This window comes from Lontra canadensis, unplaced genomic scaffold (assembly GCF_010015895.1).
Source record: "Lontra canadensis isolate GAN:19392208 unplaced genomic scaffold, GSC_riverotter_1.0 scaffold60, whole genome shotgun sequence".
In the NCBI taxonomy this organism is placed as follows: Eukaryota; Metazoa; Chordata; class Mammalia; order Carnivora; family Mustelidae; genus Lontra; species Lontra canadensis.
The window spans coordinates 11,650,983-11,720,813 of NW_022631054.1; the positions used below are offsets into that span (position 1 = coordinate 11,650,983).

The 69,831-nt window shown below is 45.6% G+C and overlaps 4 protein-coding genes and 1 long non-coding RNA gene across 8 annotated transcripts in view; 2 read left to right on the forward strand and 3 right to left on the reverse strand.

The window, feature by feature from the left end:
* The window catches only part of TESK2 (testis associated actin remodelling kinase 2), a 138,305-nt gene extending 133,974 nt beyond the window's left edge, over positions 1-4,331 (reverse strand). The window contains exon 1 of one of the 2 annotated variants that reach the window (XM_032877620.1): positions 4,021-4,331. The gene's annotated coding sequence lies outside the window, so the exon portion shown is untranslated. The remainder of the gene's footprint in view (positions 1-4,020) is intronic. The other variant, XM_032877623.1, reaches the window with a different exon arrangement.
* Positions 4,332-8,371: 4,040 nt separating this feature from the next.
* On the reverse strand, positions 8,372-11,626 carry CCDC163 (coiled-coil domain containing 163). The gene is made up of 10 exons (XM_032877625.1): positions 11,545-11,626; positions 11,423-11,456; positions 11,058-11,245; positions 10,865-10,946; positions 10,517-10,703; positions 10,348-10,415; positions 9,985-10,052; positions 9,583-9,683; positions 8,904-9,037; positions 8,372-8,657 (listed from the first exon to the last, which is right to left on the reverse strand). Exons 1-10 carry the CDS (start codon positions 11,620-11,622, stop codon positions 8,605-8,607), a joined length of 993 nt encoding a protein of 330 aa, XP_032733516.1. The 5' UTR covers positions 11,623-11,626; the 3' UTR covers positions 8,372-8,604.
* A 594-nt stretch (positions 11,627-12,220) lies between these two features.
* On the forward strand, positions 12,221-16,429 carry MMACHC (metabolism of cobalamin associated C). 3 transcript variants are annotated; one of them, XM_032877627.1, is made up of 4 exons: positions 12,221-12,363; positions 14,123-14,317; positions 15,199-15,240; positions 15,862-16,429. In XM_032877627.1, the coding sequence occupies exons 1-4, from the start codon at positions 12,283-12,285 to the stop codon at positions 16,288-16,290; spliced, it is 747 nt and encodes a 248-aa protein (XP_032733518.1). In that variant the 5' UTR covers positions 12,221-12,282; the 3' UTR covers positions 16,291-16,429. The 3 variants fall into 3 exon arrangements, with proteins under 3 accessions (XP_032733518.1, XP_032733521.1, XP_032733517.1); XM_032877626.1 differs by having other exon boundaries at positions 12,226-12,363; positions 15,199-15,351; XM_032877630.1 differs by lacking the exon at positions 15,199-15,240.
* A 1,426-nt stretch (positions 16,430-17,855) lies between these two features.
* PRDX1 (peroxiredoxin 1) lies at positions 17,856-30,896 on the reverse strand. Its single transcript, XM_032877631.1, has 6 exons — positions 30,841-30,896; positions 28,282-28,398; positions 25,305-25,458; positions 24,822-24,944; positions 23,908-24,038; positions 17,856-18,211 (listed from the first exon to the last, which is right to left on the reverse strand). The coding sequence occupies exons 2-6, from the start codon at positions 28,385-28,387 to the stop codon at positions 18,126-18,128; spliced, it is 600 nt and encodes a 199-aa protein (XP_032733522.1). The 5' UTR covers positions 28,388-28,398; positions 30,841-30,896; the 3' UTR covers positions 17,856-18,125.
* Positions 21,804-43,450, forward strand: LOC116879388. Its single transcript, XR_004385011.1, has 3 exons — positions 21,804-21,903; positions 30,644-30,650; positions 43,428-43,450. It is a non-coding gene; the product is annotated as an uncharacterized LOC116879388 (long non-coding RNA).
* Positions 43,451-69,831: the final 26,381 nt, after the last annotated feature.

A 69,831-nucleotide genomic window follows, 5' to 3' on the forward strand; every position in this document is an offset into this window, starting at 1 on the left:
TCCTAAACTGCTGGGGATAATGCAAATTCCATGCTACTGGGCCCATTACAAATATATTATATCTAACTTTTACTGGGCCCACAATGTGGTCAGCAATCTTTTTTTTTTATTCTTAATCTATTTTCATTTTCCATTGAAGATTTCCATGGCCCTAATACTCACTGTAGCTCCTCAGTCTCCAGAAATAAGTGACCTCTCTAAAGGTAACTAATCACATCAAGAAAGTAAGACCATCTGTCAAATTCCCCCACCTTCTTTTCCTTCTACCACACCATTATCCATCTTAACTTCTAACCTTTTAGTATCAAAAAATGAAATGCCCTGAAGCCCTACTCAAGCTCTCTCTCACTATCACTCTCTCTCAAATAAATAAATAAATAAATAAAATCTTTTTAAAAAATAAAGGAATGGAAGATGGCGGCCTCCCAGTCTCCGGCCCGGAGGAGCCAAGAGCCCGGGGCCCCACTCCTCGGTGCACCCTCAGAGAACAGCGCCCAATTACTCCCGTCTGCCTGGCCTCCGGCCGCGCTCCGAGCCAACCGAGCCTGCTACCCGTTCAAGATGGAGAAGATGGGCTCCATGAAGAACCAAAACATGTCCCAGAAGTTGCTTCTATTAAGATGAAGATGCGGCAATCTTTCCCTTAAATACCACAGAGTAGAAGGACACCTGACCCTTCAGGGAAACTGCCTTTGCCAGGGCATTACTTCCAATATCAGTCCTGTCTTAAACCATTGGTTCTTCAATCAACCAATCAATCTTCGTGGAATTTAGAATGAAATACAAATGTCATATTTCTTTAAAAATAGCAACCAAAATGTCTACAGATAATGAAAGTGTGTGTCCATTCCCCTCCTGACAAAATAAAAAATGGTTTTTCCTCATTTATAATTGAAATGTGCTATATTGTTAAAGAAGAGGTCAATAAATGCAAGTGCAGTTCCTGAAAAAAAAAAAAATAAATAAATAAAGGAATGAAATGCCCAAGATATTTCCTAGGTTAATTTTCCCCTCAACCTACAAAACTGTTTCACCAATACTTAAAAAAAAAAAAAAAAAGTGCCATAGTGGAAAGTTCATGTTCTTGCCTGCAGTCTTCCCAATTGTAAAAGAGGAATACTGATACCTACACCACAAGGCTGTTGGGATCTATAAAGCATCTTTACAGTACCTGACATAGAATATATTCTCAATAAAAATGTTACCATCAGCTCTCTTTCACAACCACACTTGCTGAAAGAGTAATTTTACTCACTGCCTCCTATTTGTTCCTCAATCCATCATGATCTATTGCTTGCATTTCCACCATTGCACTGGCCAAAGTGTCTTTTAGAGGAAACAAGTAATCTCCTAATTGCTAAATTCAGTGGTTTCCTTCTAATCGTCATTCTACTTGAGCTTTGTAGCACCTGACAGTGACCGTCATCCCCTCCCATCTTGAAACCCTTCTTCCTTTGGTCTCTATTTTTTTTTTTAAGATTTTATTTATTTATTTATTTGACAGAGAGAGAGAGAGAGAGAGCGCACAAGTAGACAGAGAGGCAGGCAGAGAGAGGGGGAAGCAGGCTCACTGCCGAGCAGAGAACCCGATTCGGGGCTCGATCCCAGGACCCTGAGATCATGACCTGAGCTGAAGGCAGAGGCTTAACCCACTGAGCCACCCAGGTGCCCCTCCTTTGGTCTCTATTATAATACTATTCTGCTCTTATTCTTTTTTTTTTTAAAGATTTTATTTATTTCTTTGACAGAGACAGATCACAAGTAGGCAGAGAGGAAAGCAGAGAGAGGAGGAAGCAGGCTCCCTGCCGAGCAGAGAGCCCGATGTGGGACTCGATCCCAGGACCCTGAGATCATGACCTGAGCCGAAGGCAGAGGCTTTAACCCACTGACCCACCCAGGCGCCCTGGTCTTATTCTTGTCCCATTCCTTCAACCTCTCTTTCTCCGTGTCTATTACCCTTCAAACAATGATGTTCCTTCTGGTCCATAACCATCTTCTTCTCTTCTTTCAGTATTACCACCCCATACTAAGTCTTCAAATATCCCTGTTATATTCTCTCTTGACCCTCAAATTTACATATTCAATTTTTTTAAAGATTTTATTTATTTATTTGACACAGAGAGAGAGAGATCACAAGTAGGCAGAGAGGCAGGCAGAGAGAGAGAGAGGAGGAAGCAGGCTCCCCGCTGAGCAGAGAGCCCGATGTGAGGCTCGATTCCAGGACCCCCGGATCATGACCTGAGCCGAAGGCAGAGGCTTAACCCACTGAGCCACCCAGGCGCCCTATATTCAATTTTTTAAGATTGTATTTATTTACTTGAGAGAGAGTGTGACAGAGCAAAAGACCAGAGAGGGTGAGAGCGAGAAGCAGGTTCCCCAACGAGCAAGGAGCCTGATGCAGGACTTGATTCTGGGACTGCAGGATCAAGATCTGAGCTGAAAGCAGTCGCTCAAATACCTGAGCCACCCAGGCACCCTCAAATTTATGTATTCAGTTCCAACCTCTCTCCCAATTTTCAGACCCAATTTCCAGCAAACCACAGTAATATCTGAAAAGCACCTCAAATTAAACATGTCCAAAACAAAATTCATGGCCTTCCCTCCAAACTGCTTCTTCAGGGGCACCTGGCTGTCTCAGTGGGTTAAGCCTCTGCCTTCGGCTCAGGTCATGATCCCAGTGTCCTGGAGTCCCTGCTCAGCGGGGAGCCTGCCTCTCCCTCTCTCTCTTTCTCTCTGCCTCTCTGCCTACTTGTGATCTCTGTCTCTGTCAAATAAACAAATAAAATCTTGGGCGCCTGGGTGGCTCAGTGGGTTAAGCCTCTGACTTCCGCTGGGGTCATGATCTCAGGGTTCTGGGATGGAGTTCCGCACTGAGCTCTCTGCTCAGCAGGGACCCTGCTTCCCCTCTCTCTCTGCCTACTTGTAATCTCTGTCAAATAAATAAATAAAATATTTTAAATAAATAAATAAAATCTTAAAAAAAAAATGCTTCTTCATGTTCCCTATTACAATTAACACTACCAGTGCATCCCAGCCCCGAAGTCCGAAACGTCCCACTACCGCTCCCAACTCTGGAAACCTCGTGGAATTTAAACGTCCTAGAAATTCACGTCTTTCTCTTCATTTTCTTCCCACTATTCCAGTTCATCCCCTCTGGCCTGGATTAGCACAGTGGTTTCCTGCCTACCTAGGCTTTCTGCCTCCACACGGTCTTCACTTTCAATTCTTCCTTCACATGCTCACCAGAGATCATCAGTCATACCAAACCCTTGCTTACAAAACCCTCAGTGGCTCCCCATACCTGCAGAATAAAGTCCAAATTCTTCAGCAAGGTTTTCTCAGAGTTGTAAACGGAAAGGTCTTTAAGTCAAACAAACATGAGTTTCGTTTCTAGCTAAATCTAAATACTGGGTTAGTCCAGAATCTTCCAAGTGAAGGGTAAAAAGCAGAAGAGCGAAAAGGAAGGATGGGGGAGAATAAGGATGACAGAGAAGAGAAAAGGGGGGGAGGCAGTAGTGTCTCGGCGCGGGGGGGGGGGGGGGGCGGGCAGAGTACTTTCTAACGTAGAAAGGGAAAGTTCCCAGGAAAGAGTATGTTTGAGGGAAGTAAAGTGAGGGAGTCCAGATCTCTGAGGGACGAGGAAGGTTCTCAGTGCGGAGTTGGAGCTCTCTGAAGCAAGAGTTCTTCCTGAGTCTCTGAAGTGAGAAAAGTCCGTGAGAGGACTCAAGGACCGGGTCCCTGCTACCAAGGAACTTCTAAAGGGTTCCCGGCCTCTGAGGCGAGGAAGCGGAGGTAGGGATGGGGGCTGTCCCGGGACCCTGAAGAAAGTGAAAAGGGAAGGAAAACGGATCGAGGAGTATCCCCAGCCGCTCAGAGGACCCTGGGAAGCAAAGAGGTCCTGTCGGTGCTGAGACACCCTAGTGCCAATGCTCCGGAGCCGCGGCGGTGGAGGAGCCGTGCGCCCGGGCGCACGGGCCGGGGCGCCCCGGGTTTGTGCCCTATGCGCTCTCTCGGCGTTACCTGAGGCGGGACTGAGCAGCCAGAGGGGTGCCTGCGCGGGCGGGAGGCGGAGGCAGCAGCAAAGTGGGAGCATAGTAGTCCTCACAGCTCCGAGGCGGCAGAGGCTCTTAGCCCGCGGAGGTGGTGGGGGTCCCTCGCGCAGAAGCAGGCGACTCGTCGGAACTAGCGGCAGCGAAGGACGAGGAGGCTACTGCCATGGCCCCGCAATCGGGACCGTTTCCCCCGTCTGTTTGGCGGGGCCAAGAGAATGATCCCAACGGCGAGCCTGAAAAGGCAGCTGAATCTCCGAGGAGCTCCGCAGCCGCCCGCGACTGAAACGCCTGCCCCGCCAGCAGGGGGACTGGGGCGGGGCTAAAGGCGAGCACGCCCTTACTCCTCAAGCCTCCGAGCAGCCAATCAATCGTCAATCTTTGATAAACGAGCTAGCGGAATTACCCAATTAGCATTAGGAATGCCACGTGGTATGAGGGTGGCCTCAATAGGCGTCCGGGAAAGCCAATCAACAGCCCTCGGCGCCAACTCTGGGAGACGAAGAGAACCAATAGGAAGGAAAAGGAGGTTAAAAACAGAAGAAGCAGTGTGTTAGGAAGGCGGAACCAAGGAGGAGGGAATACACCTGGGGGAAACTCAAGTCCCCAAGCCTCCGGCGCTGGGAGGAGAGCAGTAAACACAAGAGGGAACAATCATTGGTAATTAATAAAACCAACAGAAAATGGATTCTACTGACGCGGATTTTCGGTTGGTGAAGGGTATAGCTAAGTAAGGACTACCTGAATAAAGAAAAGATAAATGAACGCAGAGTCCTGCAGAACCTCAGTATAGTGGAAAAACTGATGATCAACTATTATTAGCTACCTGAGATGGTAAGAGCAATGGGTAGGGTTAAAATGCTGAGGCAACTATTAATCAAGACTGAGATCCGATTCAGTGAAGCCTTCTTGGAGGAGGTAACAGTTGAGCTGGCTTGAAAACTGAAGATTTTGAAAGAGCTGCGTAGGGAATAAATTCTGCTCAACTGTTCAACATGCACATATTTCCTTCCTCATGCTTCCCATATACCTGGACTTCAAGGGCCTCATAATCTCACGCCTGAGCAGATTGGAACAGGGCTAGAGCTCCCAGTGCTAAAGCAGGCAAAGAAACACTGGAGCATGGGCCTTCCTGCACCAGTACTCCCTTGGATTAGAGACATCCTTTCAGATATCTTTAGACTTGCCTTCTACCAGATGGGTCTTGACTGATGAGTGAGATTTGAATAGGAGCATAAGTAGTGTGCATTCCTGTGGCAATAAAGTTTAAGAAACCTGTGTATGAATTCATTCATATGTGGAATCTAAAAAACAACGAATGAATAAACAAAAAGCATAACTGGACCCGTAAATATAGAGAACAAACTGGGGCGTCTGGGCAGCTCAGTCATTAAGCGCCTGCCTTTGGCTCAGTCATAATTCCAGGGTCCCAGGATCCAGCCCTGCCTGGGGCTCCCTGCTCAGTGGGAAGACTGCTTCTCCCTCTCCCCCTCCCCCTGCTTGCATTCACTCCCTTGCTGTCTCTCTGTCAAATAAATAAAATCTTTACAAAAAAATTACAGAAAACAAACTGATGGTTGCTGGATAGGACAGGGACAAAATGGGTGAAGGGGAGTGGGAGAGACAAGCTTTCAGTTATGGAAGAAAAAGTCATGCGGCTCCTGGGTGGCTCAGTGGGTTAAAGCCTCTGCCTTCAGCTCAGGTCATGATCCCAGGGTTCTGGGATCGAGCCCCACATCGGGCTCTCTGCTCTGAGAGGAGCCTGCTTCCTCCTCTCTCTCTGCCTGCCTCTCTGCCTACTTGGGATCTCTCTCTCTGTCAAATAAATAAATTCTTTAAAAAAAAAAAGAGAAAAAAAAAGTCATGAGAATAAAAGGCACAGCATAAGGAATAAAGTCAATGATATTATATTAGTGTTGTGTGGTGACAGATGGTAGCTACACTTGTGGTGAGCATACCATAATGTATAAACTTATCCAATCACTAATGCTGTACATCTGAAACTAATGTAACATTGTGTGTCAACTACACTTAAAGAAAAAAATTTTAAAAGAAAGATATGTGATAGGAGATAAGAATGGAGGTTAAATGTGAATTGAGCTTAAATGCTTAATTTGTCCTTTCTTTTTTATGCTCTGAGAACTGTCAAAGGTTCTTGAGCACAGTACCCTTAACGGGATAGCGTTTTAGTTAGATTAATTGGTAGCTCACATATCTCCAGGCGCCCCCTCACAGTATCTCCAAAAGGAGAAAAGAAATTACCCCAGCCCAGGGCCGTTGGCCCAGAGCCTTTTCCCTATCTGCAATTCATGATGTGCTGCCACCTGGTGACAGTTCAAATACCATTGTTCCACATTGCTATTGAATTTTTCTGTTGTTGAAGCCCAGGCACCCTTGCAAACCTGTCTCCCATAAAGCCAGATGCGAAGAAGTTGATAAATAAGTACAGCTTTCTACCAAGCAGAATTGAATAATGCCATCATACCAGACATTATCATATGCCCAGTGAAAGATGTACAAGACTGGGATTACTTGTACCTTGAGAAGGAAGATGAATCTTAATGGTAAGTATTTAGTTTTTTTAACAAGTTCTGTTTAACCCAAGTTTGATCTCTACCATTCCACTCTCAGCAATCTCTTTCTTCTTTTAAGATTTATGTGTTTATTTGAGAGAGAGAGTTGGGCAGGGGGAGGGAGAAAATCTCAAGCAGATTCCCCCTTAATCCCAAGACCTTGAGATCATGACCTGAGCGGAAATCGAGAGTTAGAAGCCTGACCCCCTGAACCACCCAGGTGCCCCTCAGCAATCTCCATAATACTGAGGAGAAAGAACCAAGGAATGCCTTAGAGCTATTCAGGTATCAAAGGTCCACTCTTCGTGACCTGTCTGCTAGTTAGGCCAAGGCCTTAAATATACCCCATAGGAGGAAGTAGCTCCTACCTACTCATTTCAGCCTTTTATTATGCTTTTATTTCAGATAATTGTCTCCTCTTCCCAGCTAGATGGAGCTAAGAGCTGGGACCCTTATGAGCCCACTGCATATCTTAGCTGAGGGCAAATACACACCAGGGCTAGTATGTATTATGCTCAATAAATATCCACTTGGTGGATAAATGGCATTATCCTTTGTCTATATTTAGCAGTGGAAGAGACCTCATGAGATCTTAGTGGGATACTGCTGCTTCTAAGGAAATATTAAGACTGCATTGTCCAGAATACAAACTCCGGGTAAGGTGAAAGTAAAGCTGTCCTTAGTCTACATAGAAAGATAAACTTTCCAGGAAGCAACCCAGTGATGAAAGGATTAGAGCCAATAACCACAAGGCCTAGTTTTTTAATATAATAGGAAATATCAGAGTACATCACTCCTAGTGATTCAATGAGTATTATATCATGAAATTTGGTCACACATGGGTGGTTCAATCAGTTAAGCATCTGCTTTCTGCTTGGGTCATGATCTTGGAGTCCTGGGGTTGAGTCCCAAGTCGGGCTCCCTGCTCATTGCTCCCTCTGTGCTCACCCACACACACTCTCAAATAAATAAATAAAATCTTTTTAAAAAATAAATCATGAAATTTCTTTCATTTGGTAAATATACATGTATATACTTATTAAATGATATACATGTATATATTTACTACAATATAAACTGTATTTCTTAGTGGAGGTCACAGCCAAATAATTTTTTTTTTAAGATTTTATTTATTTATTCAACAGAGAGAGAGAGATCACAAGTAGGCAGAAAGGCAGGCAGAGAGAGAGGAGGAAGCAGACGCCCCGCTGTGCAGAGAGTCCAACGCGGGGCTCAATCCCAGTACCCTGAGATCACGAGCTGAGCCGAAGGCAGAGGCTTAACCCACTGAGCCACCCAGGTGCCCCACAGCCAAATAATTCTAAAAGCCACTGGATTAGAGGTAGAAACTAGAAGAAAAGAGACAGGAAACTGCTACAGAAATATAAGCTGGGTTGGGCTGCTGAAGTTGAGGAGGTGTGGTGGGACTGAAGTAAGCCTTAAGAGGCAGAAGCTGGAGATGAGAAGAGGAAGCCTCCTACTACTCAGGTCCAGGGCCTACCTGAATGCCTCGCTCTCCTCTGCATCCCCACAGCAATACTGCCCCAGAGCACTGTCCTATCTCATTCTACCCACCAGAACAGGAGCTCCCATTTCCTTCCAAGTTCCACTGAGAGCAGGGCTTGAACTCAGAAGGTATAGTTATAAATATCTATGAACTTGGATTTCAGAGAGAGATGGCAGGAAGCAGTCAAGTAACAGGAGGAAGAAAAGATACAGTATCCCATGTAGGTGCTGATTCACAGAAGATATCAGGGAGGGTTAAAACATTTTATTGCAGCTGGTGGCCAAGGATGGGCAGGCAGTGACAAGCCCCAGTAAGGAGGGCAGATACCAGCTAGATCAAGAGAGAAGTAGAGGGGGCCAGAAACAGGGCCTTGGAGGGGAAAAGTGAGCAAAACTACTCATACAAGTCCTTACAGGTCACTCGGGAACATTGTGAGGCCCTTAAAGAAGAGGTTCTCCTGCTCAAGGCTCTGGGCCTAGAGCTGTAAGCTGCTGGGCTCCAGTTTAGAAAATGTGCTCCTCTGGAGATCTAAGAGAGAAAAGGAAGAGAAAACAAACCATCAACGAGCACTATAATACACACCGAACTAAGCCCTGTGCCCGCCTGATGAGGAGGAACATACAGGCTTAACTTGGGATAAGTAATAACAGAGGATGATGGATTCACAAAAAAAGAGGCAGAGACTCCATTCTACCCAGTGCCAAAAAATTAGGCAGCAGACACCCATGAACCTTCAGATTCAGGCTCACCCACACCTAAGATCCCTGCCCTTACCTCCACCTAGCTTCCTTAAATGTTCCCAGCTACTGTAACTGTCCGGAAGACTGACTTCAGAGCGAGATGAAGAAAGAGACATGGCGAAGGTGGCAGCCACAGGCAGGTTAGATTGGAAGATATGAACGGAAGTCCTGGAAAGGGAAACAAAATCATAGGCAGAGATGGTGACTGTAGGACAAGGGGACCCTCCCAGCACAGAACTGTCCTCCATCCTGAGGCCAGAACTCCGGTCTCCTCCCTCTTCATCCTCTAAACATATGAAGATACCTCAGTGACCCTGTATCAAGTAAAGAATGCCCAGTATTATCTTTATGGGCTGTAACCCAGACAATCATACACCCCCACCAACCAATGTCAAATCTAGGATAGTTGAGGAGTGCCTGAATGGCTCAATCCGTTGAGCGTCTGACTCTTGATTTCAGCTTGGGTCATGATCTTGGGGTTGTGGAATTGAGCTCCACACTGGGCTCTGCACTCAGCACAGAGTCTGCTTGAGATTCTCTCTCTCCCTTTGCCTGTCCCCTGCTCATGCTCTCTCTCTCTCTCATTCTCTCCCAAATAAATAAATAAATAAATACCATCTTTTTAAAAATCTACAATAGCTGAGTGTTGGTCCCCAATGCCTGGCCTCTGAGACAAATCCCTTCCACTTCCACAAGCACCCATATCCCCTGACCTGTGGAGGTTGTGCTCACGCCGGACATCCTGTGCCTCTGTCCTGGCAGCCTCCAGGGTATGACCCTTGCCCTCCTGGCCACTTTGCAGCTGCTCCAGCATCTGCCAGACCACAGACCCAGGTAGGCCCAAACCTCTCCCTCTCCAGGAGGAATAACCCTCCCCACCACTGGCATATACAGCACACATGGAACTCTCATGTGGGCAATGACAGTTTCTCAACCTGGAGAAGAGGGCTTGGAAAGAAGAGTTTTGGAGAGACATAGGGTCAACACAGGGAAAAGAGAAACAGACAAGGGTGGAAAAGAGTATCCTGGCCTGCCTGCAGATCAGAATAGACAGAGAAGAAAGGAAGGGGCCTCCACAGGGAAATATGAAGAGATAGGTCCAATCCTAGCCCTACCTTTGAGCTGTGGGCCTGAGCTTGTTGCCCCTCAGCCATCTGTTTCAGCAGCAGCTCCTGGTGCTGGCCTTCAGATGAGAGAAAAATGTAAGGGAGCTATTCTCCAACTTCTTTCCCTTCCCCTCCATGCCTTGTGCCCAGCCTGGTGCTGAAAACTGAGATGGAGCATTCTGGTGTAACTACTGGGAAACTTCCAAGCTGACTGGGGAGACTAGACTCACACCACGGAGGCAAGACAAAACACTTGGCCAGACTTCTGAGCAGCTCAAGCAATCAAAGCTACGGCCACTTACTGGGATAGCAAAAAGACCCTCCAGAAAAGAGAACAGGTGAATTTGTACCTACCCCCAATCTTTTACTCACTCAGCTGGTCCCGCAGAAGCTTCAGCTCCTCCCGAAGAATCTCTGACTCCTCCCACAGGAGTTGCCGCCTGCACAGATGACAGCAGAGTCATCCTAAAGCCAATCAACAAGCCCAGAGGACACTACCAGGAGTTAGAGCCCTGAAGGAGAGAACTTGCCCATCACATACTCATTCTGGAGTTCTTGGCGAAAGCCACTAGAAGCACTGCACTTTCGTGGTCCTGTTTGTATTTGGGCTTGGGCCTGTTCCTGCACCTGGCTTCGAAGAACCTGTAACTCCCTTCTCAGCCCCTCCAGTCGTTGCTCCAGGAGGAGGGCCCTCCGCTCTGGGCCCCCCTGCAGCAACTTTAGTGAAGCTGTAGTGGGACGAGTTGAGTGTCAGCCCTTCTGAGAGCTTTGTACAAGAGCCCAGACACCCCACTTGCAAATCAAGACACAAGTAAGTGCACAGGTGTGTAACAAAACCGTATGCATACATAATGAGCTATCCATATGAAAAAAAGAACTGGCCAGATACCTTCCAGGGCACAGATCTGGGACTTCTGCTGCTCCTGCTCTTCCAGCAGCCCCCGCACAGCCTGCCTTAGTGCCTCAGTCACCTACCCAGGCAAGAAAAACCACATGAGCTACTATGTAAAGGGCTTCCCCAATCCCTGATATCCTCATCTCATACAAACACCACACATAAAACCTAGAAGTACATGCTTTACCTGAGCCTGGGATTGAAGCTGGGATCGCAGAATACTAATTTCATCCCGGAGAGAAGTTGCTCTATGGGCCTCAGCCCAACTCAGCCTTTCTGGAACAAAGAGAGTCTCTAGACCCCAAGGCTGTGGAGTTTGGACTCCAGACTGTGGAGGCAAGTGATGAGGGGAAATCCAGGTCCCAGCCAGGTCTCCTGTTGAGGGAGTAAGTAAAGGACAATTTTGAGGCCTATCTTTGGGGGAAAAACAGATGTCTGTTCAGGAAAGAAAACCGTTGGAATCTGAAAGGAATAGTGGATGGTACAGGCACAACAGAAACGCAGATCCTGGAAAGAGAAAAGGCTGGAGGGTAGCAAAGGGACAACACTTACCTGCCGTGTAGACTCCAAGAGGATACAGCCGCTGCTACAAAAGAAATAGGTGCACAGGCCAGTAAGCTCTGAGTGTCCCTAAACCCAAAACTCCAAATGGGGGCCCTTAGGCGCCCCCTCACCTTAATCCTGGCCACATTTCCATCAGTAGCATTGAGAAGTGCGTCAAGGTGCTCAGACCAGCTCAGGCTCCTACTCATAATCCTGGCGTCTTGTGCCCTTGCTCTCCCAGCTCAGAATACCCGAAGCACAGCCCGGTAAAGCCACACGTCAGAGAGTGGGTATCGGGGATGTAATACTAAAGGTATCAGGCCAAAAGTGGGACTAGTCAGGGGAACGGCGCTTGGGGAAAGTAGGGGGAAAGCGAGATACTCTGATACGCAGATATCAGGTGAGAGATGAGAGTGCCGAATCTTGGTCGAGACCACTCCAGATCCAAGATACAGGCGTCATCACGCCGAACCTGCAACAACTACAGGAGCCACCCAGTTTAAACACTCCTTATAGACCGGGGAAGAGCTACTTCAGACTTGTAGCCGCACTGCCACTTGGGAAACTGAGTTCGTCTCTCACGGAGACAACGGGAGATGGAGGCTACCGAACTACGTTTTGGAAGCGACACGAACACTCAAACCCTCACCGTGAAGCTTGCCGGGAAACCAAGGCTTTTGGATTCTGTAACTGTTGGCTTCAAGGACCATGTGAACTACATATCCCAAGATGCATTGCACCAAGTCAACCCTATCCCGCTGCTAGTCCCAGTAGTTCCTGGGAAATGGAGTCCAAGGTACCTTGAACTTAACGGACCAGGTTATCCTTAAGACTCCATTCCCCAGCAAGCTCTGCGCGTAGCGTGAGCTATGGAGCCGCAGGTCGCAGAACTGAAGCAGAAGATCGAGGACACGTTGTGCCCTTTTGGCTTCGAGGTTTACCCCTTTCAGGTTGGTTCATCCCTTCTGCGCTGCTGGGCGAGGTGTATGATTGGCCTGGGTGCTACCGGCGTGAACCCGAGTCTTTTGGTCCTTCCCGAGCTCCCCTGGCCCCACGTCCCTCTGACCTACCGGGACAGGGTGTTAGCCGTGGCTCCATGTAAAAAAAAAAAAAAGAGAGAAACGGTCGCACCTTTGTCCTTTTACGCCCATATAATGCCATACTGATAAATGGGAGAAACATAATCTAATGATTTTGTGGCTTTGTCACCTCCATATTCAGAGGAAAAAGTGACCTCTGGAGCCAGTCACTTTAGAAGCTTCCTGAAGGAATTAGGATAGGGCAAGGCCTGGAAGTTTTGCGTAGCTAACATTTAGGCCATCTGAGGAGGAAAGGGCATTCTTGTCGAACAAGCAAACAATCGGCTGGTTGGTTCCATCTACGAACAGAAGAATAATTCATGATGTTACCAATCACCAGCGCTGGGCTGGATACATAAACTGTGCACTTGCCTGACACAGAAGTCTGGCACCACCACCTACCTACCCTTGTTTACATAGATCCATTTCCCCCTTATCCAGTGCCCCCTGTATTAATCTGTGTGCTTGTACAAAGCTAAATCAACTCAGCTTGAGCCCTTTGCCTGATGCTTAAGAGCAGGCCACTCCCACCCCTTCCACTGAGTGGCCCACAGCAGTGCTGGAAAAGAACATAGAGGAAGAGGTAGGTTGGGTCTAGCTTAAGAAGGACTAACCAGAAAAAATGGAGTTGAGCTACATGTGAAAAGAAGGAAGGAGGATTATGTATATCCCAAATATCAGGAACAGCTTGAGTAAAGGTGTGGAGGTAGTGGTGGATGGCAGGTATGGAGAGAGTGAGAATGACTGGTGGGTTAGGCAGACGTGGGTGGGTAATGGGAATTACTATACTGAACAGAGCCAGTCATCTGGGCTCCTACTTCTTACCTTTCCCTCCCCCACATCCAGTCTCACACCAAGACTTTTGGAATCTGTCACCTGAATCTCCCAAATCCATTCCCTTCCTTCCAACCCCTCTGTGCTCTGGTGGTCCAGGCCAGTATTCCTCACTTGGATTACTGCAGTAACCTGCTTGCTGTCATTCTGCATGCAGTCCATCCTCCACACTGCAGCCAGATCTTTCTAAAACTAATCATGTCCGTTTACTCCTTAAATCTTTGATGGCTGGCCCCTCGTCACCAAGTTAGACCCATATTCCTTAAATTGGTTCTCTAGGCCAGTCATCATCTCATGCCTACTGATCCATCCACCCCTTTCTTGCTCCCCTTCACTTCTATCAAACTGGACAAACTGCTGTTTTCCAAATATGCCCTTTTTGCATGTCTTTGCTAATCCTGTGACCTCTGTTTATAATATATAATGGATTCTCCCTCCCCACATCATTCTGTCACATTCCTTCCTACCCTTCAAAACAGCTTCCAAGAAGCCTTTTCTAATTTAATAGGACCTTCATCTGGTCCTGTCATTGCACTAATTGCAGTATAATTTCTTTTGGTTCTTAGTTGTTCATGAATGTTCTGCCTCTCTATTCCAAATTCCCTGTCATATTCCCCCATGGGGAAGTCCCCCTATAAATACACATCATGCAGGATCAGTACAAATCCATTGACTAAATGAAAGAAATGGAGCCTGAGGCAAGATGTATGAGGCCTGGAATGCTAGGATGATGTAGGGGCCTAGCAGAGGGCTAAATTGGCCCTCCTGTGTGGCCTGAGTTTTCTCTCTATTCCAGGTGGCATGGTATAATGCACTCCTGCCTCCAACCTTCCACCTAACCCTGCCAGGACCTACCCTGGCCTTCCTAGTACTCAGCACACCTGCCATGTTTGACCGGGCCCTCAAACCGTTCCTGCAGAGCTGCCACCTCCAACGACTGACTGACCCTGTGGACCAATGTGTGGCCTACCACTTGGGCCGAGTTAGAGAGGTGAGCAAGGCTCTTATATTCCCCCAGCTTCCAAACCTGTAGCTGCTTCCAGCTCCTCTAAGCTCCCTGCAGGACTAGACCTACATAGACCCAAGAGCCACTTCCCAGATAGGATATCCTAAAACCATCCCTGACATTACGATCTCTCCCCATTCCGCTTTCTTACCCGTTTCAGCCACCTACTTCTAGCAATCCCCAGGTCTGGAATCAATCTCATTCACCCTACTCAGATGGGCAATTGATTATATGAACCTCAAACCAGACTTTTCTCTTGGCCTCCCAATGAAATAGGAATAAGCCCAGCATCCGCCAAGCATCTCTCACCCCTTTGCCCTAAGCCAGAAGTATTTCCCCACCACACAGGTGCACATAAAATACATACACATACATTGTATCTCCCTGAAGCTGGGCCAAGTCTTCATCCACACTGGGACTCTGGAAGGCAGAGACCAGTCACCCCTCATTAATGAATTTTTGTTTAAGGATTTAGAGAGAGTGCAGGGGGAAGGGGCAGAGGAAGAGAGCATCTCAAGCGGACTCTGAGGGTGTTGTGCTGAGGGTGGACCCTGACACAGAGGGCTGTCTCCTGACCCTCAGAGATCTGAGTTGAAACTGAGAATTTGACACTCAACCAGCTGCACCACCTAGGCGCCCCAGCCCCTCATCACAGAAGCTTCTGAGTAAGACCTTGTTATTTCCTTTCAAATGTGGACCCGCCTGGACAGATCATTTTCTTCACAGTGGACCCCTGCACCCATCTAAGTTTAAGGTCATGCTTTCACTTCAAATGATTTCTGAGGACAGGACCTTAACACAAGTAAGAGCTTTCTGGGGCAAAGTCATTCTTTTCACGCTGAAATGAGCTTCCATCTCTATCCCAGAACCTCCCAGAGTTGCAAATCGAAGTCATCGCTGACTATGAAGTACACCCCAATCGGCGCCCCAAGATTCTGGCCCAGACTGCAGCCCATGTGGCAGGGGCTGCTTACTACTACCAACGAAAGGATGTGGAGGCTGACCCCTGGGGGGACCAGGTCAGAGGGCAAGTATGAATGAGTAGGGACTGGGAGAAAATAGTGAAGGCCCCTCAAGATACCAACTCTTAACATTCCTCCCTCTCTCCTGGGTAAGGGATCTGGTAGACACAGTACCAGAGAGGTCAGGTATCGGGTGACCGGATATCAGGTCGGTGAGGAGGCTGGACACCATGTGCTTTCTGGAGCCTACCTGGGAACACATCAGCTCAGAGAACCTAGGCTTAAAATCTGGTTACAGGATGGGTTAGAGCAGTGATTAGCAGACCAGTGGTGAGACTGGGATGCTAAGGGAGGTGGCTCAGTTTAAGGAACGCACCTTCCTCATGGCCAGAGTAAGGTCATGAAAAGGGTTGTCTGGGAGAGAAAATGGGGGAGCCCAGCTGTAAGAGAAGTTCAATGTGGAATCAGTGTCCTTTGAGAATTGAACAAGCCTAGTCTGCAATGATGGTAGTTGGACTTAAGTGACCTCCATGACCTTGCCTTTTTTTTTTTTAAACCCTCTTCCAGCACATATCGGGTGTGTGCATACACCCCCGATATGGGGGCTGGTTTGCCATCAGAGGAGTGGTGCTCCTGCCAGGAATAGAGGTGCCAGATCTGCAACCCACGAAGCCCCTGGACTGTGTACCTAAAAGAGCTGACCGAATCACCCTGCTTGAAGGGTTTAATTTCCACTGGCGAGACTGGACATACCGGGATGCTGTGACACCACAGGAGCGCTACTCAGAAGAGCAGAAGGCTTATTTTTCCACTCCACCTGCCCAACGTTTAGCCTTCTTGGGCTTCGCCCAGCCCTCAAAGGATCCTAGCTCTAGGCCTGCTGAACTACCTTTTACAGTACACAGACCCAAAAACCCACAGAATCCCAGCAGAGTCCGCGGCTGGCTCAGCCCCCGTGTCTCACCACCAGCATCCCCTGGCCCTTCCCTCCCCTGATATCCCTATTGATAAGTGGGACTTGCTGGGACTTGTTTTGCTTTTTGGCAAGGCAAGGTTTTATTTTAGGTATATTCTTGATAGAAGAATTCTAGAGATCTTCAATGAAGATAAGGCTCAGAATTTAGTCAAAACAAATCCAAGATCCAGAATTCCCACCTGGCTTGGAATATGGGATTATTCCTGTTTGCATTTCTCTGCAATGCTCCAAAATGCTACTTGTTATGAAGTCTTGGGGCACCTGGGTGGCTCAGTATGTTAAATGTCTGCCCTCAGCTTAGGTCACAATCCTGGGGTCCTGGGATCAAGCCCCACATTTGGTTCCCTGCTCCTCAGGGAGATAGCTTCTCCCTCTCTGCCCTTCCCTCTGCTTGTCCTGTCAAATAGAATCTTATTAAAAATGGCTTTCTAAAGGGTTATCATCCACTAATGGCATCTGCCTCATAAGCTTATTGTGGGTAATGAATAAATACACATAAAGCACTTCTGAAACAACGCCTGGCTTATTAAAGTGGTGTCAAGGGGCGCCTGGGTGGCTCAGTCTAAGCGTCTGCCTTCGGCTCAGGTCAGGATCCAGGGTCCTGGGATCAAGTCCCACATGAGCAGGAAGCCTGCTTCTCCCGCTCTAGCTCTGTCAAGTAAATCTTTTCAAAAAAAAAAAATTTTTTTTCTTTAAAAAAGTCTTAGCAGTCTTTGAATGCCCAGGCAATCCTGTACTGCTGCTTATAGAGGTCTTGCTTGGAGGAGTGAGAATAGGCTGAAGTAGCGGACAGGTTTCTAACAGAGTTCAGAATACACAGCAGACTCCGTTCTTTTCCTTATCCCCAAGGGCTCAGAAGGCACCCACCTTCTCCCCAAACATCCCTCCCTCCCTCAGGACAGTAAGGGCCAAAAAAGGACTACCTTCAAATCAAAACTGGGATCCAAAGCAACCTAAGTGCTCAGCACTGTGGGGTTTTTTTTAAGATTTTGAGAGCAAGCAAGCATGCAGCATGAGCAGAGAGCCCAACAGGGGACTTGATCCCAAGACCCTGGCACCATGACTAGAGCCTCAGAGACACACCTGAGCGACCCAGGTATCCCAGCACTGTGCTTTTGATACAGAAAACTTTACCCTATAAACACTAGGAATCTTTGTTTCCCCTCCCCCTTTTAGTTTCAAAGCCTCTACTTCTGATCTTTCATAAACCCAGTACCAGGCATTTATCATTAAGAGGCCAAGCTTCAGTTCTCATACAGCACTCCCAGTTGTATGAAAGTAAATGTCCCAAATCATCTCATTGGGGCCTATCCAAAGCCTGTAATATATTCTTTAACCCATTAACACGTATTTCAATGCTTTAGCCAACATGACTGCAGGTCTCGCTTTCTTCCCCCAGATACAGTGAAAATATTACCACCTGGATTCAGTTCCATTTCCTGTATCTACCTGCATTTTCCCCTACCCACCCCCATAATTTTTATTCTGAAGCTCTCACCCTCATTTTCTCCTAAAAAAGGGAAAGCAGAGCGTAAATTCCTCCCCAAATCAAAAGTAGCACCCCCCCATGAAGAATCAAACACAGTCTCAGTTCAAGTTTAATAGAAACAACAGAAGATCGAAAGTGTTGCCCTACTACTGTACATCACAGTTGGCCTGCCCTGTAACACAGTTCAGGCCATTCTCTCCAGAGGAAGAAAGGCTGGACTCCCCACCCCTGCAGGAAAAGCCTGTCCCATCCCATACCACATCTGCACAAAGTCTAAAGTCTTGTGTTTTAAGCATAACAATAGTACAAAAGAGATTTTGTTTTCATGGCCACCCACTACAGCCCAGCCCTAAAATGGCCCGACGCTCACTTCTGCTTAGAGAAATATTCTTTGCTCTTCTGGACATCAGGCTTGATGGTATCACTGCCAGGTTTCCAGCCAGCTGGGCACACTGCAAGAGATAAGTATTGTTAATAACCCTGCTCAATCATGAGCTCCACCTTCCTCCCATGAACAAATGGAGACAAAGGGCTCAATACCAAATCTGATCCCTTACGAGGCTAGGCTGAACATACCAGAACCAGAAGCCTATGCGACAGTCTGAAATCATTCCAGCCTTTCAGTGCAAGGCTAACTATAAACATGTAATTTAATCCTCAAAACAGCCCTAATACTATTACACCTAAATTTATTCATGTAGAGCACCTGAAATTTAAAAGCAAGTAACAGCTTCGATTTTATGCCTTGTTCTAGAAATAATCTGTCTGAAGTATCATGACAAAACAATATAAGATTCATCAGTGTGGTGCCTAAGTCGTTAAGCGTCTGTCTTTGGCTCAGGTCATGATCCCAGGATCCTTGGATTGAGCCTGCTGCTCCCTCTCCTCCTGCTTGTGTTCCTCCTCTTTTGCTGTGTCTCCGTCAAAAAAAAATAAACTCTTTAAAATAAAAACAGTAGATAGTGGGTGAATAGGCATTTAGTTTCATGTATGCTTCACACATGTTTTTAAAAAAACCTTCAATGCGAATGCAAGCTGATGCAACCACTCTGGAAAACAGCATGGAGGTTCCTCAAAAAGTTGAAGACAGAGCTACCCTGCAACCCAGCGATCGCACTACTATTTACCTAAAGATACAAATGTGGTAATCCAAAGGGGCACATGCACCTGAATGTTTAGAGCAGCAATGTCCACAAAAGCCAAACTATGTTAAGAACCTATCCATCAACAGATGAATGGATAAAGATGATGTGGTGTGTGTGTGTACACACACACACACACACACACACACACAGAGGAATACTATGCAGCCATCAAAAGAAAGAAAATCTTGCCTTTTCCAACGACGTGGATGGAACTAAGGGTTATTATGCTGAGCGAAATAAATCAATCAGAGGAAGACAATTATCTTATGATCCCCTGGTATCAAGAATTTGAGAGGCCAAGTGGGGGGCTCGAGGGGGTGAAGAAAAAATGAAACAAGATGGACCAGGAGGGAGACAAACCATGAGACTTTTTTTTCTTAAGATTTCTTTTTTAAATTTATTTGACAAACAGAGATCAAAGTAGGCAGAGAAGCAGGCTCTCCGCTGAGCAGAGAGAGCCCGATGCGGGGCTTGACCCCAAGACCCTGAGATCGTGACCCGAGCCAAAGGCAGAGGCCTTAACCCACTTAGCCATCCCCACGCGCCCCAAGAGACCCTTAATCTTACAAAACGAATGGGAGGGTTGCTGGGGGGAGAAAGTAAGGGAAGGGTGGTTGGGTTATGGACACTGGGGAGGGTATGTGCTATGGTTGAATGCTATTGAAGTGTATAAACCTGGCGATTCACAGACCTGTATCCCTGGGGCTAATAATATTGTATGTTAATAAAAAATTTAAAATTTTATTGGGGGGAAAAAAAACTCTTGAATGCTCTTCAACAAATGTTGCTAGGACCAGCTGGATTTCCACAAGCGAAAGAATGAAGGCAGACCCCTACTTCACACCACCTACAAAAAATTAAGTCAAGGGCGCCTGCATGGCTCAATCAGTTGAGCAGCCAACTCTTGGTTGGTTTCAGCTCAGGTCATGATCTCATGTGTCTTGGGATGCCCGCCACCGACCCCCAGCAGTGGTCTCCTTCAGATTCTAGCTCCCTCTGTCCTACCTCCACCCCCACCCTCCCCACCCCCCTTTATTTATTTATAAATAAACAAACCTTTAAAAAAAGAAATTCATGGGGCACCTGGGTGGCTCAGTTGGTTAAGTGGCTGCCTCCGGCTCAGGTCGTGATCCCGGAGTCCAGGAATTGAGCCTAGCTTTTAAGTGCTCCCTACTCAGTGGGGAGTCTGCTTATCCCTCTCCCTTTGCCCCTTCCCCTCCACCAGGGATCTTTAACAAAATTTTTAAAAAGTTATCAATTAAAAAAAAATAAAATTAGTTTATGTGCCAGTTTTATCAGTGACAAGACAGAGAAGACCCACACTTGGATGTTTCACTCCTATCCAGCAGCAGTGGTTTTTTCAGAATATGGAGGCCAGAAAAAATAGTTGAGTCCCACATAAATCACCTTTAAAATACAATTGAAATACCATGACTCTCCAAGGAGAAAATGGCATCACTCGACAGTAACCTCAGTATGAGAACTTCCAACACAGAGAGCCCTAAACAATTTTTTTCAACATTACCTAAAAAAAAAGATGGTTATGAATCTGGATCCCAATTTCAACATTTACTATGAGTTTGTGCTATGTTTAAGTATAGGTTTATGCGTCCTCGAAATCAATGTAGGCTCTTCATTACATGGAACAAACTGAGGGTTACAGTGGGGGGGGAGGCATGGGTTAAATGGTTGATGGGTGTTAAGGAGATCACTTGTGAGGACCACTAGTATCTTCTAAGTGATGAAATCACTAAATTCTACACCTGAAACTAATTATTACTCTATCTGGTATCTAAATAAAAACTTGGAAAGCAAATAGGAAATATAGGAAATAGAAATACACAAATGAAACTGAATCATTATGGGGGCACATGGGTGGCTCAGTTGGTTAAGCGACAGCCTTCAGCTCAGGTCATGATCCTGGAGTCCCAAAATCAAGTACGTACCCAGCTCCCAAGCTCAGTGGGAGGCTGCTTCTCCTTCTGACCCTCCCCCCTTCTCATGCTCTCTCTCTCCCACCACTCAAAAAAATTTTTTAATTAATTATGTTGTACACCTAAAAACGGAGTTAATTATACCTCAATAAAAATTGGTATGTAGAATAAATAATACATGCGAAGTACTTCAGAGGGGTGCCTGGGTGCTCAGTCAGTTAATCGTCTGCCTTTGGCTCAGATCATCCCTGGGTCCTGGGATCGAGTCCCACATCGGGCTCCATGTTCAGCAGAGGGCCTGCTTCTCCCTCTCCCTGCTGCTCTGCCTACTTGTACTCTCTATCTCCCTGTCAAATAAGTACAATTTTTTTTTTTAAAAAGTACTTTGGCGTGCCTGGTATTCATAGGCTCTCAAGCATTAGCCTTCATATAAGCCATAAAGGCTGCACACACAGCTGTGCCTGCTCTAGTGGGATGGGAAGCTGAAGAGACCAAGAGTCTGAAGAAGCAAGCTTCAGAGTTATGAAAGCGGATTCAAAAGCCTAGGCTACATGCAGGTGCTACGAAAACTTTCGCCATTCCCTAACTCCTCCTTTCTTTGTGCTGAATCTCATCCCCCACCAGGGGGCAGTGTCAGGAACCATCTGCTCCTTCAATGTGCTTAAGGTAAAGCCCACACTCACTTCTACAAAGGGTGCCTTCGGATATCACTCACTAATCCCTATTAGCCTCCAACTCTAGCAAAAGCACCACTTTCAGGTCCCCCAAGCAGACACCACTAATTCAGACTCTTAACAACTTCCATATTCTGTATCCTAATATGAGAGAGGACATGAGCCTTAGAAAACTAGTCTGAACGATTTATCACCTAGAGAAAGAAAATGAGATGCAGTAAGGCCAATTCATCCAAGTACATCTACATACTTCATCTTACCTCAGTAGCACTTGATCCCAACTATTTTGTCCCCAATTGCATCGAGCTTGGGAGGTTATGGGGTTCAAGATCTCCATTCCCCCAATTACCCAGCACTTAACAGCCTCATGACCTAAGTCCTTAAAAACTAAGTCTTAGTTAGGGTAAGGTTATCTCAGTCCAGCAACAACTATATACCAATGGGGGGAGGGGGTCAAAAAGCTACAGCCTTACTAACTCCAAAGCTGGGATCAAGGGCGCCTGGGTGGCTCAGTGGGTTAAGCCTCTGCCTTCGGCTTAGGTCATGACCTCAGGGTCCTGGGATCGAGGCCGCATCAGCAGGGAGCCTGCTTTCCCCTCTCTTTCTCTATGCCTGCCTCTCTGCATACTTGTGATCTCTCTGTTTCAAATAAATAAAAATAAAATCTTTAAAAAAAAAAAAAAAGTTGGGATCAAGTGGTTCAGTACTTTATCACAAAACAATGAAAATATGAGGAAAATACTAGTGCTCCAGAATTAGAAAAAGAAGACCTACACTCTAACAAATGCTAGATAAAAACTCGCAAGTTCAAACTGCTTGGTAATGTGTAGATTTTAGAATAACTTATAAAAGAAACAGGATTTTTACCTCAAACACCTAAAGGAGAACCTAGATATTTCATCTCCAAACATCCTAGCCCTAACTTCTCAAAAAAATTTTACATGGGGCACCTGGGTGGCTCAGTTAAGTGTCTGCCTTTGGCTCCGGTCATGATCCCAGGGTCCTGGATCGAGCCCCACATCGGGCTCAATGCTCAGCAGGGAGCCTGCTTCCCCCCGCCACCTCTCTACTTGTGAGGTCTCTGTCAAATAAATAAATAAAATCTTAAATTTTTTTTTTACATAAACACTTATATAATTTGGTTATTTCCAGATTTTAAGTACCACACTACAATACAGTGTAATTTAAGATGATAAAAACAGAGACGCCTGAGTGGCTCAGTCTGTTAAGCGTCTGCCTTCGGCTCAGGTCATAATCTCAGGGTCCTGGGATTGAGTCCCGAATCTGGCTCCTTGCTCAGCAGGGAGCCTGTTTCTCTCATCTGCCTGCTCTGCCTGTTCTGCCGGCAGCTCTCCGTGCTTCTGCTCTGACAAATAAATAAATAAAATATTAAAAAAAAAAAAAAAAAAAAAAAAGAAGAAGAAGATGATAAAAACAGGGGTGGCCTGGGTGGCTCCATTGGTTTAGCTTTGCCTTCAGCTCAGGTCATGATCTCAGGGGCTCCCTGCTCAACGTAGTCTGCTTTTCTCTCTCTCTACCCATCCTCCCTCCTCCACATGCTCTTTGTCTCAAATCAATCTTTAAAAAAAAATTTTTTTTTAAGATATAAATGCATTACAGCTGTATCTGTCTAGTCTTTGGGCAAGTTATCTTAAGTCCTTTTATTTTCCAAAATTCAAAACTAGTCATAGGTTATCTTAAGGGAGGTGGGGGGCGCCTGGGTGGTTCAGACATTAAATGGCTGCCTTCAGCTCAGGTCATGATCCTGGGATCCTGGGCTTGAGCCCCCATCAGGCTCCCTGCTCAGAAAGAAGCCTGCTTCTCTCCCTCTTCTACTCCCCTGCTTACATTCCTGTCAAATAAATAAAAAGGGTGCCTGGGTGGTTCAGTTGGTTAGGCCTCTGCTTTTGGCTTGGGTCCTGGGATAGAGCCCCATCAGGCTCTTTGTTCAGCAGGTAGTCTGCTTCCCTCTCTGCCTACTTCTGATCTCTATCAAATCAATTTCAAAAAAAAAAAAAAAAAAGTTTAAAAAATAAATAAAATCTTAAAATAAAAATTTAAACACTAGTCAAGAATGGCATGCCCTATCTATGGAATTCTCCCATCTTTTGTTTTGCCTTTATACACATCTATGAGGATCCTCCTATACTCCTTTCCTTTAGTAAGTTAAAAGCTGCAGCAGTGAATCTAAATGAGCAGGGCAGAAGCAGGGACAATACAGCTGGAACAAACAGCCTTTATATATAGTTCCCTCCCCAGGCTTTTCCATTATCTCACCCTACAATTCACTAGTTTATTTCTTGTAGACATGTTTTCCTCTCGTAGACATTTTTCCTGCCATCTTTCCTATTCTACCACAATTCTGTTGTCAAAGTCACCAGGTAGATTGGCTTACCTTCCCCATGCTTGTCGGTAAACTGGAAGGCCTGAACCAGTCGCAGAGTCTCATCCACAGAGCGGCCAACAGGTAGGTCATTTACAGTGATCTGCCTAAGGATGCCTTTATCATCAATGATAAAGAGGCCCCTGGGAAGAGGAGATTAAAGGTTTGAGAGACATGCAGTACAGGTTTAGAAACTACTTTGTTAGAACAGAGATGCAGTGGGAATGAAAATGTGCTGGCCTTCCAGACTTGCACTGACTTTGTCTTCCTACATAAAGAATGAAACAAGGAGTACCTGGCTGGCTCGGTCAGAAGGTGTGACTCTTGGATTTTGGGAGTTGTGGGTTAGAGCCCCACACTGGGTGTGGAGGGAGGGAGAAAGGGAATCAGGAGGAGGAGGAGGAAGAGAGAAAAGGAAGGAAAGAAAATGAATGAAATGAGATCATCATCCTGTATGCTTTATTACATACAGTGATGGGGGTGGCTGACTAGCTCAGTCAGCGAAATGTGCAACTCGTATCTCAGGATTTCGAGTTCAAGCCCCACATAAGGTACGGAGAGAAATTTTTAAGAAGTATTAAAAAAATAAACAAAAAGGGTGCCTGGGTGGCTCAGTCTGCTAAGTGTCTGCCTTCAGCTCAGGTCTTAATCCCAGGGTCCTGGGATCAAGCCCCCATCGGGCTCCCTGCTCCATGGGGAGCCTTGCCTCTCCCTCTCCCATTCCCCCCACACTTTGTACTCTCTGGCTCTATCCCTGTCAAATAAATAAAAATCTAAAAAACAAACAAACAAACAAACAAAAAACCACACACACACACAACAATGAAAAGAGCAGAGTCTACAGATCAGGGCCCTACCTTTCTCCAAAATTCCCTCAAGTCAATCAGGTAGTTTTATTGGAATATCAGCCCCTGGCAGGCATATACCTGAACGAGATGCCTTCATCAGCCTTTAAGACTCCATAGTCCTGAGCAATGGTACGCTTGGGGTCTGATACCAAGGGAATGTTCATGGGTCCCAGTCCTCCCTGTTTCTTGGGTGTGTTGATCCTAAAGCAAAAAGCACATATACATATCACATTCACTCAAACTCTTCTGTAGTTTTTTGTTATCTATTCCTTCCCTCTTTTAGCATTCCTAATCTTACCCCCCCCCAAGACCAAACCTTTTCCCAAGGAAATTGAGTGCCTGAAGATACACTTAAGGTCACCAGAGTACACTCAAATGCAACCCAAGCTGCTGCTCCTCTGCTGCCAGGTATAAGAGAGCAAAAGGAGAAAGTCAGAGCCTTTGCAATCCCTTCCATCAGAAGCCAGAAGACAATACTTCAACAAGTCTACTGTCAAAGCCCCCCCACTTCCAGCTGCTACTTTTTCAAAGTTCACAGGCAAAATCGACCAAGAAATTTACCATGCCAGGTGACAGAAATGAGAATCCACAGAAGCACCAATCACTTGACAGTTGAGTTTCTTAAATTCTTCTGCCCTGTCACTGAAAGCAATGATCTCCGTGGGACACACAAAGGTGAAGTCAAGAGGGTAAAAGAAGAACACAACATATTTTCCTAGGGGGAAGGAAAGAACCAGAAGTTTGCCTTTGAAACACACTTCCTTGCTTTACAAAGAAAAAAAACCAAGGGGCACCAGGTGGAGTGCACGGCTCTGTGGGGGAGGGAGTGGGAAGCAGAGAGAAGGGGAGACAATATCTTAACCAGACTCCACACCCAGCACAGAGCCCAACATGGGGCTCCATCTCACAATCCTGCAATCATAACCTGATCTGAAATCAAGAGTCATGCTTAACCGATATGCCCCTGGTAACTCTTTATCTTGGAGTTCTGAGCTTGAGCCCCACGCTGGGTTTAGAAATTAGTTAAAATCGGGGCGCCTGGGTGGCTCAGTGGGTTAAAGCTTCTGCCTTCGGCTCAGGTCATGATCCCAGGGGTCCTGGGATCGAGCCCTGCATCAGGCTCTCTGTTCGGCTGGGGGCCTGCTTCCCCCTCACTCTCTCTGCCTGCCTCTCTGCCTACTTGTGATCTCTGTCAAATAAATAAATAAAAATCTTAAAAAAAAAAAAAAAAAAAAAAGAAATTACTTAAAATCTCGGGGCACCTGGGTGGCTCAGTGGGTTAAAGCCTCTGCCTTCCACTCAGGTCATGATCCCAGAGTCCTGGGATCGAGTCCCACACATCAGGCTCTCTGCTCAGCAAGGAGCCTGCTTCCCCCTCTCTCTCTCTCTGCCTACTTGTGATCTGTCAAATAAATAAATAAAATCTTAAAAAAAAAAAAAAAAAAAAGAGAAAGAAAGAAATTACTTAAAATCTTGAAGCACCCTGATGGCTCGGTGTGTTGAGCACCCAACTCTTGGATTTCAGGTCAGGTCATGATTTCAAGGTGGACTCATCCCACGGAAGAGGGTCCAGAGATTCTTCCCCTCCTTCCCTCCCTCCCACAGGCAAGCATACTCTTGCTCTTAAATCAATCTTTTGGGGCACCTAGGTGGCTCAGTGGGTTAAGCCTCTGCCTTCGGCTCAGGTCATGATCCCAGGGTCCTGGGATCGAGCCCCACATTGGGCTCTTTGCTCAGCAGGAAGCCTGCTTCCTCCTTTCTCTCTGCCTGCCTCTCTGCCTACTTGTGATCTCTGTCAAATAAATAAATAAAATCTTTCAAAAATAAATAAATAAATAAAATCTTTAAACACAGTTCTCATCACAAGAAAAATTAAAAAAAAAAAAAAAAAAGACCTTTTCCTATGAAAAAGTCTTTTTAAGCCGATGGTAGACAAACTGCCAAATGCCTAGATTCAACACAAAGGTTTCCTAGCAGCTACTTCTAGAACTTCTTATGGTAGGAAAACTTGCATGAAAAGACTTTCTTTCAGTTCTAAGCTTTATTTTCCTGCCTCCCCATTAGCTGCCAATTATAAGATGAACACTGTTCAGTATGATTTTGATCTCTAGATAGTTAAAATTAGCAAACACTAAGTTCTCCAATAAAGGAAAGCAAAACCTAGGATGAAATTACCTACTAGTAAATGCCAATGCATACAATGAATGCACAGAAAGAGCTCAACTGCTGAATTCTGTGCTGCAAGTCATTCAAGAGACCAAAAAAGAGGAAACCAGGGCTTTTGGCACTTCTTCCACAATGAACCACAATAACTGTGGACACAAGGTTTAAGTCATCATCTAAATCACCATAAACCTGTTCCTAACAAGCCTAACTGGACAAGAAAAATTTCTTGAGGCAAAGTTCCCAAAGTCCTAGTAAGGTATAACAAGATCTCTAGTTTAAATTTTGCTGAAGTCACTCAGATTACCAGTGGAAGTAGATCTTCAACCAGCCAAGCAGCCACTCACCACAACTAACAGGCTTGAGTTATTTAAAGAGTTCCAAATATTCACTGGTTTCCAGGCAGCAGCAATGTCTAAAGTCAGAATAAGCTGCTCCTTTTGACATTTACTCTGAAAACCAAATCACTAGCAACTCACTCATCTAACCCTCTCCAGGGCTTTACCTAACAAGCACCATGAAGCCTCAGCAGGTCAAGCCCTGGAGGACAAAGAACAGCTCCTTCTAAACCTTATGCCTTTACCCTTGGGCCAGGGTCACCTCCCTGTGGTGCTACTTACCTTGTTTGCCAGGAGCTTCCCTCCATAGGGCCCCTCTTAACTGCTTCTCATTCCAAACAAGTGTGATGTGTTAGGAAACCTTAGTCACATGTTCTACCCAAAAGCTGAGTCCAGGAACTAATTACTACACCAGTAAAAAAGGTACACTTTACACCCGAGTTTCAGGTTTGTACTTCAAGGAAATCTCCATGAACCAACTAACCCAAAAAAACCCTACTGTTCCAGGACTGCAAAAACAAAGGAATACCCTCATCAGAGCTGACCAAGTGCCTGCATTAAATGATCACAGGGAAGAGAACGGTCCCAAATGCAACATCAACTCTTCTCCTGGGGCTAAGAGTCAAGGGAATGTGCCTAAGCCTCTCCCTAATGATACAGCAACTCTGACATAGATGTTTCATAAACTTGAACAGCTTACGCTCCAAAGACTTGAGCTTTCAATGACATAACAAGAATTATCCCCTAAAACAGTAATATAATTGAGGAGTTCTAAGAAATAATTAAGGTAGTTATGTCCAGGCATAATGAAGCATGGGCTTTTTCCATAAGCAGTCTGACTCTCAAGTATCTATCAGTGATCACAGTTGGTAATCACTACTTCATCAGGAAGGCAACAGCCTCCTACCCTAAGACTGTGACCTAGGTAGGATATGTAAATCATTTTACAATCAAGTCTAACTGAGATACAGAAATCTAATGAGCCATCCTAGATTGTAAAAATTCCACTTTTACAAATCTATTGTTATTACTCTTACCTTTGTAGTCAGATAGGCTGAGGTCTTTGAACTGGCCATCTGGCATAACAGCCGTGGCTTTGAAGTTGGGGGCAGGATGCCCAATTTTGGCATTTCCTGAAGACATCTTGCTATTGACTGGAAAATATAAAAGAGGAAGTGAATTGGAAACAAGCCTTACTTATTCTTCTAGGTAACACCCTTCAACTTAGAGACTTAGCTATAGAATGATAAAAAAATTGTCCAGTGACCTTAGTATACACATTAATTTTTATATGGGTATGATGCATAAACTGAGCTTTCCAACTTCTGAACAGAGATCAGACACTAAAGGAGCATGTGGGTGGCTCAAGCTTTTCAGCACTTTTTTTTTTTTTAAGATTTTATTTATTCAACAGAGATCCCAAGTAGGCAGAGGTGCGGGGCGGGGGGGGCGGGGGGGGAGTAGGCTCCCTGCTAAGCAATCCCAGGACCCTGAGACAGGATGCCAAGACCCTGAGACCATGACCTGAGCCGCAGGCAGAGGCTTAATCCACTGAGCCACCCAGGCGCCCCAGCATCCCTGAGTTTTGATTTGGGCTGGGTTCCTAATCTCAGGTCTGAGATTACAGTTGTGATTCTCTCTTCCACTCCCCCATTCCTCCCCTCTTCCCCTTCATTCTCAGGGTCACTCTCTCAAAATAAAAAATGTATCTCGTATTAGCTTTTGTTTTCATTGAAAAGCAGCAATTTTGGGGCGCCTGGGTGGCTCAGAGGGTTAAGCCTCTGCCTTCGGCTCAGGTCATGATCCCAGGGTCCTGGGATTGAGCCCCGCATCGCATCGGGCTCTCTGCTCAGCAGGAAGCCTGCTTCCCTTCCTCTCTCTGCCTGCCTCTCTGCCTACTTGTAATCTCTCTCTGTCAAATAAATAAATAAAAATCTTTAAGAAAAATAATAAATTTAAAAAACTTTAAAAAAGGAAAGCAATTTTTTAAAACATAAGTAACCTCTATTACTTTCTTTACTATCATCCGTGAAAAAGCATTTTCCTCTATTTTCATTACACAAAAAGCAGCACAGAGGAAGATTCAGCCTCAAACCTGAGCTGAGCCCAAACGAACATTGCCACGAAAAGAACATCTGATTTCTAAAGTGGTCATGTTGCCCTTTCCCTATAGTGCATCTTCATCTGCCTTCATAATTCAGGAAACACACTTGACCTTTCTCCAGGTCCACCTGCCGGAGACCAAAACCACCCTAAAGCTAAAGCCCATCCAACTTTTCAAGACACAAAACCAGGATTCTGGCATCTGCTCAATTACAAAACCTTAGCAGTTGTGTTTAAGCTCTAGCAGTACTTTCAAAACGGGTTTCTGCCAGGATTCCGGATCAACAGTAAATAGAACAACAAGTCTATTTATTGCTGGGGAGCCTGGCTGGCTCAGCTGGAGAACATGTGACTCTTGATCTCAGGGTTATGGGTTCCAGCCCCATGGTGGGTTTAGAAATTACTTAAAAAAAAAAAAAAAACACCTTACTGTAAGGGGAGTAAAAAAACCTAAAATACTCACTGCTAAAAAGCAATGCTACACTGGATTCAGCCAGGTCAACATAAAGACAGGGAGTTAAGATGTAAACCACTAATCCATCAGTTTGAAGACCCAAGAAGCTAGTCTTCCATGTTCCGATAGTCTTTGGTACATAATACTACAACCAAAAAAATCATCGTAATCATCGATTATTACGAACTTTCTACTGCTTAACACCTTTAACAGACCAAAAACACTAATACATCAAGTTACAATTTGGTGACCAAATGTATAGAGTGTGACCCTAACATAAACCACCTTTTAGTCCAAACCTGCTTTTCGAGGTGGTCCCCACGTCCACTTAAGTCCAACTCAGCGGGATCAAAGCCGTTGGACCTCAAGGCAGCGTGGGCCTCGGTGAACCAGCCCTAACTTTCATGGCGAGAGCCACACCCCCCCAAAACCGACTTCAGGTTCCCTCCTGCCGCTCCCATTATCGACCCCACAGTAACACTTCGGAAAGTACCCCCCCCCAAAAAAAAAAGCAAGCCGCAGTCTTCACAGACGGATTTGTGATCACCACACTCCCTATTCCGCAAACACAAAAAAAAATAAAGCCAGAAAAGGGCACAACATCTGAAACTCATCTAGCCACAGGTCGAGACCAGCAACAGCCTTCACCTCTACCACACGTCGGGCGGGTAGCCTCAGGTCAGTTTCCAGGTCCATTCTAGAAGGTTCCCGAACCTGCCCGGAAGATTAACTGAGGAGAGCCCACCACTACCACAAGTCTGCCCGGCCTCCACGCCAAACCAATAAGCAAGCGCCCTGTGCTCGGGTTGCCGGGAGAGGAGGAAAACTCGAGCCGACGTTAGCCTAAGGGTTTAAACAGGTCCCCGCGTCCGTAAGGGAGGCCGCCGGGAGGGTGCGCGTACCGCCTAACCACTCTCGAGCGTCACATCTCGCCCAGCCACCTCCCCCGTCACAGCACCCAAGGGGAGCAGGGTGGGAGGGTGGGACCCCAGAACAATGAGAAAAAGACGACGACCGCCGTATGAGGAAACTTTCTCACCCGCTCCACGAACAAAAACGCCGAAGATAAGCCAGTAAGAAGACGCGTAAGATGGTGCGCGGGGCGCTGCCTTTATAGCCTGTAGGGCTCTCGCGAGAGTCAGAGCGGGCCGGGGGTGCAGGAGGAGGAGAGAGGAGGGGGATCTGGTCCGAGCCCCGCCCCGAGCCAACGCGCCCCGCCAGAGTGACTCAGCACTTTCCCTACCTCTGGGCGGGCTCAGGCACCGAAGACACGGATACCCCTGCATGCTGCCAACGGCTGGGGTCGGAGGGCCCAGGGCGTCCATCTCCAAAACCAACCGCCTCGGTTAATCTGGCAATCTCTTTGGGAGGCCCCCTGTTTGTCCTCCCTTCAAGGCCCAGACCAGGGTAATGGCCCTGTTGCTCCACGGAGGATCACGTCTAATCCACACCACAAGCACTGAAACTATCCAAGCATTTCTCAAATACACCACCCCGATCCCCGCAGCCTCTACCCGAGTGCTGTCTCAGTACTTAGACAACCTCCCTCATTATTCTGATTTACAGGATTGCAGCTTTCCTTCTCCCACCCCGCTATTTCCAAAGCTGCTAGGGGGAATATTTCTGAAATCTGCTCGTTTCACTCCTCTGGTTTGTGGTTTAAAAAATTGGGGCTCTGTAGTCAGTTTCCTGAGTTAAAACTCAATGTCATTGTATGTGTGGCCTTCAGGCAAGAGCTTTTACTCTTCTCACCTGTAAAATGGGAATACTGTTAATTCTTCCGGATCATCTCTGTTGATTACTTAGCACAATTCTGAGTTCTTATTATACGTTAGAAAAGGTAACTTTTCTTGCTCCTAGATTGATTTTAACACACAGAACAATGCGTTGCTGTTTCAAGACTTCACGCTTTTGTTCAAATATGAAAAATCCGATCCCTCCTAGTTGGCCTAGAGAAAATGTCTTTGAAGACTCAGCTGAAGCATTACTTCCTCTGAAACTGTTCCTGACCATGGTTCATCCCCAGAATTCCTCTGAAGCTATTCTGGCTTTTGCTCATCCCCAGAATTTGTGCCCCTAAATATCCTATGTTGCCAGAAACTCTACAAAATAGGTCTTAAGCTATTCTACATATTTATATGCCTACCTTTTCTTGCTAGACTGACTTTCTGGAAAGTAAGGTTTGGGTTACACCCATCTCTGTGTCCCCAAGACACAAGAGAGCACCTGATACAAAATAGGAGTATGTAATAAACATACTATATCCCCTTTCTGACCCCATGACGGCTCTGACCACCACCCTCCTATTAACTCCCTTGTACATTATAGCAGGCTAAGAAATGGGAACCTAGGGGGCCTAGGTGGCTTAGTCATTAATCATGTGCCCTGGGCTGGAGTTATGATCCCAGGGTCCTGGGATCCAGCCCGCACTGGGCTCCCTGCTGAACAGAAAGTCTGCTTCTCCCTCTCCTGCTCCCCCTGCTTGTGTTCCCTCTCTTACTGTCTCTCCCCCTGTCAAATAAATAAATAAAATCTTTTTTAAAAAAAATAAAAATAAATAAATGAGAACATGCTATGTCATGCTGGCTGAGCATCTCAAAATTTTTTGGCATTTATCATCCTATCTAGCAACATAAGTCATTTTTTTTTGTTTTTTTCCTTCTCTGCCTGAGCTGAACAAGTATTTGGCCATTATTCATTTCCTTCTAGAGGCAGCAGGGGAAATGTAGAAGTTCAGAGCTTAATAGTGGATGGTTATTGCTATGGGCAGGTTAAATCAACAACACACAGTCCTATTTCAGCCACAAAAAAATACCATGTGCCAGTCCCCTGGGGCACTTGGGCTTATTTGTCTCATTCAAAAACCAAGAGAGTTCTCCTGGCCCAAGGAAATCTTAACAGCCTATCCTATCCCCACGGAAATAAAAAACTGAAATACCAGGACAGAGTTCTGAAAAGACAAGAAATCTGTTGAACACTTGTGGTCGAAGTAAGTGATTGTGGAATTTCTTTCCTCAGAGAACACCAAAGACTTGGAAATGGGGGCAAGGGGTCTTTCTTTTTTATCCTTCTACAGGAACTAGTATCTACCTATATGTCTAGGTTTAAACATATATTTGTCCTTCCTTGTTTGTTTGAAGATTTTATTTATTTATTTGACAAAAAGACACAGCAAGAGAGGAACACAAGCAGGGAGAGTGAAAGAGGGAAAAGCAGACTTCCAGCCCAGCAAGGAGCCTGATGCAGGCCTGGATTCTAGGACCCAGGGATCATGACCTGAGCCTAAGGCAGCTACTTGACAACTGAGCCACCCACAAGCTCCTGTCCCTCCTTGTTTAGCAGTAGTCTGGGAAGGATTTTACCTGTTCTGCTTATCTGTAGAGTACCAGAACCTAGCACAGTAACTGGCCTAGGAAGCATGCTTAATTAATTTTGGAATGTACTTAGGATTTTTGAGAGGTGAAGTTAACTTATTTGAACTATTTTTTTTTTAAGATTATTTATTTATTTGATGACAGAGATCACAAGTAGGCAGAGAGGCAGGCAGAGAGAGAGAGAAGAAGGGAAGCAGGCTCTGTGCTGAGCAGAGAGACTGACTTGGGGCTCCATCCCAGGACCCTGGGATTATAACCTGAGCTGAAGACAGAGGCTTTAACCCACTGAGACACCCAGGCGCCCGTGGTTTTTTTTTTTTTTTTTTAAGATTTTAAAGATTTTATTATTTATTTGAGAGAGAGAGAGAACAACCGTGAAGAGGGACAGAGGGAGAAGGACAAGAAGGCTCCCCACCGAGCATGACAGGGGCTCGATCCCAGGACCTAGGGATCATGACCTGAGCCGAAAGCAGATGTTTAACCAACTGAGCCACCCAGGCACCCCTGTTTGAACCATGTTTTAGAAAAATGATTCTAGCAGCTATGTGATAGGTAAAATAATGACTAGCAGGCAAGAAGTAGAGACTGGTTGGGAGGCCAATGCAAGGGTTCAGACAAGAGAAGTCTCAGAACTGTAATGTGACATTAGCAGCAGGATGGCAAGAAGGAAAGAAAAAACATCTCTACAGGCCTTAGTACTGGATTTAAGGCGAGAAAAAGGAGGAAGTTCAATCTGATTCCTTGGTTTCTTTCTTTCTTTTTTTTTTTTGGTAAGATTTTATTTATTTGACAGAGACAGGGACAGCAAGAGAGGGAATACAAGCAGAGGGAGTGGGAGAGGGAGAAGCAGGCTTCCTGCCAAGCAGGGAGCCCAATGAGAGGCTCAATCCCAGGACCCCTAGGATCATGATCTGAGACAAGACGGCAGACACTTAACGACTGACCCACCCAGGCGCCCCGATTCTTTGGTTTTTTATCTTGGTAACAAAGGAGTAATGTCAGTCACCAGAGACATAGAAAACACTGGAGGAGAAGTAGGTTTGAGGTTTAAAAATAATGAAAAACATTTATTGAATACAGTTTTACAGCTGAAGTACCAAAGAATGTAATTGTCAAAAATCAGAGCTAATAGGTGTTGGGCCAGAGGCCATCCTCGCAGCAGAATCATCATGTAGTACAATATGCCAATGTGACGTTTATATAGACTATAAAATGTAAATGGTGCTTATTGGAGTTGTGCCATACTGTGGTCTGGCCAGTCTGTATGACATGAGTCCACGCTATTACTTACTAATTCCTTTCTTAATGGAGAAGGTAAGCAGTTTGGTAAACAGCACTGAAATGCTCTTTAGACATCCAGGTATCAGTGTCCAGAGATCACCCCTAGAGACACAGATTGGAGAATCAGCAGCACGGAGGTTTAAGCACGTGTTTATTGTTCTAGTTACAGGAGATCTGTACTTTGCTAGACACACAAAGATGAATAAGGCACCATCTATTCAGGTACTTTGAAGGATCACTAAAGAGTAAAGAAGAAGAGTGAGGGGTGCCTGGGTGGCTCAGTGGGTTAAAGCCTCTGCCTTCGGCTCAGGTCATGATCCCAGGGTCCTGGGATGAGCCCCACATGGGGGCTCTCTGCTCAGCAGGGAGCCTGCTTCTTCCTCTCTCTCTGCCTGCCTCTCTGCCTACTTGTGATCTCTGTCTGTAAAATAAATAAATAAAATCTTTAAAAAAAAAAAAAAAAGAACAGTGAAAGATGAGTTCAAGCAGAGAAAACAGCAAATGCAGTAGGAGACAATATAATGTATTTGGGGTAGTACAAAAAGTTCACTAGTAATGTAAATAAATAAAATCTTTAAAAAAAAAAAAAGAGAGAGAGAGAGAGAGAGGAGTCAAGGATAAGTCCCAGGGAAATTAGGCAAAGTGTGGTACAACTCACAGACATTCAGTGAAACAGTTTGGAGGAGATGATAAAGACCCCACTTCGGGGAATACTGAATCTAGGATTCCAAGGGGAGATGGTCAGTAGGAAGCTGGAAATGTGGAAACTTGTTCATCAATACTTAGCAGCATGTTCCTTATCACGATTGGTACAATAGATACCTGTTAAATAAATTAATGAATTATATTTGTTCACATCACTCACAATATCAGGGCTATTACTTAAAGCTGTGGAAGTAAATGAAATCCTGTAGAGCACGGTAAGCCAAGACCAGGACCTCAGAGAATTTCTATGAGAGTAGGAAGAAGGACAAAAGCAATTAAGAGCAACTCAAAAAGAACAGCATCTTGTGGGGCACCTGGGCGTCTGCCTTCGGCTCAGGTCATGGTCCTGGGGTCCTGGGATTGAGCCCCGAGTGTTGGGGGGGTGGTCTCTGCTCATTGGGGAGCCTGCCTCCTCTTCTCTCTCTCTGCCTGCCTCTCCGCATACTTGTGATCTCTGTCAAATAAATAAAATATTTTTTTAAAAAGAAGTCAAATAGTAGACACACAAGCTGCCACTCATGAAATTTACTTAGTAAGTTTTCTCTAAAATCCTTTAAAGGAAAAAATATATATGTATGTTACTAAGTTGCTGTTTGCTGGAGGCATTAGGTGGGGCTTTGTTAGAAGAATTGCTTGGTGTCAAGGCAGCTACTGAAAAAATGCTTGCATGAATCATACTTTGCTCTATTTCTTAGAAGTGAGGCCCTTAAATTTTTTCTCCGCCAGTTCAAGTAAGTACAGCTCTTTGCTGGATGAAACACTGGTTCCCAGCTCAGTTTTTCAGATCTAGCTCCCTCCACCTGTTGTGTTAAAGTAGTATTCTCAAACAATTAGTAACATGAAGTTCCTTGTGAAAGAAAAAATATTCTTGAGGAACTCCAATGTTAGGGCTGATTTATCAAATTATTTAACTTTCATTAATTTTATTTTACTCTTTTTATTCAGACTAATATTTAATATTTCAATATTGCCCCATGATGCAATATTGAAAATTATTTTTTTTTAAGATTTTACTGGGGCGCCTGGGTGGCTCAGTGGGTTCAGCCTCTGCCTTCAGCTCAGGTCGTGATCCCAGGATCCTGGGATGGAGCCCCACATTGGGCTTTCTGCTCAGTGGCGAGTCTGCTTCCCCCTCTCTCTGCCTGCCTCATTGCCTACTTGCGATCTCCCTCTGTCAAATATATACAATCTTTAAAAAAAAAGTTTTATTTATTTATTTGTCAGAGAGAGAGAGAGAGAGCAAGAGAGCACAAGCAGGGGCAGAGGGAGAAGCAGGCAGAGGGAGAGCAAACTCCCTGCTGAGCAAGGAGCCCTATCTGGGACTTGATATTAAGACCCTAGGATTATAACCAGCGCTGAAGGCAGAAGCCTAATCTACGACTGAGCCACCCAGTCACCCGGAAATAATTTAAAATACTGTTTCATGAGGAGACCTGGGTGGCTCAGTTGGTTGAACTACTGCCTTTGGCTCAGGTCATGATCCTGGAGTCCTGGGAGTAAGTCCCGAACTGAGCTGCCTGCTCAGTGGGGAGCCTACTTCTCCCTCTGACCTTTCCTCTCTCTCTTATTCTCTCTCTCTCAAATTTAAAAAAAAAAAAACACCAAAAACTGTTTCATGAAAATGTTTTCCTTGTTAATTACCACTACTCTTGCTGCTAACTGCTGCAAATTGAAACATATAAGATGGAAAAAAGAAAAAGAAATATACAAGATGAGATTCCTGCAAGCCTACCCTCCCTGAATATGGCCTTAATACTACAGTGCATCTCCTCCTGGGTTCTGCATACCTATAATTGCCTACACCTTGTGATGGTGACTCAATTCTCCCACCACCTTTCTCTGTTTAAACTAGCATGAAACCTTTGTTCATAAGGTGTTGTTTGACGTCATCTGGTCTTCCCTTAACAAAGTATTAGTTGTATTGCCGCACTGAGTTGCTACGGTAAGCACAGTTAACTGATTCATGAACAGCCATTGCCCCTTCTTCATACCTAACTAGATACTGCAAGTAAGGCAATTCAGTAGGAGTATAAAACAAATGTCCTGTAACAGTGATCATTTTAACATTAGGAGTTGCTAACCTAATAAAAGCCTATCGTAAATTTATAAAGCATTAAAGTTAAGCCTATAAACCATTAACGGTAAACCTATATGCCATTAAAGCTAAACGCTTTCTTGTAATTGTAATAATAAATACAATCATGGAAATCAGAATCACAGGGCAGCACTCAGTTATGAGGACATCCGGATAATTCAGAACATGTTTTATTTTTTTTAAATGATCAGGGTGCATGGGTGGCTCAGTGGGTTAAGCCTCTGCCTTCGGCTCAGGTCATGGTCTCAGGGTCCCGGGATCTAGCCCCGAATTGGGCTCTCTGCTCAGCAGGGAGCCTGCTTCCTCCCTCTCTCTGCCTGCCTCTCTGCCGCCTACTTGTGATCTCTATCTGTCAAATAAATAAATAAAATCTTTTTAAATATAAATAAATAAATAAATAAATGAAAATAAATGATCACTAAGGGGTACCCGAGTGGCATGGTGGGTTAAGGGTCAGAGTCTTGGTTCCGGCTCAGATCTTGAGATCCTGGGATTGTAAGATCCAGCCCCCTGTTGAGCTCCATGCTTGCTCAGCACAGATTCCGTTTGGCATTCTCTCTCCCTTTCCCTCTGCTCCTCCTGCTCATGCTCGCTCTCTCTCAAATAAATAAATCCTAAAAAAAAAAAAAAGCAAAAAAAAACAAATTATACCTAAAAGGAAAACATTACATTTAACAGTTCTTAGAGAACACTTGAGTCCTTAAATTTATAAGAATTCAACTTACAGGGCGCCTGGGTGGCTCAGTGGTTGAAGCCTCTGCCTTCGGCTCAGGTCATGATCCCGGGGTCCTGGGATCGAGCCTCACATCGGGCTCTCTGCTTGGCAGGGAGCCTGCCTCCTCCTCCTCTCTCTCTCTGCCTGCCTCTTTGCCTACTTGTGATCTGTCTGTCAAATAAATAAAAATCTATTAAAAAAATTAAACAAAAAAATTTAAAAAAAAAAGAATTCAACTTACAAAATTATATTTGGGACACACAAAGGCCTACAATACCAATTTAAGAAAAACTTATCAAGGATGATATTGCTTAGAATTGAACACAGCTGGGGTTCCTGGGTGGCTCAGTCGTTAAGCATCTTGCCTTCAGCTCAAGTCATGATTCCAGGGGCCTAGGATCAAGCCAGGCATCAAGCCCCGAATCAGGCTCCCTGCTTGGCAGGAAGCCTGCTTCTCCCTCTCCTACTCCCCCTGCTTGTGTTCCCCTCTCTCACTGTGTCTCTTCCTGTCGAATAAAAAAAGTCTTTGAGGGCACCTGGATGGCTCAGTGGGTTAAGCTGCTGCCTTCGGCTCAGGTCATGATCTCAGGGTCCTGGGATCGAGTCCCGCATCGGGCTCTCTGCTCATCAGGGAGCCTGCTTCCCTCTCTCTCTCTGCCTGCCTCTCTGTCTACTTGTGATCTCTGTCTGTCAAATAAATAAACAAAAATCTTAAAAAAAAAAAAAAAAGCCTTTGAAAACAACAACAAAAAGAAATGAACACAGCTGCAAGTAACAGTTAAACTCAAATAACAAACTTAACCAAATAAGGGATTAATTTTTCCCATTTTATTAAAAAGATTTTTTTTAAAGATTTTATTTATTTATTTGACAGAGATCACAAGTAAGCAGAGAGGGAGGCAGAGAGAGAGGAAGGGAAGCAGGCTCCCTGCTGAGCAGAGAGCCCCATGTGGGACTCGATCCCAGGACACTGGAATTGTGACCTGAGCTGAAGGCAGAGACCTTAACCCACTGAGCCACCCAGGCACCCTTTTTTAAAAGACTTTATCTATTTACTTGAGAGAGAGGGAGAGTACAAGTCGGGGTACAGACAGAGGGACGAGCAGACTCCTAACTGAGCCCAGAGCCCAACTTAGGGCTTGATTCCAAGACCCTTGCATCATGACCTGAGCTGAAGCCAGACGTTTGACTGACACACCCAGGCGCCCCAACGCAGACTTCTTTTAACTTTCTTTCTTATTCTTTTTTTTTTTAAGATTTTATATATTTATTGACAGAGAGAGAGAGATCACAAGTAGGCAGAGCAGCAGGCAGAGAGAGAGGGGGAATCAGGCTCCCCACTGAGCAGAAAGCCTGATGCGGGGCTCCATCTCACGACCCTGAGATCAAGAGTTGCATGCTCTACCGACTGAGCCAGTTAGGTGTTCCAACAAAAGGTGTTTTGTTTTTTTAAGATTTTATTTATTTATTTATTTGACACGGACGGCGGGGGGGTGGGGTGGGTGGGAGGGATCACAAGTAGCCAGAAAGGCAGCCAGGTGAAGCAGGCTCCCTGCTGAGCAGAGAGCCTGATGTAGGGCTCCATCTCAGGACCGACCCTGAGATCATGACCTGAGCCAAGGGCAGAGGCTTAACCCACTGAGCTACCCAGGCACCCCTTCTTTTAACTTTCTATATCCAAACCCCTAGCATACAGCTTTTATTCTTATGATTATCTTATAGTCACAAAATGTCTGCTCTACTTCCAACTGTATATTGTTGGTATACATATATTCCAGGGTGAAGGACAAGGCAGCCAGAAGGGGGTGGTGACTATAATGAGGAAGCAAAGCACTCCCAGAAACTCTCAGTTTTACGTATTTCCCAGAACTATGTCACATGGCTGTTCCTAGCTATAAGGGAGGTTGGAAATGTGTCTATTAGTCAGGTATGTTACCACTCCTAATAAAATTGGGATTCTATTAGGAAGAAAGGAAGGAAGAAAGATATTGGATAGGCAACTAGAGTGACTGACCTTGATGGAATTTGAAAAGAAAAACTCAAAATTCTGAATGTGGCCATGTAAGCATGTTGAAATGCTAGAAAAAGTCTCAGTTACTGTTTTTATCTTCTACTCTTACAAGACGTGGCAATTTGTTTTACTAAACTTGCCTTATATTTACAATAAGGGGCTCTGTGTCATACAGCTTTGGGAAGGTGATATTCACTTTATGTTGATTTTCCATGAATAGTGTCCCTGGAATTGGGTAACACAGCAAACCTATTTGTTTTTCTGGTTGTTTTTTTTTTTTTTTTTTTTTATTTTATTTATTTATTTGACAGAGATCACAAGGAGACAGAGAGGCTAGCCAGGTAGGGGGAAGCAGGCTCCCTGCTGAGCAAAGAGCCCAACACAAGACCCAATCCCAGGACCCTGAGATCATGACCTGAGCCAAAGGCAGAGGTTTAAGCCACTGAGCCACCCAAGTGCCCCAGCAAACCTGTTTGTAGTAATGCTTTCAGTATTGCAGACCTTTCATGAAGTGATATATATTAGAACTCTTGGTTACTTGCATGATTAAATATTTACTTATAAACTGTTATATCCTCAAAAAATATAGAGCCCTAGACTCTCAGAGTTGGAAGAAATCACAGTTAACTAATTTAAAATTAAGTTCCCACCATGTGCCATGTACTATTCTAGGCCCTGCCCTCAGTGCCCTGTACTAAACATGAAGCTCAACATCCAACCTTCTACCCATTACCAGAATCCCTTCTTCAGTAGGTCTAATAGTCCCTGAGCCCTTACTTAAACAATTCTTTGATGTCTGACTTCCAGATGCTTATATTGGTGCTCTCTGGGCTGTCCATGACCCCTAGAAGGGGGCAGCAATTCAGCTGCATAGAACTATGGTATTCCTCATGTAGAATAAAATGGAATTGTTCTTGCCTTGGCTTGCTTACCAAGTTCCAGTGTTGTTTGTTACACAAGCATAGATAACTGAGATCCCATGTAACTCCCCTCACTCAGCCTTAGTTCTCTCCTCACGAAAATGGTGTGACAGAGTTATCTCTTACAGAGTAAGTACTTAACAGAAATCACTCTTATTATCTTCATCATCATCATCATCATCATCATCATCATCTGTGTGAAAATTTGTTGGAGCTTGGCTCCAACCCATGATTTGAGTCCATCAAAGAACTAATGAATTTTGGGCACTTGGGTGGCTCAGTTGGTTGAGTGTCTGACTCTTGTTTTCAGCTGAACTCATGATCTCAGGTCATGGGATCGACCATCAGGCTCCACACTCAGCACGGAGTCTGCTTGAGATTCTCTTCTTTTCCCTCTCCCTCTGCACACCCCCCCACCAAAATTTTGTTTAAAAACTAACAAATTTAAGTACGTCAGGGTGGCTCAGTTGGTTAAGTGTCTGACTTCAGCTCAGGTCATGATCCCCGGGTCCTGGGATTGAGCCCTACATCAGGCTCTCTCCTCAGAGGGAAGCCTGCTTCTCCCTCTCCCTCTCCCTCTGTTTGTGTTCCCTTTCTTGCTGTCTGTCAAATAAATAAAATATTAAATAAATAAATAAATACATACATATATACAATCTTGTAATCAATCAATAAATAAAAACTAATGATTTCAATTAGCTCATTACCTAATCTTTATTTGAACTTCTTTTTTTTTTTTTAAGATTTTTACTTATTCAACAGAGATCAGAGTGGGGGGGGCAGGCTCCCTGCTGTGCAGAGAGCCGGATGGGGGAGCTCAATCCCAGGACCCTGAGATCATGACCCATCCTTCTGAGCTGAAGGCAGAGGCTTAACCCACTGAGCCACCCAGGCGCCCCTGAACTTATTTCTGAGACTACACTGACTTTTACTTATTTCGTTTTTATTTGTACAAATCTGATATCCTGGAGTGCTTGGGTAGCTCAGTCACTTAGTAGTAATAGCTTATCTGTCCAATGTTCAGATCCCAAAATATTTTACCAAATGAAGAAATTATTTTACCTCTGAGGATCTTACTGGAAGCCCAGGCTTATATGACGCTTAGTGTTTATCAAGTACCTACTATTGGGGGTGCCCGGATGGCTCAGTCAGTTAAGCATCTGCCTTTGGCTCAGGTCATGATCCTAGGAACCCCCTGTCAGTTCCTTGTTCAGATCCTAGGAACCCCCTGTCAGTCCCTCTCCCTTTGCTGCTCCCCGTGCTTGTGTTCTCTCTCAATAAATAAATAAAACCTTACAAAATGTATATCTGATATCCCAATTCCTATATTTTCAGATTCCAACTTTATTTTTATTTTATGTTTTTTTAGATTTTATTTATTCATTTGACACAGAGAGAGAGTACAAGCACGGGAAGCAGCAGAGGGAGAAGGAGAAGCAGATTCTCTGCTGAGCGGGGACCCCGATGCAGGGCTCAATCCTAGAACCCTGGGATCATAACCTGAGTGAAGGCAGAAGTTCAACCAACTGAGCCACTCAGGTGCCCCAGATTCCAACTTTAAAATCAAGTGTGGGGACACCTGGGTCATGCAGTCGCTTAAGAGACTTCGGCTTCGGCTAAGGTCATGATCCCAGGGTCCTGGGATTGAGCCCTGCATTGGGGTCCTTGCTCAGTGGGGAGCCTGCTTCTCCCTCTACCTCTGTTGCTCCTCCTACTTGTGCTCTCTCCCACTCACTTTCTTTCTCTGACAAATGAATAAATAAAATCATTCAAAAATAAAATAAAATCAAGTATGATTTGGTATTTGTTATTCTTCTGTCATTGTCTTATTTTATACCGAGATGCTATTCATAATTAAAAGAGGTACACACCAGGCGCCTGGGTGGATCAGTCGTTAAGCGTCTGCCTTCAGCTCAGGTCATGATCCCAGGGTCCTGGGATTGAGCCCCCAGTTCGGCTCCCTGCCCAGGAGGTAAGCCTGTTTCTCCCTCTCCCACTTCCCCTGCTTGTGTTCCCTCTCTTGCTGTGTCTCTCTCTGTCAAATAAATATTTTTTTAAAAGAGGTACATATTTAAGATATTGAACAATTTTAGACTCCAGTTTTCACCCACCCATACCCAACTAGAAAAATAATCGAAGTGTTGATTTTCTTTTCTTCCTCCATCTTCCATCTCCTCAATTTTAGGAGAACTGGAATGAATGCATAGATATAGTCAAGACCAGAGCATTAAAGGGGAAGTGCTCAAGGGTCCACCATGGCATAGCGGTAAGCTAGACTAACAGCAGATGTGCAGCCTATGTTTATACAATTAAAGTGGGCTTCTACCTCTAGCCATACGATGCTCAAGAACTACTACTCAAATCTTTTTTCACCCCCTCAAAACCAAATCCTTATAAACATAAGCATTTATCAGTAATTTCCAACATCAGTGCTATCAGTATTTTGAGTCGGATAATTCTTTTTTGGGAGGGTAGGGGGGCTGTCCAGCGCATAACAGGATGTTTAGCAATATCCTGCCCTCTAGGGGCGCCTGGGTGGCTCAGTGGGTTAAAGCCTCTGCCTCCAGCTGGGGTCATGATCCCAGGGTCCTGGGATCGAGCCCCGTATCGGACTCCCTGCTCAGCAGGGAGCCTGCTTCCTCCTTGCTCTCTGCCTGCTTCTCTGCCTACTTGTGATCTCTGTCTGTCAAATAAACAAATAAAATCTTAAAAAAATATATATATATCCTGCCCTCTAGTTGCCAGTAGCGAACCATACCCCCCCATTACCAAATGTGCCCTGGGGGACACATTGTTTGTTTGTTTGATTATTTTTTTTAAGATTTTATTTATTTGACAGACAGAGATCACAAGTAGGCAGAGAGGCAGGCAGAGAGAGAGGAGGAAGCAGGCTCCGCGCTGAGCAGAGAGCCCGATGCGGGGCTTGATCCCAGGACCCTGAGACCATGACCTGAGCCGAAGGCAGAGGCTTAACCCACTGAGCCACCCAGGCGCCCCTGGGGGACACATTGTTGTTTTGAGAAGCACATTGGTGGGTTGAGAACCTCACCCCCAGGTTGAGCTAAGAAAGTCAAATAAATGACTTGAGGACTCCTAGCATATCTAACCTTCTGGCCCATTTGTTCTGGCTGGTAGGGTCTTCTCTGCCCAGAAACAGGAAAAAAAATAACTTACTTCCAGTAAAGTATGAATACTTACTTATAAATACTTATGTATTCATACTTTACTTCTAGATCTCTTGGCTAAAGCTTCCAGAAGAATGCCTTGACTGTCAGAAGCATAGCAATTAGGAGACTGATTATACTGAGACTAAAAAGGCTCACACCCTTTGTAATGAATGACTCTTTGGCTTCTTCTTCCGAGGGCCACTCAGCCACTGACAGATGGGAAAGAAAGGGAGACAAAGGACAAAAGGCTCTGAGAAAGCATACAGATGGAAAAGAAGAGCTAATTTACCTTTGGGAAAGAAGGCTTCACTGATTCATTCCTAGCCTTAGCCACACCTCTAACCACAAGCGGGAATCCTGGCACCCTTAGTCAAGTTCCCTCAGCCTTCTTTAAGCCGTAATTCTCCAACTAGAAGCATCTCCACATTCTCTCCTTCCACCTTCCCCAGAGGAACATCAGGGCTGACAAGCAGGCGCTAATTTGAGAACTCTTCAGACCAGAGTGCAATAGGAGGCAAGGGCCATCCCATAGGTTGAACAGTTTGGGCACCTCACCAAAGAGGCTAGTGGAAGTCTGATTCCCTGCCAAGAACCGGCTTTTCATGTATGGTTCACCAAGCCAGGGCTTGAGATCAAGACCTGAGCTAAGATCAAGAATCAGACACTTAACTGACTGAGCCACCCAGGCGCCCCCAAAATTGTCCTTTTCTAATTCTGAGACAACACAGAATAAAAAACCTGTACATGCTCTAAGGTCCTATTTTATATTTTTATATTTTAGCCAGAGGCTTCCATTGAGGTTAAACAATAACCTTGTTGTTTAACCCTTAAACTGTCCCTGCTCCCCCTCCCCCAGGGGACTTACTTAAAAACAAGTCCCGGAAACCAGCCTCAGGTAACAATGCACAGATACAAGGATGGGTCAGGCCAGGTGGAGACATCTGATCAGTGGGGGGGATGCATAGTGTCTCCCTAGCTACCAAGGAGTATGGGCCCCGACCTTTGGGAACCTTTTGGGCGCCAATCCTAACCAAGGTGAAATTGTTCACCTTGCAGTTGGTCACCTAGCAACACTGTGCAGTTTTCTCTGTGTGCTACAATTTCATTGGCCACCTGTGCGTGGCCAGGCCCAACCACACGGCCTTTGCCCTTAAAAGCTAGTCCGTAAAGGAGAGCGGGGTTGCCCTCTCTGTAAGAGGTGCAGCCGTGGCCGGCCAGTTTGATTCTTGATGCTTGGAGCAAAAGAAAGCTTTGCTTGACCTTCGCTTTGCATCAGTCTCGCTCCTTTAATCACGGACCCATTATTCGGGCATAACACATGCTATAAACCAGAAGGTTTATTTCCCCTAAGTCTTCTCAACTTAAACAGACCCATTTCCCTAGCTGTTCCTTATGTGATTTACAAACCTCTTGCTGATTATCTCCCCAGAGCCCTATAGCTTAGCATAGTGTTCAGCATAGTATTCCTTATCCTGACACACATACCCTCCACCATCTGACATCTTGTTCCTTCTCCCTCCATGTTGCTCTAAAGATCATAAAGAACTATGTGTCCTCCTGAGTGTACCATAACGTTAGAGATCTACCACATCCTAGTCACAGATTCTTATTTGCCTAACACGTGCTTGTCTCTCAAAACCTGGTTCAAGTGTTACCATTTTGGGACACCTTTCCTGCTAACCTCCCCATTCTTATTCTTCTTTTTTATAAAGGCAGGAGGTTTTTTTGTTTGTTTTTTTGTTTGTTTTTTTAGATTGTATTTATTTATTTGACAGACAGAGAGCATAAGCATGCAGAGAGGCAGGCAGAAAGTAGGTGGGGGGTGGGGTGGGGAGCGGGCTCCCTGCTGAGCAGAGAGCCTGATGTGGGGCTTGATCCCAGGACCCTGAGATCATGACTGGAGCTGAAGGCAGAAGATTAACCCACTGAGTCACCCAGGCACCCCATCCCCATTCCTATTCTGATTTTCAGTGCTCCTTCCTCCTGCTCAGGAGGCTCCTTCCTCTTTTCCACCATACCTTGTGCTCTGTGCTTATTTCTATCACAGACAGTACCTATCACATCGCATCATTCCGTAATCATTGATTATTTCTTTTTCCTGCCCCCCACCCCTTCCCGGCCATGGACCATGATCTTAGTAAGTTAAAGATATGCTGGTAGCAAGTACCCCATAGCATCAAAGAGAAAACAGATTGAGAACCACTGCATTGGACTGTCCATTCCTTGAGGGCAGGGCCACATCTTTACCTCTTCACCTCCAGCATCCAGCACTTGGCCTGATGCTCAGTGAATGTGCAATAAATGCCTGAAAGCCTCTGGGAAAAGGGCATTGCTCTCAGGTGGCTAGACACATATTTAGTGATCTTATTTTTGAATGTCATGAGGATCCAAAAAGGACCAAGATGCAGCTGGAAAGCTGATAGAATCCTGCCATCACCCCATTCACTTGTTTCTGTCATATGTGTGCTAGTTCCTTATTCATGTCAACAGCAGAGAAAGTGTCGAACAGGTAGGCATTTGCTGAGTTAATCAAGGTCACAATTTCCCCACTTTCAAGAACTGAGGTTCCTGCTGCCCTCTACCATAGGCTAGCAAGATTAAATATAAAATAAAAAACAGACATCCCACGTATTTAATATTACTTTCTGAGTTCCTTGCGGGGGAGGGTGTCAGGCAGAAGGCATTATGAGTCCGCTCCATTGAAAAATGAGACAACCACAGCCACTCTGGTCTGGATGGTGGCCCAGAACTGCTGACAGGAGTAGAACTAAACTGGGCCTGAGAATTGCACTGTGACTTCTGTCCTCCTTCTCTCTGGGTGGGGGTTGGGGGGAGGGCAGGCAATTTATCAGCGTGTAAGAACTGGGGCCCTAAGTACCTTAGGCGGGAAGTGCCAGTGTGGAGACTTTCATTGGAGAATATTTTTTTTTTTTTAAGATTTTATTTATTTATTTGAAACAGAGAGAGAGAGATGACAAGTATGCAGAGAGGCAGGCATAGAGAGAGAGAGGAGAAAGCAGGCTCCCCACTGAGCAGAGAGCCCGATGTGGGCCTCGATCCCAGGACCCTGAGATCATGACCTGGAGCTGAAGGCAGAGGCTTAACCCACTGAGCCACCCAGGCGCCCACTGGAGAATATTTTTGATCAGTAAGTGTTAACACACTGGATTTTCTACTTCCGTCTCAAGAGGGTTTCCAGACAGGGCCTAGCCTGGGAGTTCCAGAGCTCTAATTAGCTACTAATTGGTCATTTAAGTTATAATAGCTTGTCTGTCCAATGTTCAGATCTTATAGTATTTTACCAAATGAAGAAACTATTTTGCTTCCAAGGACCTTACTGGAAGCCCAGGCTTACACGACGCTTAGTGCTTATCAAGTACCTACTGTTGGGGGTGCCTGGGTGACTCAGTTGGTTGGGCTTTTGCCTTTGACTAAGGTCATGGTCCCAGGGTCCTTTTTCTCCCTTCTCCTCCCTGCTGGTGTTCTCTCTCTCGCTATCTCTCTGTCTCTGTCTTTGTCTCTGTCTCTCTCTCTAATGAATAAACAAAATCTTAAAAAAAAAAAAAAAAAAAAGAAGCACCTACTATTGTATTACTAGGGACTCTGAAATCTCATAATCTTCTTACCCCTCAGAAATGCACTCGGTAGGACATGACTAAGGCAAGTGTTTTGGCTATAGCTAGTTTATGACTAAAAGGGCAGCCTTGGGGCACCTAGGTGGCTCAGTTGGTTAAGTGGTTGCCTTCGGCTCTGGTCATGGTCCCAGGGTCCTGGGATGGAGCCCCATGTCCGGCTCTCCGCTCAGTGAGAGCCTGCTTCTCCCTCTGCCCGCTGCTCTGCCTACTTGTGCTCTCTGTCAAAATAAATAAAATATTTAAAAAATAAAATAAAATAAAAGGACAGCCTTATAGTAAAGCGTTATCTGCTAGACTCCCCAGAAAAAGGAAAACACATTTCCAAAGCCTAGCAGTAACAGAGCTCAGAGAAGTCATCTTCTCACCCTAATGAAGTAGGAAGGGCATTAGGAAGTACCCAGAGCTTTAACCTTCACCCACATCCTGGCCAGAGAAGGAAATCTGGGCTCCAGTGCAAGGATCTGGCTCATAGGCTTTGTCATGGTTGTGGGAAAGTGGGAGAAGAAACCCCACCCCCACGCTAGGCTCTGGGCCAGCCTCCTCCCTCACTGTGCACAACCTTGATCCAGGGGCAGGAACTGGTACCCTGGCTTTTTGAAGCCCAAGAACTTTGATCTTTTTTTTTTTTGGGGGGGTTAAGATTTTATTTATTTATTTATTTATTTGGCATAGAAAGAGAGAGAGAGCAAGCGAGCCCAGGAGCACACAAGCGGAGGGAGTGGCAGGCAGAGGGAAAGGGAGAAGAAGGTTCACTGCTGAACGCAGAGCCCTCAGTGGGGCCCAATCCCTGAGTAAAAGGCAGCGGCCTAAATGACTGAGCCACCCAGGAGCCCTGGACTTTAATCTTTGGAGCTGAATGAGCCAAATACAACTAGTGCCAAACCTGCTTTTGGTAACCTTTTTTGTTTCTCCCCCCTGCCCCCCATTTAAAATATCATAGACATTTTTCCACTACAACACTTACAGATCCACTTTCTTGCAGGGCTAAATTACTTTTGTTGTATGGATGTACAATAATTTATTTTTGCCAATTCCCTTCTTAGAACATTTGGGTAATTTTTCTTTCCTTTAAACAACATAGTAAAGAGCACCTGGATGGCTCAGTCAGTTAAGCATGTGCCTTTGGCTCACGTATTGATCCCAGAGTCCTCTGATGGAGTCCCATATCTGGCTCCTTGTCCCTGGGGCAGCCTGCTTCTCCCTCTCCCACTGCTGCTCCCCCTGCTTGTGTGCACACATGCGGGCTCTCTCTCTGTCAAATAAATAAATAAAATCTTTGAAAAAATAAAATCTTTTAAAGAAAACAACACAGTAAATATCCTTGTCACTCTATTATTTCCGTTGACTAAATTCGTTAAAATTGCTCTATCAGAAGAGATGCACATTTAAAATTTTACCATATACTACGAAATTATCCTATAGAAAGATTATACTATTTCGCATTCTCATCATCAGTATATGAACAGGTAGATCTTTTTTCATACTATCCCCAACACTGGGGCTTTATCTTTTTATCAGTCTGATGAGGAGAGTGATTTGTATTTCTTTCATTGTCAGTGTATATGAATAACCTTTTTATAGCCATTTTTCTTTTAACTATTGAGAACTACTACTTTTTAAGAACTTTGTCTATTTTTTTTAATTTGTTTTCTTTTTGTTGATTTTATAGCAGTACTTTACAAAGGAAGATTTGAACCCTTTGACCATTAACTATTGGAAACTCTTTTCCTATTGTCATTTGTCTTCTAATCTTGCATTGTTTTTGCTGCACAATTTTCACTTTTATTTAGTGAAAACTGATGTAGGAAGGATATTAGGGCTCAAAGCCAATGGCTAAGAATGAATTCCTGAGATGTCTTTGGTGCAAAAATGTGCTTTTTTTTAAGCCTGGGGATAGGACCCATGGGCAGAAAGAGCTGCCCTAGATTAATGACAGGGGCCCATTATATACTTTCAAGTTGGGAGGGGGTTAGGGAAAGCTTAAGTCTCTAATAAGGAATTTGGAAGCAAGGTTTCCATGACCTTGAGGGGGCTGGCTATTGTTCGGGAAGTCATTTATTACTGTCTAGTAAAACCTTAGTCATGAGGCCCTTCAGATGTATACCGGTGAGTCATATGCTTGGAGGATGACTGCCAACAAATATCTTGGGGGGGGGTAGAGATAAAGGAATTTTATATGTTCAGGTAGACTTACAGGATCCTGGAGGGTCAGGCAATGATTCCTTTTTGCCCTCAGCAAAATATTAACACTGAGGCAGTTGAGTCCATAGAGGTATATCATTCCACTTGTTTTAAGAAATTGTCAATGGACTGTAAGTAGTGGGAATTTAACAATTTTTCTTCTGCCTTTGTCAATATTTTCCTTTATACTTTCTAACTTTGGCTGTAAAATAAAGAAAGGCCTTTTCTACCCCCAAGATTATAAAAATATTCTCCTGTTTCTTCTTTTAGGATTTTATTTGCTTGTTGTTTGATATTGAAACCTTGAAACCTTCTGAAATTTACCTTTGTGTCTAGTATGAGGTAGGAGTTCTACTGTTTTTTGTTTTTTTTTTTCAAGATTTTATTTATTTGTCAGAGAGAGAGAGAGAGAGAAAGAGAGCACAAGCACAAGCAGGGGGGAGGGGTCAAGGGAGAAGCAGGCTCCCCACTGAACAAGAAGCCTGAAATAGAACTTGATCTCAGGACCCTGAGATCATTACCTGAGGTTAACTGATTGAGCCACTCAGGTGTCATAGGAGTTCAACTTTTTTATCCCCAAATGGTTAGTCAATTATCCAGACATTTTTATGTGGCATCTAAAGGCTCTTTATGAATGGACCTCAGTCTACTTCTCCAACTTCATCTCCCATTTTTCTGCCTGGAACTATGTCCCCTTCTTTCTTTTTTTATTAAGATTTTATTTATTTATCTGTCAGAGAGAGAGAGTGTGAGAGCACACAAGCAGGGGGAGTGGCAGGCAGAGGGAGAAGGAGGGGTCTCGCTGAACAAGGAGCCTGACAAAAAGGACTGGATCCCAAGACCCTGAGATATGACCTGAGCTGAAGGCAGACGCTTAACCGACTGAGCCACCCAGGTGTCCATCCATGTCCCCTTCTTATCAAACCATATAGAGTTCCTGGAATGTAACATCCTGCTTCATTTCTCCACAACTTGGCACATGTTAGTTTCTCTGCCTATACTGGCCTTCCCTAGTTCCCTTTATTTCCCTGACCAGCAACTGTTTACCCTTCCAGAAAATTCTTGGCACATGGTAGGTGATAATGGAAATATTGGGGTTCAGAGCCAACAGCCAAGAAAGAATTCTTGAGACGTTTTAGGTACAGGAAGGTGTTTTTATTATAGCACAGGGACATGATCCGTGGGCAGAAAGAACTAACCTGGGACTGTGAGAAGCAACTGATTACATACTAAACAGTTGGGGTAGGTAAAGACAAAGGAAGTTTCCAAAAGGATTTTCATATGCTAAAGAAGAATCACAAAATCCTGGAAACTGAGCTCTTACCAAGCTAAGGTCGTTTTTCCCTCTAACAAAGCAGTAAGGTTAAGACAGTAGGGAGTTCCTGGAGGAATGTCACATTCTGCCTGTCTCAATATTTGTCATTGGGCCGCCGGTTATAAGGAAATTTAATTTATCTACATTTCCTTCCACCTTTGTCCCCAATAAGTAGGTATCATTAAATGTTTGTTAACTGAATAAATAAATCAATCACTTCTACACACTTTTTAGCACCGAGTGGCCTCTGTGGGTGACATGTGCAATGGAAGGATGTAAAATTGGGAAGTGAAGTTGACAGAGGAAATCCACACAGCCATATGATTTAGGGTGTCAGCTTCCTGCTGCGGTTCTGCACCCTTGCCTTGCCAGACCTGCCCACATCGCTGCCTCCTCTTCCCCTCCGTTTTCCAGCCCCAGACCAATGATTTCAGTCAGCTGCAGCCTTCTTCCCACCACTTCACGGCAGCATTAATCTTTGTGACTGTGATTCCTGCCCTTGATGAAACTGTAGCTTCTACACCAAGTGCTGGTGCCCTCCATAAAGGTGTGTATGCACACGTGTGCAAGTGAAAGAGAGAGAGAGAGAGAGAGCTGGAGAAAGTGCAACCTTTCTGCAGAGTCCTCCTCCATTCAGGAGTCCTGCCATCTCTCTCAGGCCTGGGGAGATTTCAGCAGCTTCACTGGATGGGGAGGGATGATGGTTCTCTTACTTCAGCCTCCCTTGCAGTAATTTACTCTGAATACAAGTAAGAATCATTACCTTTGCTAAATCCCCACTATGCACTAGCAGGTACTTTCATCCATTGTTTCATTTACTCCAAAAATGTATCAGCAAGGAGGATATTAAAATCTGTTTCATAGGTGAGGAAATTTGCCCAAGGCCACACAGCTACTAAGGGGTAGGACAAGGATTTAAATACAGTTATAGCTAAACAGTAACCTGTCCTAGATGATTCACAACCAACCCAGTTAGGCAGCCTCAAGGCTAGAGGTTCAGGGCTGAGAGTCTCACCTTCCTAGCCTAACATTCTAGGCACTGTACAGCTACTATCCGGTTTCTTTTTTTTTTTTTTTAAGATTTTCTTTATTTATATGACACTGAGATTACCAGTAGGCAGAGGCGGGTGGGGGGTCGGGGGTGGGGGAAAGCAAGCCCCCTGCTGAGCAGAGAGCCCGATTCAGGGCTTGATTCCAGGACTCTTGAGACCATGACCTGAGCTGAAGGCAGTGGCTTAACCCACTGAGCCACCCAGGTGCCTCCAGTTTCTTGATTAGTACACTTCCATATGCCCTCCTCATTCATTGATTCAAGGACCTTTGTAGAGCTTAGTGAAATGTATACTATCTTTGAAATTAGCCAAAAATTTTAATCCCATCTCCACCACTATATTCCCTTAAACTAGTCACTAAACCTGACACTGAATTTACTTCACTCTGAGGATGATAATACCAATGTGCTGGATCACTCTGAGGATTAAATGAGATAGTGGAGATCAGGAGGGACCAACTACTTTCAAAATATTAGTCTGGTCCCCTAGCTAACATATGAAGAGTCCACGCTCTCTTGTCTACTCAAAGATACTGCTCCTGCAGTTATTTTCTCTTTCTCCTAAATTGTCAATTTTCCTCACTCTGCCTCATCAGCACATAACCTACAGTAATAGTGTGTCTCCCAATTCAGGGAGGAAAGACCCCACCTTTAACTTCATTACTCTTTCAACTACTATCCAATTTTGCTAGAGCAAAGTCCCTAAAACGGTTGCCTATATGAGGTCGTTTTTGAATGCTGGGTCCAAAGCTGATGTCAAAGGAACAATTCTTAAGACGTCCTTGGTATAAAGAGGTGACTTTATTAAAGGACAGGGACAGGACCCCTGGGCAAGAAAGGGTGGTGCACCTGGGCTGTGTGGGGTAATTATATACTTGGGATTGGGGGAAGGAAAAAGGGAGGTGTCCAAAAGGACTTTGATATGCTAAAGAAGACTTTTAGGATCCTGGAGGCCTAGCTATTGTCTCGCTAAGGTTGTTTATGCCTCTAGCAAAGTATTAACATTAATACTTTGTTGGGAGTTTCCTGGGAGGAACTTCTACCTCCTGACTGCCTCAAGTTATTTGTCCATGGGCTTCAGGTTATAAGAAAAAGTAGTTTTATCTACGTTTTCTTCTACCTTTGTTTCCCATATCACTATGGATGGGAGGGTGCTGTTAGGGCTCCAGGAAATTGAGTCTATGGGTCTATCAACAACCTAACTTCCAGAGACCTATAAGAATGCTTTTTTTTTTTTTCTTGGGGAACCTGGGTGGCTCAGTTGGTTCAGCTTCTGCCTTTGGCTCAGGTCATGATCTCGGGGTCCTGGAATCGGACTGCATCGGGCTCTCTGCTCAGCAGGGAGCTTACTCCCCCCACCCTCTCTTTATGCCTACCTGCCTCTCTGCCTATCTGTGATCTCTGTCAAATAAATAAATAAAATATTTTAAAAAAAAACCCGAATGCTTTTTTCTTGTCAATCAGTAAGACATTTGTAACCTGATGGAGACTCTTGTCTTGCAGGACTGAGATCTCTGTGAGTTAAGCATTTTTTTTTTCCCCCTTCCGTTAGTTTTAAGGCGGTCAGTGATGGGAGACCATGAATCTCACAAAGGAGAGTGAGTAAAGCAACCGAGTTGTATTAAGCAAGGATACCAAAAAAACTCTCAGGAGTGAGAGGGGTCCTGACAGGGTTGTCACTGAGGATTTTTAGGGTTAGTCTTTTATAGAAAGTTAACCAGGGAACTTAAATCTTTTTTATTTCTCTACTTGACAGCACCTCTGTGTAAGTAGGCCTAGTGATAACATCTTTACTGGCTTACTTTTTTTTAAGGTCTGTTTATCTTCTATTGACCGCAGGGGACTGTCATAAATAAGACTCCCCCTTCGGACATGTAGGACAGTGCGGTCTGGAGTGTTCCTTTATCTCTGGTTTCCTTAGACTTCCACATTTTTGGGATTTCTGTGAGCCTGATCATGGAGTTCCCTATCCATCTCTATCCATCTCTCCCTACCTAGCCCTGCCTGTCCCTTTTTCACCTGGAGTGCCTGAGGAATGTCACACATATCCCACAGTGGGTGGAGGGTGGGGAGGTGAGGAGTTTCAGGGTGTCAGCTTGTGCTTTGCCCTCAGCTTGCTTTCTGCTCCCTCATCATATAGGCACTTTGTCCACTTCCTCACCTCCAATTCGTTTACATTTTTTCACTTTTTATTTATTTTAAAAATTTTTTTAAAATTTATTTGACAGAGATCACAAGTAGGCAGAGAGGAAGGAAAGCAGGATCCCTGCTGAGCAGAGAGCCCCATGTGGGGCTCATCCCAGGACCCTGGGATCATGACCTGAGCCGAAGGCAGAGGCTTTAACCCACTGAGCCACCCAGGCGCCCCTTATTTATTTAATCAGTCTCTACACCCAGCATGGGGGTCAAACTCAATCTGAAATCAAAGAGTTACATGCTCCTCTGACTTAGCCAGCCAGGTGCCCCCTCCAGTTCTTTTCTTAATTCACTTTATCCATACTACTTCACAGAAACTTCTGCATCACGATCACCAATGGCTGCCATTATGCCAAATCCAATACTCAAGCCTCAGTTTTCATCTTACATGACCTCTCAGCAGCATCTGTCATGGTTAATTATTCTCTCCTCGAAGAAAGATTGATTTGACCTCTGGGGTTTTGCACTCTACTGATTTTTCTTTCATTCTGGATTCTTTTCCTGACTTCTAAATGTTACAGGGCCTTCAACACCGCAATCCTTGGTCCTCATTTCTCTTATGTCTCACTCACTCCCTAAGCTCATCCAATTTCAGGACCTTAGACATCATTTATACAGTCCTGACCTTACGACTGGGCTCCAGACTGGTATATTAAAAAAAAAAAAAAGCCTACTTGTGAGGCACCCCGGGGGGCTCAGTTGTTAAGCGTCTGCCTTTGGCTCAGGTTATGATCCCAGGGTCCTGGGATCGAGCCCCACATGGGGGGGGGGCGGTCCCTGCTCAGCGGGAAGCCTGCTTCTCCCTCTCCACTCCCCCTGCTTGTGTTCCCTGTCTGAGGCGGATAGAAACACCCCCCACCCCCCTCCCCTCCCCTCCCCTCCCCCCCCACCCCCGGCCTCAGCCCCTTCCTGTCCACTGCTCTCCATTGTTCCTGCTGAGGCGGAAAAAAGACCAAATGGCTGTCCCGCCTGGTTAAGAAAAGAAAACAAGTTCCCAGGATGACTTAGCACTCTCCGGAGATGCTTCTGTATAGATTATACTTCCGCATAAAGGGGGCCGATCAGTCCTAAGAGACCTCGAAAAAGTCCCGTTACCATCCCCCATCACCCATAACCATAAAAACTCACCCCTAACCCTGCGGGGTGCTCAGTCTTTGGGGAACGATCCCACCGAGCCTGCCGGCGAAAATAAAGCTGTGTTCTCCCAGATTTGTGTGTGCCGCTTGAGTTTCCTTAGTCGCTTCAGATTCTCCCCATCATTTGGTTCCCTGACTAGGAAACCCAACTGCACTGGCCCATTGTGCCACCGGTGTGGGACAGGGGATGGGCCACGAAGGACAACAGAGTACCTACCCTAGGCTTAAGGTGTGCCCCGCTGATTTCAGTGGACCCAAAGCTGGGTTCTCCCGGACAGCTGCGGCTTGTTTCCACCCTGCTGAAGCAACAATAGAAGACTGGGAACAACTGGCTGGATCCAATCCGTTGGACCAGGTAAGCCCCGGGGCTACTGCTGGAGTCAGGCCCTTCCTTTGGGGACGGAAGAGCAGCCAGATCACCTACCATTAGTCAGGGATACCCAGAGGCGGTTGTCCAACCTGTTTGAATGTGAAGAGTGCCTGACTGTGTGAATCTGTCTGTATGGCTCCAACACTTCGGCTACGGAGTCTGAGTGGGCTGCACCCTGAGTCTCGTGGAGTGTCATATGCATAATGGTCATCTACTCCAGAGTAGCCTGGTCTGGGGCTGATACAGATAGACCTTAGCTAAGACACTCCTAAGTTCCCGTGAGGGACGCGAGCAGGACAGCATCTGAAAGAGTACCCTGCCTTTGTCTGTGACATCATTCACGATGGGAGGAAAACCCAGTAAACCCACTGTCTTAGACTGCATCCTTAAAAACTTTAAAAAAGACTTTAGCAGTGACTACCAGGTTCATATGACCCTGGGAAAACTCAGGATCCTCTGCGAACTAGAATGGCCTAGTTTTGATGTTGGATGGCCCTTAGAAGGAACCTTACATTTGTCCACTGTCCGACATGTTTATCGCATAGAGAAAACCCAGGGCACCCACATCAGTTTCCATATATTGACTCCTGGTTAGAAATAGCTAGAACCCTTCCCCCATAGGTATGGTTCCGCGTCAGTAGTAAGGGACAGGGGTGCCCGGGTGGCTCAGTGGGTTAAAGCCTCTGCCTTTGGCTTAGGTCATGATCCCAGGGTCCTGGGATCGAGCGCTGCATCGGGCTCTCTGCTCATCAGGGAGCCTGCTTCCTCCTCTCTCTCTACCTGCTTGTGATCTCTGTCTGTCAAATAAATAAATAAAATCTTTAAAAAAAAATAGTAAGGGACAATGCAGGATCCTCATTGCTCAGCTAGCCAAAGATACTCGGAATAAAGCCATATGTCAGTGGGATTCAGAGGAAGAGCTCCCACCACCGTATGTTCCTCTGGTTCCCCCGACTGCTCCTGAGGTAGGACCCGGCACCCCGCCACTCTCGGTCTCACCACCGGATATACCATCCCTGCCTTTCCCTGTTCCAGTACCAACTACAGCCTCTCTGACACCTCTGATTCCGCCAACAGCCGCAGTCCCCCCAACCCCCGCCTCTGGTTCCCCACTGTCAATGGTCTCACTACCAACCTCTCACTACCAACCGCCCCCAACTACTCATGATGGGGACTCCTCCCCAGAAGCCAAACCCTGAAACACTATGTGCCACCTCCAAACACGGGAGATCTCGGCTTACCCTCTGTGAGACTTGAGGTCCTGATACGATTGGTGCAGAAGGCACCCCCCAACCAGGTCGGTCCATCATCTATTATCAGCCTTTCACCGCTACCGACCTCCTAAACTGGAAACATCATACTCCCACATATTCAGAGAAACCACAGGCAATGATTGACCTCATGGAATCCATCTTCCAAACTCATCGACCAACGTGGGAAGATTATCAACAGCTCCTTCGCACTTTGTTCAACACTGAGGAGAGAAGAATAATCCTTCAGGAGGTGCGTGAGTGGCTCAAGGAGGTGCCTCCAGCGGGCGTTATGAATACCGAGGGATGGGCTCAGGAGTCTGTACCAGACAATCGGCCCGACTTGGACTTCAACACTGAAGAAGGCCGTAATTCTATCAAGTGCTACCAGAAAGCCATCCTGCGAGGTCTCTAACAAGGTGCCAAGAAACGTACCAACATGTCAAAGACAGCTGATGTGACCCAGGACGGGGAAGAAACTCCTGGTAATTACTATGAGTGGCTTTGCGAGGCTTTCCGTATATACACTCCATTTGATCCAGAAGCACCCGAGAACCAACGGACGGTAAATGCAGCTTTCAAGGCACAGTCAGCTCCTGATATCTGTTGCAAGCTCCAAAAACTTGAGGGTTTTGCTGGGATGAACATCACCCAGCTACTAGAAATAGCCAATAAGGTTTATTAAAACCGAGACACTGTAGCAAAATGCAAGGCTGAAAAGAAGATGAAACAAAAAGTCACCCTGCTGGCAGAAGCCCTTCAACAAAACTCTTAACTACGAGGACTGCCAGAACAGTTAAGAGGACAGCCTCAACAACGCAGAACCCTCAAAAAGGATCAACGCGCATACTTCAAGGAAATGGGGCACTGGAAGAATGAATGCCCAAATCGAAGGCTAAAAGAATGCCCAAATTGAAGGCCAAAACCATTCAAATCCTCCCTCCACCTGACCCGAAACCCAGGCAGACCAGGATCCAGGCTTTATCAGACTAGCCAACATAGACTCGGACTGATGGGGACTGGGCTCATTAATGTTAGGTCCCCGGAAGCCCATGGTTGATATAAATGTTGGGGGCCAAAAGATCACTTTCATGGTGGATATTGGGGCAGAACACTCGGTACTAACTTCACTAGTGACACCCCTTATAGGACGAACTGTAACCACCATGGGTGCCACAGGGGATCGAGCCACAAGCCAACCCTTTTGCCAATCCCGAACTTGTAAACTAGGTGGACACATTGTGTCCCATGAATTTCTATATGTTCCAGACTGCCCACTCCCTTTACTAAGAGAAGATATTTGCTTTCAAAATTAGGAGCACTGGGGCACCTGTATGGCTCAGTGGGTTAAAGCCTTTGCCTTCGGCTTAGGTCATGATCCTGGGGTCCTGGGATCAAGCCCCACATCGGGCTCTCCACTCAGCAGGGAGCCTGCTTCCCCCTCTCTCTCTGCCTGCCTCTCTCTGTCTACTTGTGATCTCTGTCAAATAAATAAACAAAAATCTTAAATAAATAAATAAAATAAAATTAGGTGCACAAATCTCCTTTGAATCTTCTGGACAGGCCACCATGAGTCTAAACCCCGCCGGATCTCAACTTATCTTGTCCCTCAACATACCCCGGGATGAAGAATGGAGACTGTTCAAACAAGAACACCCTGATAAAAACCCCGAGGCCTACCAGACTGCAGTCCCCAATGTATGGACAGAAGATAATCCTCCCGGACTTGCCATCTGGCGAGCCCCAGTCCTTATAGAACTAAAGGCTGGAACATAACCACAATGGCAAAGGCAGTATCCGATCTCACGGGAAGCCCAAATAGGCATATAGGACCACCTAGAGCGACTAAAAGAAGCAGGCATTGTGGTCAAATGCCAGTCTCCCTGGAACATTCCACTGCTCCCAGTCAAAAAGCCCGACGATGACTACCAACCCGTCCACGACTTGCGTCCCATAAACCGGGTTGCTCAGACTCTACACCTGGTGGTGCCAAACCCCTATACCCTCTTAAGCCAGATCCCGCTGGACACTGCCTGGTTTACCCGCCTCGACCTAAAGGACCCCTTTTTCTGTATTCGCCTAGCCCCTGTAAGTCAACCTCTCTTTGCCTTTGAATGGACTGATGTCAGCTTGGGATGCCAGATGCAACTCACCTGGACCAGACTTCCACAGGGGGTTAAAAACTCACCAACAGGGGCGCCTGGGTGGCTCAGTGGGTTAAGCCGCTGCCTTCGGCTCAGGTCATGATCCCAGGGTCCTGGGATCGAGTCCCGCATCAGGCTCTCTGCTCAGCAGGGAGCCTGCTTCCCTTCCTCTCTCTCTGCCTGCCTCTCTGCCTACTTGTGATCTCTGTCAAATAAATAAATAAAATCTTTAAAAAAAAAAAAAAACTCACCAACAATATTTAGTGAAGTCCTGGCCTCTGACTTGGCTGACTTCCCCAGGGAACAAACTGGCTGCAGGGTACTCCAGTATGTTGATGACCTTCTCATCACCAGCCCAACTAAGGAAACCTGCTACCGAGCAATGCTCGACCTCCTACATCACTTTTCAAAAAGAGGATATTGAGCATCCTGGAAAAAGTCTCAGTTATGTAGACAAGAGATCAAATACTTAGGATTCATGATAACTCAAGGAAGACGGGCCCTTGGCACCGAACGAAAGGCCATGATAACTAACCTCCCGTGACCCACCACCAAACGAGGCTTGCATGAGTTCCTGGGGGCTGCAGGATTCTGTAGAATCTAGATACCAGGGTTCTCAGTTGTAGCCAGGCCCCTATATGATTCGCTAATGCGATCAGATGATCAGCCTCTACAATGGGAAGACAGACAAGAAAAGGCTTTCAAGGAACTCAAGGACTTACTTGGAAAGGCCCCAGCCCTAGGCCTACCCTACCGGAAAACCCTTCTGCCTGCATGTTCATGAAAAAAACAAAATTGCCTTAGGACTTCTAACCCAACCAATAAGCCCTTGGGAAAAGCCCACTGCATATCTGTCAAAGAAATTAGACCCTGGGACACCTGGGTGGCTCAGTTGGTTGGACAACTGCCTTCGGCTCAGGTCATGATCCCGGGGTCCCGGGATCGAGTCCCACATCAGGCTCCCAGCTCCATGGGGAGTCTGCTTCTCCCTCTGACCTTCTCCTCGCTCATGCTCTCTCTCTCACTGTCTCGCTCTCAAATAAATAAATAATTAAAAAAAAATCTTAAAAAAAAAAAAAAAGAAAGAAAAAAAGAAATTAGACCCTGTTGCCTCCGGATGGTCCCTTGCCTACGGGCTCTGGAAGCTGCCATACTTCTCGTCAAGGAGGCTGACGAGCTCACTCTAGGACAACAGCTCACAGTAAAAGTTCCCCACTTAGTGATCACTCTTCTGAAGAGTCAGGGTTAGAAATGGATATCAAACGCCAGGCTCACTCAATATCAAGGACTACTTCTAGAAAATCCTCGCATAAACCTACAAACCGTGTAGGCCCTCAACCCGGCCACTTACCTTCCAATGGTGGAAGGGGAACCAGAACATAACTGTCTGGAAATCATTAACTGAAGTCTACGCTGCCCGGCTGGACCTCCAGGACCCCCCTCTGACGAATGCTGACCTTACCCTATACACTGATGGTAGCAGCTTCCTAAGCAATAGCCTAAGAAAAGCGGGTTATGCCATTACCATGGCTACAGAAGTCCTAGAAGCCAAAGCATTCCCTGCCCGATGGTCAGCTCAGAGAGCTGAACTCTGGGCCCTCATCCAGGCACTCTTACTGTCTAAGGACAACAGGTCAACATGTATACTGACTGAAGATATGCCTTCGCCACTCTACATATACATGGGGCAATCTACAAAGAAAGAGGACTCCTCACATCCAATAGAAAAACCATTAAGAACAAACATGAAATCCTCCAGTTGTTAAAGCAGTATGGGCGCCCCAGAGCTTAGCCGTCATCCACTGTCAGGGACATCAAAAAGGAGATGCTGAGCCAGCTACAGGGAACCGCTTCGCTGACCAGGCACCTAGGGAAGCTGCCCAAGATGGACAACCTACCATTATAGCACCCGTTACCCCCTCCTTACAAAATCCCACTTATACAGCAGCTGAAGATGACTAGGCCAAAACTGAGGGAGCAATTCACCATTCCCAAGGGTGGTGGATCCTCTCAACTGGGTATTTTTCATTCTAGCAAACATTGCCCCCTATGCTGTCAATGGACAGCATTCAACTTCATACTTGGGAAAAACAGGGCTTGAAAAACTGCTGGCAAAACATTTCTACATCTCCAGACTCTCAACCTTATGCAAGTTGGTCACAGATCAGTGCGCCACTTGTGCTAGACAAAACCCAAAAATGAGACCTTCCCCTCCCCCCGGAGTACAGCGCACAGAGACAGCTCCCTTTGAAGACCTGGAATTGGACTTCACAGAAATGACCCCTTAATCGAGGTATAAAATATCTGCTAGTTCTGGTCTGTACCTTCTCAGAATGGGTAGAAGCATATCCAACCTGGACCGAGAAGGCCAGAGAAGTCACTAGAGTACTCCTCCGGGAGGTCGTGCCTCGGTACGGGATCCTGCTTACCATACACAGTGACAGTGGCCCAGCTTTTATCTCTGAAGTTCTATGAGAGTTAACTTTAGCCCTCAACATCTCCTGGAAACTCCACACAGCCTACTGGCCTCAGAGCTCAGGGAAAGTAGAACATATGAACCGTACCCTCAAGGAAACCCTATCCAAATTACATGCTGAGACCTCCTTAGGGTGGACAGATCTACTTCCCTTAGCAGTACTCCACTCCTGCTGTACCCCTCAGAAAAATGGATTCTCCCCATTTGAAATACTCTATGGCAGGCCACCCCCACTGTTGTCTTCTTTTCCGGGCAACCTTAACGTCTTAGGAGACACACACCTCCAGGACCAACTGTTATCCCTAGGAAAAATCCTCACAGAATTACATGCCCATATATTGGAGAGGGCCCCTATATCCCTAGGAACCCCTGTCCATTCCTTCTGCCCTGGAAATGAGGTCTGGGTAAAGGATTGGAAACATGAACCCCTTCACCCAACCTTGACTGGCCCACATACAGTAATTCTCATAATTCCCACTGCCCTCAAGGTTACCAACATCACGCCATGGATCCACCATTCTCAAGTAAAAAAGGCAAACCCAGACCAAGCTACCTGGACCACACATCTGTCACCATCAAACCCTCTGAAGATCACTTTAAAGAAGGGTCCCTAAATTCTAAAATATATCTTCTCCTTCCTCAACCCAGCTGGGGCCTCATACTAGGGCTACTAAGTGTCTCCTGCCTTTTCTGAGTGTAACTGCATGAAAGGCTCTGGAAGGTCTTGATACTTTCAATCCTTTACCCTAATGACTAAGTCCTGTTACCAGGAGAGAACTCCGACTACTTGCGCCTCCTCCCATGGCCCCAGCCAGACCTTCTGGATGGCAACCTTGACACAGACCTCTTGGTCTGTACAATATACCCCAAATCAGGTCCAGTAATGTTGGACCTACCCTAGCCCAGGCTGGTTCCTTGGGCGGGGGCGGCACCCAGGATATCGCTCTCCAAAACCAAAGATTAATTAGACTAAAAGATTTTGCCAGTTGGACCCCAGCCCCCGACCCCACTACCGGAGAATCAACCTAACTTCCCTTCAGCAACTCACAAAACTCCCAGACACGCAGGGGCTCACTAGACAACTTATCAATACAGCTACCAACTATGGTCAAATACTTCCCAGGACCCAAACAACACTGACTCTTGGGTCTGTCTCCCTCTTATTCAGTCAGCCCTGTTCGGGGTCGCTATTCTGTCCAACTGGCCACTGCCCAATACTACCAACTTCCGTCCCTTAAGCAACCCCATACCTTTGGCTCCAGCTCATAATTTTACCTCATAATCTTACCTCCGGGTCTTTCCCAACCCCCGATGACCGTTGCTCCAGCTTCATGGCACCTCTACCCTACTGCACCCCTCCCCCCACCCAGCATCTTCCTATCCTGTGAAGACGACCTTCTCTTCAGGTGCCATGACGGAGGTGACACCACCTCTGGTTGCACACTTGTGTTCTTATCTCCCTCTGCCTCACTATACTCAGACCCCCAGTTCCAGTCCCGGGCCTCTCCCCATCACTGAAGCCTATGGGCAATCGCCTTACCCTTCCACCTAGGTGCTGGCATCCTCACCGGAGTAGCTACCGGTACCTCAGGTCTCGTAACTTCTATTAACTTTAGTATAGGCTCTCGCAGGAACTCAATGATGACATGGAACCCATCACAGATTCATTAACATCCTTTCAGACCCAATTCTCCAGTCTCGCAGCAGTGGCTCTCCAAAATCGACGAGCCCTAGACCTCCTCACCACACAAAAAAGAGGAACCTGCTCCTTCCTGCAAGAAGAATGTTGTTACTATGTCAGCCATCCCGGGATCGTCACTTCCAAGGTTTGCGAGCTCCAGGAACGCATCCAGTGTCGTTAGGAAGAACTCACATCTTGTGGACATCTTGGCTATTACCCCTAGCAGCCCCTTTATTGTCCCTACTCCTCCTAGTTATCCTCGGTCCTTGTCTCCTCAATAGCCTCGTCCGTTTCATTACAGATACTGTTCCTCAGCACACGACTGCCCATATCCTCGCCCTCTGAGGATATACTCCCTTAAATCTAGAAAATGATGATCTCTAGGGTACCACCTGCTGATCATCAAGAAGGGGCCATGAGGCGGATAGAGACCCCCGGGCCTCAGCCCCTTCCTGTCCGCTGCTCTCCATTCCTCCTGCTGAGGCAGAAAAAGACCAAATGGCCATCTCGCCTGACTAAGAAAAGAAAACAAGTTCCCTGGGGTGATTTAGCACTCTCCTGAGACGCTTTTGTATAGATTATACTTCTGCATAAAGGGGGCCAATCGGCCCTGAGACACCCTGTAAAACATTCCGTTACCATCCCCCATCACCCATAACCATAAAAACTCACCCCTGACCCTGCCGGGTGCTCAGTCTTTGGGGAATGATCCTACTGAGCCTGCCGGCGAAAATAAAACTGTGTTCTCCCAGATTTCTGTGTGCCGCCTGAGTTTCCTTCATCGCTTCAGATTTTCCCCAACATGTCAAATAAATAAATAAAATCTTTTTAAAAATTTCTACTTGTCTCCCCTTTTTTTTTTAAAGATTTATTTATTTATTTGATAGACAGAGATCACAAGTAGGCAGAGAGGCAGGCAGAGAGAGAGGGAAGCAGGCTCCCCGCTGAGCAGAGAGCCCGATGCGGGACTCGATCCCAGGACCCCGAGATCATGACCTGAGCTGAAGGCAGCAGCTTAACCCACTGAGCCACCCAGGCACCCTTGTCTCCCCTCTTTTATGTCTTACAGGCATTTCAAATTCAACTTGTCCAAAAAGAATTATTTTCTTTTTTAAGATTTTATTTATTTATTTGTCAGAGAGAGAGAGAGAGAGGGCACAACCTGGCAGAGACTGGCAGAGAGAGAAGCAGGCTCCCAGCTGACCAAGGAGCTTGATGCAGGGCTCTATCCCAGGACACTGGGCTCATGACCTGAGCCAAAGGCAGCAGCTTAAACCACTGAGCCACCCAGGCATTCCCTAAAAAGAATTATTTCCTCCTTCCCAATCATGTACTGCTTTCCTGGTTTTTCCCATTTGGTAAAGGACATCAACATTTGCCCAGTTTATGAGGTCAAAATTCCAGGGGTCATCCTTTTGTCCTCCTTCCTCCATATTCTATAATAACAATAATTTAAAAAATGGATCCTCAATCTGACCACTTCTTACAACTTTAGGAGAGGCAGTGGGAGAGTGAGAAATAGAATCCTTAAGCAGACCCCTGGTTGAGCAGAGAGCCTCCATTGCCTGGGGCTCACCAATTTCACAGCCCTGAGATCAAGACCTGAGCCGAAATGAAGACTAGGGAGCCTGGCATGGGGCTCGATCCCAGGACCCTGGTATCACAATCCAATGTGAAGGCAGACGCTTAACGACTGAGCCACCCAGGCGCCCCTGACGCCAAATATCTAAACATCACTCCATCTATTTTTTATATCTTACTCAATCTTCCCAACGAACTCCTTTAATTATGTCTTTTTCCTGCTTAGAAAACCTTACTGTCTCTACAAAGTTCAAATGTTTTGACTAAGTGTTCTGTGTTCTACATGAACCTACTCGGCATCTGAAGTGGCTTGCCTGCTAAGTGTACTTTGGTTCTTCTTGCCAACATGCTTTTGCTAATTGATGTTCTGGGAATGCTCCTTCCTTCCATTTCTACCAAATGATACAATTTCATGGGAAAATGCCATCTCTAAAGTAATAGCTTTCAACACTTTCTAGTTAATGTTCTATGAGTCACTTTCCAAATACCATTGGTCCTACTGTTACATACCTTAAAAAAAAAAAAAAGATTTTATTTATTTATTTGACAGAGAGAGAGCACAAGTAGGCAGGCAAAGAGAAAGGGGGAAGCAAGCTCCCTGCTGAGCAGAGAGCCTGATGTGGGGCTTGATCCCGGAACCCTGAGGTTATGACCTGAGCTGAAGGCAAAGGCTTAACCCACTGAGCCACCCAGGCACCCCTACATACATTTTTTTTAAACATTTTATTTGACAGAGAGAGAGAACGCACACAAGCACAGGGAGCAGCAGGCAGAGAGGGAGGGATGATGAGACTCCCCATGGAGCAGGGAGCCTGATGTGGGGCTCAATTCCAGGACCTTGGGATCATGACCTGAGCAGAGGGAGATACTTAATTGACTGAGCCACCCAGGCACCCCTGCATACATTTTTTAAAATCTGTTTTTCCCATATTCATAGACATCACTGAGAACAAACTGAATTTCTACAATTCAGTCACAAACTAATAAACAGAATAATCATTTTTAGTAGTTTAGATTACGATAACATTTAAAAATAGGGGCGCCTAGGTGGCTCAGTGGGTTAAAGCCTCTGCCTTCTGCTCGGGTCATGATCCCAGGGTCCTGGGATGGAGCCCCACATCTGGCTCTCTGCTCAGTGGGAAGCCTGCCTTCTCCTCTCTCTCTCTCTCTCTGCCTGCTTGTGATCTTTGTCTGTCAAATAAATAAATAAAATCTTTAAATAAATAAATAAATAATAAAAAATAAAACCAGAAACACGGGGGCGCCTGGGTGGCTCAGTGGGATAAAGCCTCTGCCTTTGGCTCGGGTCCTGATCCCAGGGTCCTGGGATCCAGCCCCCTTGGGCTCTCTGCTCAGCAGGGAGCCTGCTTCCCTTCCTCTCTCTCTGCCTGCCTCTCTGCCTACTTGTGATCTCTCTGTCTGTCAAATAAATAAATAAAATCTTAAAAAAAAAAACAGAAACAGGCACACAAACACAAAAGAAATAATTTATCATATGCTGAAAGATAACAGTGGTTGTCTTTAGGTAATGGGGCAGTTCTTTTGTATTTTCAAAATTTATAAAAGTTGTAATAAAGAACATGTACCAGTCTTTGTTTCTTTTTTTAAGAGAGAGAGAAAGAGTTATACACATGCAAGGGAGTGCTGGGTGGGTGGAGGGAGTGGGGAGGCAGGAAGAAAGAGGGAGAAGCAGACTCTCCTCTGAGCAGGGAGTGGGACACTTCTGAGGACCTAGGGATCTTGACCTGAGCTGAAGGCAGACACTTAACCAACTGAGCGACCCAGGTGCCCCATGTATTGGTCTTATAAAGGAAACATACATACACACATACATACGTGTGTGTGTATATATATATATACACATATATATGTGTGTGTATATATATATACACATATATATATGTATATATGTATATATATATACACACACATATATATATATATATATTTTTTAAGAAAATAAATATCTAGATAGTTAAGTGTCTTAAAGTTGGGCTCTCTCTAAAGTCAGAACTTGAGACAAAGGACTGGGCACAGGTCATTTATTTGGGAGATGATTTTAGGAACCAGAAAGAAGGGAAGGGGAAATGAGGTTAAAAAGCTGGGAGCAAACAATATATTAATCAGTTAATACATGGGCAACTGGGATCAATCCACCTAGGGAAGCTTCTGAAAAATTATGAAAACCATACCTCAAAATTATCCTATGTGTTGGCTGGAGTATTTACCTAAAGATCCTTGTCCCTCTTATTTTTGAGGGTTTCCCTTGGAGACCTTAACTCCCTCATCCTTCCAGCTACACATAGCCAAGCAGTGCTGTAGAGAAAGACCTGGCGTACCAAAGCAGAGAAATACTACACTACATGATTGATACTGTGGGTCACTCAACTCCACAGCTACGATCTGGCAGGTTGATGCATCACACAAATCTACAACAAGACAGAATAATTGTTGGGAGGGGCGCCTGGGTGGCTCAGTGGGTTAAGTCTCTGCCTTTGGCTCGGGTCATGATCTCAGGGTCCTGGGATCGAACCCTGAATTAGGCCCTCTGCTCAGCAAGGAGTGTGCTTCTGCCTCTCTCTCTCTGCCTGCCTCTCTGCCTACTTGTGATCTCTGTCTGTCAAATAAATAAATAAAATCTTAAAAAAAAAAAAGAATAATTGTTGGGAAATTCTGTGCCCAACCTAGTTCACTTCTATTTCCAGCCTATGGCACCTGTACAAGTGCCTAGGGGTGTACACCTTCCAGAGATGTTGCTCATAAGAACCACTGACCTATTAAGGCCCAACTCTGCCTTTGAGTTTTTGGACCTTATGTGAGTACATATTTCAGACATTTATTCATCCAGCCCCACCAAGTAGTATCCTGGAAAAAGCATGGATTTTGGAGCAAGAGATGCTGGCTGTGGTTCCATTTATTGTGTGACCCTGCACAAATCATTTAGCCTCTTTTTCAACTGCAAAAGGGGGATGATGATAATGGTCCCTATTCCTAAGGTTGCTGTGAAGATTAAATGAGATAATCTCTATGAAATATTCATATAGTGTCTGATGCATATAGTAAGAGTCCCCCAAACATTAGCTATTGTTTTGTTATTAAAAATGGTAGCTAAGGCATGTTTCCTAAACCAGTCTCTGGTATAGCAGAGGGTTCCCAGTCCTATGGATAAGAAAAGATAGAGTACACAGTCAGAGTCCACATTGCAATCAGTGAAATATGGTACAGCGGAATCATATACAGGTGCAATGGCATGCTGGAGAAAGGAGGGGATTGGAGCTTGGATCTGGAAGGATGAAGAAGCAGACTGCATAGTACAGTCCACAGGGCCTGACCCTCAGCAGGCTCTTGAATTGGACCACAGGATCCAAGGGACTGAGAAAGAAAATAATGCCTCTGTGCACAACCCTATGGCCATTCCCAATAGCTACCCACACAGGGATTCTCACTGTTTTGGGGGTGGGGGGGGGAATTAGGTCTTATAAAGTTGGTATTATCCCTTTGGTACAAAAAGGCTAACATCCTGCGTTAAGGGCTAGTTTCTGAGCTGCCCAGGGTTTAGAAATGATTCTACCCTTTAGAGATATTCATGGACTGGAAAGAGTTCAGGCTTTCTTTGAACGGGCTCCTGTTCTCTACTACAATGTCACTGGAAGTTCATCTCATGAAGGCAAGATCTTGTTCAAGGTATTTTCAGTACACTAGCAGAATATCTAGCACACAGTAGGGCCTCAGCACTAGTTGAATGAAGGACACTCTACTGGATGGAAAGATACTCAGCCATTAACTCCTGGAGGTGAATCTGGATTTAAGGTCTCCCTCTCCATCCCAGGGTTCTTACTGATACTGATAAGAAGTCTGGAGAGGGTCTGAGAGGCTCTGCTAAGAGCCAGGTGAGAGAGTATGGATAAGGACCTCCCCTCACTGTCTTGCTTCAGGTTCCTTTTTTTTTTTTTTTTTTAAGATTTTATTTATTTATTTGACAGACAGAGATTACAAGTAGGCAGAGAAGCCGGCAGAGAGAGAGGAGGAAGCAGGCTCCCTGCTGAGCAGAGAGCCGGATACGGGGTTTGATACCAAGACTCTGGGATCATGACCTGAGCCGAAGGCAGAGGCTTTAACCCATTGAGCCACCCAGGGGCCCCGGGGTTCCTTTTTAACTAGGTAATGTACATAGGCCTACTCCCTCTGTCTCCAGGCTGTGAGCTTTTAGCCTGGCCCCTTTATTGGCCAGATTTGCGTATAGAAATATTACGGGAACCTGAACTTTGTTCTTAGTCTCTGCTTCTTACTCTCTAATTCTTGGTTTCTGCTGGGACAACCCAATCTAGAGTAAACAGGAAGTGCCAGTAAAATACCGGGATAGTTTCAAGACAGACTCAGACACTTGGGAAGAGGATGTGTTTCCTCATCCCTCTGAACGGCCTGACCATATTCTTCTTTTTCTTCTTTTTTTTTTTTTTAAAGATTTTATTTATTTATTTGACAGAGATCACAAGTAGGCAGAGAGGCAGGCAGAGAGAGAGAGGGGGGAAGCAGGTTCCCCACCGAGCAGAGAGCCCAATGTGGGGCTTGATCCCAGAATCCTGGGATCATGACCTGAGCTGAAGGCAGAGGCTTTAACCCATTGAGCCACCCAGGCACCCTCTTTTTTTTTTTTTTTTTTTTTTTTTTTAAGTAGACTGCAACTGAGCATGAAGCCCAACGAGGGCTTGAACTCATGACCCTGAGACCAAGACCTGGGTCAAA

What these genes read in the sequence shown, in the direction of transcription:
- CCDC163 (XM_032877625.1), bottom strand. Translation starts at nt 11,622, where the DNA reads ATGAGTAGGAGCCTGAGCTGGTCTGAGCACCTTGACGCACTTCTCAAT. An exon ending in AGCTTCAATCCCAGGCTCAG is followed by an intron (nt 10,947 to 11,057) that starts GTAAAGCATGTA and finishes TTGCCTGGGTAG; the next exon opens with GTGACTGAGGCACTAAGGCA. An exon ending in CTCAGGCCCACAGCTCAAAG is followed by an intron (nt 9,684 to 9,984) that starts GTAGGGCTAGGA and finishes GTGGTCTGGCAG; the next exon opens with ATGCTGGAGCAGCTGCAAAG.
- MMACHC (XM_032877626.1), top strand. Translation starts at nt 12,283, where the DNA reads ATGGAGCCGCAGGTCGCAGAACTGAAGCAGAAGATCGAGGACACGTTG. An exon ending in ACTTGGGCCGAGTTAGAGAG is followed by an intron (nt 14,318 to 15,198) that starts GTGAGCAAGGCT and finishes TCTCTATCCCAG; the next exon opens with AACCTCCCAGAGTTGCAAAT. An exon ending in CTGACCCCTGGGGGGACCAG is followed by an intron (nt 15,352 to 15,861) that starts GTCAGAGGGCAA and finishes ACCCTCTTCCAG; the next exon opens with CACATATCGGGTGTGTGCAT.
- PRDX1 (XM_032877631.1), bottom strand. Translation starts at nt 28,387, where the DNA reads ATGTCTTCAGGAAATGCCAAAATTGGGCATCCTGCCCCCAACTTCAAA. An exon ending in CATTTCTGTCACCTGGCATG is followed by an intron (nt 24,945 to 25,304) that starts GTAAATTTCTTG and finishes TTTTTGCTTTAG; the next exon opens with GATCAACACACCCAAGAAAC. An exon ending in TACCGACAAGCATGGGGAAG is followed by an intron (nt 18,212 to 23,907) that starts GTAAGCCAATCT and finishes TATCTCTTGCAG; the next exon opens with TGTGCCCAGCTGGCTGGAAA.